Consider the following 60948-nt stretch of genomic DNA (forward strand, 5'->3'; position numbering starts at 1 on the left):
ATTGCCCCCATCGCCCCCATTGCCCCATTGCCCTTGCAGCCCTTGCAGTTGACGGGCGCGCCTTGGGAGCACATCCAGATGGACATCTGTGGGGAGCTCCATGGCGTCCCGCACCACCAACGCTTCCTCCTGGTGGCCTACGACCTCCATTCGAAATGGCCAGAGGTGGTCGCCACGGGGTCCGTAACGGCTCGGGTGGTCACATACTTTCTCTCCTCTCTGTTTGCTCGGTGGGGCAGTCCTAACAGCATCACTACAGATAACGGCCCACAGTTTGTCTCGGCTTTCTACCACCCGCAAGCAAATGGGGGGGTGGAAAGGTTCAACCAAACCCTAAAGAACGGGGTCAGAGCACACCTGGCAGATGGTCTTCCGTTCTTAGCCGCGCTGCTCTGCACCCTGCTTCACTACCGGGCGACGGAGGACTTCAGAGCATAGTCTGTTGCGTGGCAGAATAATCCACATGGCTATGCTGGTGACTGGCAGTCTACCCAGTTCATCTAGAGCAGTGCTTCTCAAAGTGTGGTCCGCGGACCACTGGTGGTCCGTGAGCGCCCCCTAGTGGTCCGTGAGTATAACATTTCATATTGGAAATACGTTTTTTTATTGGTTAAGTGGTCCTTGGTATGAAAAGGTTTGAGAAACACTGATCTAGAGTAGATAATTAAAAGTTAATTGGGTTCCTTGTGGGGGGGGGGGGGGGTATGTGTATGCGTCACATCAGGTGTGACTGTGCCTTTAAGATGGCACCGGGAGTTTGGGGGATGTGTGAACCGGATACAGTTAGTTGTTGTTGTGAAGCCATGGCAGCTGGTTCAATAAACGTTCAACTCAAAAGTCGTAGTCCATAGTCTTATTAAACACAACAACAAGTTGTAACCACAAAATGGTATTTAACTGAAAACACAAGGGAAATGTTTATTCAGAATTATTCTTCCACACTTGCCCTCACTAACATCTCAGTAAATGAGCTGGTAGATAATTTTAACTAAAACATTTTAAATGTTATAAATGCCATTGCTCCCACTAAGGTAAAGGAGGTGTCCTGGAAGAAAATATCTCCAAGGAGAAAGACCATGACCGTGAGAACAGAAAAAAGTGTCAAACAGCTGAACGAAAGTGGCGAAAAATAAATCTCTAGGTTTACTTGGCTTTTATAATTAGGAATTGAAAAATGCACGACAGTTTTTCTTATCTGACATCATTGACAAAAACGCCGGGTTACGTATTGTAACCCTTGTTATATTAACACAGGCGGAGGCCTCTACTGGACTCTATGGGTACTACCCTCTATACAACATTCACCTACTGAGATTTCTATAGACGTAGCCAGCCTTGGGGCGGGCCTACCTGAATGCGCGCGCATCTCACCGTATAAAAGGAGGCCTCGCCTCCTGACTATCATCCTATACCTCTCTTCAGTGAGCGGAATAGGACAGACAGTGCCCTGAGTAGAGGGCTCCGCCTGTGTTAATATAACAAGGGTTACAATACGTAACCCGGCGTTATATCTCTCACAGGCTCCGCCCTCTACTGGACTCTATGGGTACAGTGGGTGGAGCCCTGATGTCTACGCGCACTGTCGTCCAACAATAGCATTCCACCCTACTGCCCCTGACCGGCTTTTCTGGTCAACAGCTGCTGCCCCACATTCTCCTTTAACCCGGTTGTGACCATGGAGAAGTCTGGGCTGCGGCTGACAGAGCACACTCTGCTGCGCTTACCTCGCAGAAAGTGTGCTCAAAAAACAGTGCTGGGGCCCCCCCCCCCCTCCGCCCATAGGCAGATGGGGAGAATCCCCAGCCCTGTATGGGCTCACTGTGCACCTACCTCTCTGAGTCCCTAAGGATCACAGGGAGAGTGCAAGTGCCCATGCCTCACATTCAAACACTGACCCCGTGCAGAATGTGTGTGGACTAAAGTGTGGAGGGCTCCTGCCTTTCGGCAGGAGGGGGGTAGCCCCTCCGCCCCGTAATGGGCCAGCGCGCACCTCGCCCAACCCCGGACCCCCCAGAGGGCCCGGGAAAAGGCGAAGGCGCATTACGTCCGGGGAGGGGGTCAGATGCCTACTGACTCACAGCCCCCCCCTCCTCACCAGTCCTGTGTTGCCCTAGCAAGCACAGAAAGAGCCAGACATGTCCAAGAGATAAAACCTTATGAAGGGGCCTGGCGTCGACCAAGATGCCGCTGTGCATATATCCTCCACGCTCACACCGTTGAATAAGGCTGTTGACACAGCTACAGCCCGTGTGGAGTGCGCACAAATCCCCGTGGGGCAGGCTCTCCCCGCCTGTCCGTAGGCATGTGCAATGCAGTCGCAGAGCCAGCCTGCCAGGCGTTTCTTGGACAGAGCTTTCCCGATCACCCCGCCCCCGAAGCACACGAACAGCTGTTGGCAGGGGAGGTGCAGTTTAGCTTCAGGAAGCAGGAAGACTAAAACCCCCTAACTGAATAGCCCTCGACCTGAACGCACTCCTTAGGCTTTTGGGCACAAAGGAGGGGTTCGGTCTGAGTGTTGCGCCGCTCCGGTCACCCCGAATCAGTAAACAGCTCGGGTGCACCGACAGAGCGGTTAACTCGGACACTCTTTTGGCTGATGTTAAGGCAAGAAGCAAAGCTGTCTTCCACGACAGTGCTTTTAGGGAGGAGAGCTCCAGAGGCTCAAATGGTTCTGAGACCAGAGCCTCGAGCACCAGGGGCAGGTCCCACTGCGGGGTGGAGGCGTGCACTACTGGGCGCAGTCTCCTGACCAGTGTGAGAAAAAGTTTTTAGAGAGTTCTTGTCCATGGACAAGTGAGTTTGGCAATTTACTTGTCCGAATACATTTTTCACTTGTCCAGAATGGACAAAAATTGGGGCCACTGGAATCTTCTTCTTCGCCAACGTATTTTACATTTTCCCACGTTTTTTACGACACCGCTAACGTAAGTGAGCGGTAAGATTTTACTGCATCACACATAGGGTTGGGTATCGTTTGGATTTTAACGATTCCGGTTCTGCTTTTCGATTCCGGTTATTTTCGGTTCTTGATTCCGGTTCTTTGAGAGGGTAAAAATAAGTCCCATGACAAACTGGGAGAAAAACATATTTATGAAAACATTAAGTCAAACCTGTATTCCTATTTACAAATCACTTCATACTGTTTAATTTCTTACGGTTATTGAATAAAATTATATAAAAATAATCTCTGCATTGTTTAGTTAGTTCTATGTGGTGCAGTTTGAGAATGTACAATTGGCCCAGTCTCCTCTGATGTTACACTGCAACCTGCCTGTGAGACAGAGTCCAACCACACATGTCCAACACATAGGCCTAATAATAATAATAATAATAATACATTATATTTATAGCCTATAGGCCTAGCGCTTTTCTACAACTCAAAGACGCTTGCATGCTTACACATGTCCTGCAATACACATGCTGCAGCTGCCCAGCTGCTCACTGTTTGTAAATAAATAGTATTTTCATTTCAATAATGTACTTTCTATACCCTGCTTCATAAACAATACTGACATCCCTGTGCTCCTCCGAGTCTGGGGGTCGGGGGATGTGAGGACAGCGCGAGGACACAGACAGGGAGGCTGCTTTATTTCATAAAGGAAATGGCGTCAATATTAACAACATAGGAGCTAAAACGCTTAATAACCTTCATTACGTGTTAAAGAAAGAACATATGAAAGTTTGACAAAGATTAGGTTGTTAAACGGGCAGCGGGTCCGCTGTGTGTAGAAAGAGAGAGGGAGAGAGAGGGACGCTGAACTGCACCGTGCAGCGATCAGATGATCCGGAGCAGAGAGAGAGAGCTGCGGTCCGCGGGGCTCGGCCTCGGCCTCGCCTCCTGTCCTCACAACTCTTTTTAATCCCGGTACCGGACAATTGTTATTTGTTCCTACTCGGAACCGAATTTTGCTTCCCAACCCTGCCACTGTGATACACGTCCCGCACCACCCCGCCCCGTCTAACAGTACAGAAAGCGGCGAGATGCAGGAATCGACAAGCAGAACCGAAACTAACATTTCTAAACGAACAATGGCGGACACGGACAATTTGAGAATGAGTTCTGCCTTTTGTAAACTGAGTTTATCAATAATTTGTCAATAAATGAGGGCTAAAAACGTCACTTGTCCGCCGGACAAGTCAATTGAAAGATCTACTTGTCCGACATTGTAAATAACACGTCCCGGATGGTGGGACGTGTGCTTTTTCGCACACTGCTGACCCCCTGTAAAAACGCGACATCAGTGGTTGACTAAAGGCTGACCTGCCGCCAAATCCCTCATGGCAGGACGAGATGGCTGCTGCATACACTTTCACTGTGGAATGCGCAAGCCCTCTGTCCACCAATAACTGTAAGAAGGATAAAATAGAGCCTAACTCACAAGATAGGGGCTCTATTCTCCGCTCCTCACACCATCGCTGGAATCCTAGCCACTTTGGCCTGTAACAGGCTGTGGTGGATCCAGCTCTAGCTGCCTGGATAGACTGAATAACACTGTCAGACAATCCACCCTGTCTCAGCCTGTCCCTCTCAGGAGCCAAGCCTGGAGAGGTTGGCCGAGAGTGGCCCACCTTCATCTGTGTCATCTCTGAGTACCACGGCGCCCCAACCCGGTCCGGAGCCACTAGGATGACTGACAGACGTTCTCGCCTCACTCTGCCCAGGAGAGGGAGAATGAGACGCAGCGGTGGAAAGGCAGCTTCCTTGGCCATGGCTCGTGTGCAAACGCATCCACCCCCAAGGGCGGGTCATCGCTCAGGGCCATGGAGAACCACAGGGCACAGTGGCTGTTGCGCCGGCTGGCGAACAGGTCCACTTCCGCTCTCCCGAACTGGGCCCAGATCTGCTTCACCACCTCTGGGTGAAGCACCCACTCGCCTGGCAGGGGGCCACCCCTCGACATGAGGTCGGCCCCTCTGTTCTCCAGTCCCGGGATGTGGAGGGCTCTCAGAGATAACACCACCTCTGGTGGTCAACAAGGCGGCGGAGCGGACTCCGCCCTGCCTGTTGATATAAGCCACAGTGGTGCTGTTGTCGCTCCTGACCATTACATGTCTCCCTTGAATTAGGGGCATGAAATGCTGGAGGACTAACACTACCGCCCGTAGTTCTAGGAGGTTGCTGTGTCGAGACTCTGTTAGAGACCAGCGCCCACCTATAGCCCTCTTCAGGCAGGTCCCTCCCCATCCTGTTCTGGATCCGTCCGTGAACACTGTGATGTAGGAGGTCACCCGTCCCAGTGGAGACCCCTTCCGGAGGTGATCCGGGGACCCCCAAAACCGGAGGTTGCCCTCCACTGAGGGGGGGATGGTCACCAGCCGCCGTTTGTGCCTCTTGGGATCCAAACGCAGGCTGGAGAACCACCTCTGCAGGCGGCGCATATGTAGTAACCCCAGCGGGACCACAATGTGAGCAGCCGCCATGAGACCCAGAGTCTGCATGACAGTTAAAGCTGTCATTGTCGCCCCCTGTCGCAGCCTGTGCACCGCCCGGAGAAGGGACGCACGTTTGCTCTCTGACAGGGTGGCGCGTAGCGCGTCTGCATCGAGCACCACTCCCAAATACAAGGCCTGTTGGTGAGGTATGGGGGTGCTCTTTTTCCAATTGATCGCAAAGCCTAATTTGGTTAGGTGTGTAATCAATTGTGCTGTGCAAAACATTGCCTGTTCCCGGGACCCAGCCATGACTATGACCGCGCAGCGGTTGAAGCGCTGTGGCCACACATTTGCTGAATGTGCGTGGGGATAGGGAATAGCCGAACGGCAGCCTGTTGTACTCGTAGGCTATCCCCTGGAAGGCAAAAACGCAGATACTTTATGTGCTCTGGAGCAATTTCTACATGAAAGTACGCGTCTTTCAGGTCGATCGTGGTGAACCAATCGCCTGGCTGCACAAGCCCTAGTAAGTGTTTCATAGTTAACATGCGGAATTTCCTGCCGGAAATGTGGCGATTCAGGCCGCGGAGATCTAGAATACACGTGATTCAAGATGGCGCCTGTGTCGGCTCGCCGCTCGCTCAGCTCTCTACCTTTAGCTATCCTGGTTTTGTTTTATGTTTGTCAGAATGTCTCTGCTCTGCTCGTTTATGATCGCCAAGCTCTCCTCCACCTCAGACCCTCACTGGAGTTGATATTGCTGCCCAAACCTACATCTGGCAACCATAAATCGTCCCCCCCCCCCTCTACTGTCGAATATCCCCACCTACCTGCGCCGATTGCCCTGCATCCTGCCTCGCCGAAAGCGCTTTAGACGACGGGGAAAGCGTGGTGGTGCACTGGTCCATCTTAAGGCATACCTGACGGCTTCTTCTGGGACTTATCCACGCCTCGGATGTCATGGCCCTCCCGCTGCACGCCATGTGAGGGATCGGTGGATTCGCCCCGTTTTTCCGGAGCTGCGGACTCTGCTGTGCCCACTGGCAGCTCCTCCTGCCCGACTGACTGCTCTCGGCCCGCGCGGCGTTCAACACGCACATCTTCGTCAGCTGAGACGCACTACACCTTCGGCAAGCCCGGAGCGAAAACTTTGCATGGCTTTGCTAAATGCTAGGTCGATAGCAAACAAAACGTTCCTGCTAAACGACTTCTTCACCTCTCGTGAACTGGATTTTATGTTCCTGACGGAGACCTGGGTCCACGCTGACGAGTATACACCGTTCTCTGAACTTCTTCCTCCTGACTGTACATTCTTCAGCTCCCCCCGTGCCACCGGCCATGGTGGGGGCATAGCATCAGTGTTTAGAGCTAGCCTCCAATGTCGATTGCTTCACCCTGTAACTTTGAGTTGCAGCTTTTTGAACTGAACCCGGCTTCGCCGATACTCTGCGCAGTCGTGTATCGTCCGCCAAAGTGCAATAAGGATTCATAAATGACTTTTCTGACTTTCTGTCCGGGATCATGGTGAAATATGATCGTGTTTTGATCTCCGGAGACTTCAATGTCCATGTGTGTTGCGAGTCCAAACCTCTGGTTAGGGACTTTTTAAATCTCCTTGATTCTTTTGGTCTCGTTCAGTCCGTGGCTGGCCCAACACACAAAAAAGGACACACTTTGGACTTAGTATTATCGTTTGGACTGTCTGTATCTGTGGATGAAATATGTGCACCAACGCGTATCTCAGACCATTTACCGGTTCTGTTTACAACCTCCATCCCTTCCGCAGGAGTCGAATCACGTGCCCCGGCGCGTCGTCTGCGTTTGATTAACCCCTTGACTGCCTCACAGTTCTCTGATGTTTTTAATGCTTCTCCGATCTGTAAATTAGATGTGAACTGTGCTTTTAATGCTGATGAGCTTATCTCCATGTTTGACTCGACATGCACACTAATACTGGATTCTGTTGCTCCTTTTACGCTTAGACGCACCAAAGTTCTCTCAGAGCCGTGGCTCGATGACTGTACTCGTGCTCTCAGACGCGCTTGCAGGCGTGCAGAGAGAAAATGGAAAAAGGATAAACTCCATGTCTCCCTAGAAATCCTTCGTGCTTGCCCTTCTGACTACCAGACGGCAGTCAAAGCAGCCAAAACAGAGCACATTTCTCTGTTCATCTCCAAAAACAGCCATAAACCTCAGGTTCTTTTTAGGCCCCGGCTCCACGAGGACAAATACGGGTTGAATCCGCATATTTCTCATGCGTATAGCCCTCTAAGCTCGACGACGCCGTAAGAGAAACGTAGAAACAGACCCCGCAAACGACAACGGGTCCAAAGGTGGATAGATCTGGGAACGGAGCGCTCTGGGGGGTCCAACGGGGCCGTGGAGTCGCCTATACGGTCATTCGTTTTCATAGCCCCGCCTCTCCCCGCAGGGTTGCTATCGTGCTCCAGTCGCTACTGACCATGCTACAGTTCTTTGTGCAACATCTACAGGAGCTCCTCCTTGAATTCAGATTATTTATCTTTATCTCGATATGGACATAAACGCGAGTGAAGTCTAATCTGACAGGACGGAGACACGCAGCTCCTGCCGCTGTGATGCAGCAGGAGCAAAACACACACTTCAAGTCAGATCATCACCCTTAGCTATTTTAATTACCTCTCAAACTACCTAAACTAGTTATAAATATGTTCATTTTTACTGTCGGGTCACTCATTACAGGATCAGCTGCTGCATGAGACAGACACTGACGCTGTCAGAAGAGAGGAAAAAGAGACAGGCTCCGTGTATTTGATGATTATATATCATTATATCGTCGTTATTCATTTGTTTTAAAGCTCAATAAATAACAATGAAGACCTTTGACCGGCACTTTTATAATTTTGTCCGGAAGATTTAAACTTTAACACACGCTGACCCGCGAAAACTCTGCCCGGTTCTGTCGGCCCCCACCGCGGAGAATACACAGAAGTGCAGCCATGACAACCATTCTTCTTCGCTGCTTTTGTGGAGGAAGTGCTGCTTTTGTGGAGGAAGTTACAGCGCCACGTACAGGTTCGGCATATGTACTGCAGCTTTTCCAGCGTTTGGATGTAAACGGAGCCGTCTCGTGGAGCTTGACACAATCCGGTGTATATTGCGTGGGGACGGAAGGTTTTTTTGCGGTTGCATTTGCGTTACTCCGATGCGTTTTGCCGTATTTGTCCTCGTGGAGCCGGGGCCTTAATGTCCTCAACTTTATCATTAATCCCTGTGATGTTTCTTCTATTGTCCCATCGACTACTCTCTGTGATAAGTTTCTTAAATTTTTTATTGAAAAAGTATCTGCTCTTAGGCTAGCCCACACTAGTGCTACCCCAGATCCTGCTACTTTTCTGTGCCCTGCTGTCCTCGACCACTTTGAGCCTGTATCCCTCTCTTCTCTCTCGGATGTAGTCAAGCACCTGCGGCCGACAAACTGCACCTCAGACAGCATTCCCTCTCGCCTTCTCAGAGATGTTTTTGATTCAGTTGGAGCAAGTATTTTATTACTTTTAAACACCTCTCTTAGCTCAGGATGTGTCCCAGCTGCCTTCAAACATGCCGTGGTTAAGCCACTACTTAAAAAGAAAAATCTCGACCCCTCCATTCTCGCAAATTTTAGGCCCATCTCCCAGCTACCTTTTTTATCAAAAGCCCTGGAGCGAGTAGTCTACGCCCAGCTGCAGTCTTTTTTAACCATCCATGGAATCCATGAAAAGTTTCAGTCTTGCTTCAAACCCATGCACAGCACTGAAACAGCCCTTTTAAGAGTTTTTAATGATCTGCTCCTAGCCGCCGACTCAGGTAGCCCAGCTGTCCTGGTGCTGTTAGACCTGACAGCTGCCTTTGACACTGTGGACCATAGCATCCTGCTGTCACGGCTTGAACAGTCCGCTGGCATCACAGGCTCTGCCCTTGCATGGTTCAGGTCCTACCTGACAAACCGTAGCTTCTCGGTACAGCTAGGTGCCTTCTCCTCTGCCAAAGCCCCTCTTACCTGTGGGGTTCCCCAAGGCTCGATTCTGGGCCCCATTCTTTTTCTACTGTACATACTGCCCCTAGGTTCAATTCTCACAAAACATAATATTCCCTTCCACTGCTACGCCGACGATGTACAGATATATCTGCCTCTAAAAGCAAATGTCAAACACTCACTACAGCAGCTGATGGACTGCTTAGCAGAGATAAAATCCTGGCTGAGCAAAAACTTTCTCAACCTCAACGAGAGCAAGACTGAGGTCATCTTTTTTGGACCACAACCTCCAGCCTCTCCGGTTGATATTCTGGGGTCTCTCAAAAAAAAACATGAACCTTGGAGTGACCTTCACCAGCACTTTTAAATTCGACAAGCAGATCAGCACTGTAGTCAAATCCTGCTTTTTTAAAATAAGACTATTGGCCAAAACCAAGTCGTATTTATCTTTTAATGACTTAGAAAGGGTTATTAACGCCTTTGTAACCTCGAGACTGGACTATTGCAACGCTCTGTATGTGGGTATGGACCAGGCCTCAATTAAACGCCTGCAGCTAGTCCAAAATGCAGCTGCACGTTTGCTGACTGGCCACAAAAAGCGTGACCACATCACCCCTATTCTGGCCTCACTGCACTGGCTTCCAGTTCGGTTCAGAATTGATTTTAAAATCCTTTTATTTGTTTTTAAAGCACTAAATGGGCTGGCTCCGGCCTATATAGCTGAACTCCTCGAGCGCTACACCCCAGCCAGACCTTTAAGGTCTGCTGACCAGCTGCTGCTGGTAGTGCCCAAGACCAGGCTTAAAACCAGAGGGCACCGAGCCTTCACAGCAGCTGGCCCTAGGCTCTGGAACACTCTGCCCCTCCATCTGAGGTCGGCCCAGACCCTAGGGGTTTTTAAATCCACTCTAAAAACACACTTCTTCTCTCTGGCTTTCTAGTTAGAGCGGAGCACGACTCCTGACTTTTCCTTGTGTTTTTATTTTAATTTTGTTTTTTATATATATCTGTTGTAACTTATTGTCGTTTATTGTGATTGTAGTAATGTGTTTTTATTACATGTGCAGCACTTTGGCTCGACCAAAAATCGCTTTTAAATGTGCTATATAAATAAAACCTGATTTTATTTGATTTGATTAATAGGTCTGAATTCCCCTGTCTTCTTGAGAACCAGGAAGTACATGGAATAAAGACCCTTTTCTCTGTGCTGAGGGTGCACAACAGACACAGCCTGTTTCTGCACCAGAGCCTGAATCTCTGCTGAGAGGAAACCCATCTCCTCCTGGGATGACAGATGTACCTCTCTTATGCCCATAAATGGAGGTGGGATGCTGCAAAACTGGAGTGAATAGCCCCGTTTCAGCGTCCTGTCCATCCACTTTGTTTGGAAGTGCACTCGAAGCAGAGGTGGTGGGGGATCGGCACCCACTATTTAAGCCAGGGCACGAAGGACAGGCCCGGGTCTCTAGCAGTGGCGACTCCCTGGAGGTATGATAACTCTTTATTCTTCTTTCAAACGTCTTATCTCTGCTTCAGTTGTTGCCCGCTCGCTGAAGAGAAAGGGATGATAGTCAGGAGGCGAGGCCTCCTTTTATACGGTGAGATGGGCACGCATTCAGGTAGGCCCGCCCCAAGGCCGGCTACGTCAATAGAAATCTCAGTAGGTGAATGCTTGCATAGAGGGTAGCACCCATAGAGTCCACTAGAGGGCGGAGCCTGTGAGAGATATAACAACTACCGTGCTACCGTCGACAGACTAACAAACCCCCCCGTGTCAGTAACCTCTGAACTTCCATTCACCACGGCCTGCAATGAATTTGCCTCCTGCTTCACGAATAAAATTCATAAAATCAGACAAGCAGTCAGTGTCTCTGTATCAGGTACAGCAAATGTGTTGTCCCTGTGTCCACTTAAAATCAATGCAAACACCATGACACTATTCCATCTGATTAACGATAAAGACCTAGTGGATATTATACAACATCTGAAATCCTCCTCTCGCTGCCTTGATATTATACCAACAAGCTTTTTCAAAAATGTTTTTCATTGCATATCCTCAGATCTACAGCACTACATATAACATACAAGTCTCTTCACTCAGGTGTATTTCCACAGGCCCTGAAAACTGCAGTCATAAAACCACACTTAAAAATTAATAATCTAGTAATCTTCAGTAATTAACTGTTTGTGGCCCTATCAAACCTTCCATTTCTAGGTAAAATCATTGAAAAAGTTGTTTTTCAACTGCTCAGTCATTTCTTGCATTTAAATAACTGTTTGGATGTGTTCCAGTCAGGCTTTCGACCGCACCACAGCACAGGGATTGCTCTTGTTAAGGTATTCGATGACATCCACTTACACACAGACAGTGGCAGAAACTCAGTGTTAGTATTATTAGATCTTAGTGCTGCATTTTAAACTGTTGACCACAACATATTACTAGACCAACTGGAAAACTGGGTTGGACTTTCGGCAACAGTTCTAAATTTGTTTGAATCCTACGGTCTTATGACTGGAAAAGCTTAGTTTTTTATAGGTAACCACACATCTGAGTTGACAAATATGACATTTGGGGTTCCTCAAGGCTCCATCCTGGGGCTTCTTCTCTTTAACATCTACATGCTACCACTGGCTCAGATAATGAAAAAAACAAAAATAAGTTACCATAGCTATTCAGACGACATTTACATAACCATTTCACCAGTAGACTATGTTTGACTGACGGGTGACGTGAGGTGCAGCTGTACACGGAGGAGAGCAGAGGTCTGGAGATGCTTGCACAATAGCATGTCTGGGTGGATCATTGCAGAGTTATTGGTATTCTTTAGTACAGTTAAGCCCTGAGCCTGTTTTTCAGGTTTCAGGCTCGAAAATGACATGCCCAGAACAAATTACTATAACTTCACTTCTAAAAGGGTTAAATTAATAATCTTTTTTCTCAAAGCAAGGTTACATCTGTGAGTTGGATGTAGAAGTGTCAGAATCAATATAGATCTTTCTGTGTCAGAGTAAATTCAGATGGAACATAGTAAAAAAGTGTAAATTCTTACCTCCGCCTAAAAGAAAAACATTACTTATAGTGACAACCACCCTTGAATGATGGTTTAGTAGCCTAAAAGCTTTAGGAATCCAAAGTATAACATATAATAAGTACCCTGTATCAAGATTGATGCAAAACAAGTGACATTTGACCTCTTTAGAGAGATTTATAAAAATAAAAATAATATGAAATCTCCGTTTTTTACATAAAAATGCAATGATGGATTATCAGTAATCCTTTCAAAGTGACACAGACACATTGGATTAACCTATGGATTAACCTTCAGCAGCGTTTTTATCATTTTAATGCCATTGAACACGACTATTGATCAGAATAACAGCTAATTTGAGACGATTTCCCGTGAATGTTCCGTAATTCACGTGTTGTGACGTCTGTGTTTGCTTCCCCTGTCACGAGTTCTGATCGTTCAGTGATGATACTAATACCTATAGAATCTGTGGAATCTCAGCTTTAATTTGATATCTTGTTTTTGCAGTTACGATAAGTAATAAGGGTATTTTTACCTTGAGTTCTGTGGTAAGTGTGTTAGCATTTTTTCGCTCAGGGCTCATTTAGACGCTTCTTGTGAGACTTGTGTTTTGTTTCGGTAAAAATGGTTCATATTGTCAGTTAGCTGAAATTCTTCCCGTTAAATGGGTATGACACATTAATAGGTTTTTAAATATTAAGAAGCCCTGAGACACAGTTTCGTGAAAAAACACCCCACTGCCCCCTGTACAGGGGGCTCTAGGGCTTAACAGGCAAAGGATGTCTAACTACACCTATGTAGTCGGCCCCTTCTGATCCACACCTAAGGCTGAGTGATAACCTCTGATAATGCCTATATATATACAATAGGGTTAATAATAAGAATTAGAAAATTGCAGAGGAAAATCTTTGAAAATATGGGCTCATACTTTATTCTTGACACCTTCATGAAATCATTAAAGTTGCTGAAGAGACCCGACAAGGACTTAATAATATTTTTCACGTTGACATGTAGTTTGGCTCACTTTGTTGACATTGCCAATCTTTTAAATCAGATCAGCTCTCCACTTTAAATATAGTATATAGTATTTGTCATATGTAAATATTGTTAGTTTGTTACAATAGTCTTAAAATAGTTTCCTTTAAATCCATAACAGTCCTAATTTCATTTTATTTAGTTTTGCTACATATTTGTGTGTCTTAGCATGCACCACATACCAAAGCAAATTCCCCGTATGTGTGGTAATAAAACTGATTCTGATTCTAATTGGGGCATTCATCCCTCTTTTTTTGGGAGGGGGGGTGCCCTATATTCAAAATATAGCATTTTCTTTTTTCTGCTAACAGTGACCAAATTCTCCCTTTTCCTTATAAGCATTCCAGTTACTGCATGGGTGCATAGATCCACTGAGGTAACATAATGAAGTAAATCCTTTTTTTCTGAGTTGCTGCTTGAAATGCTGTTGTTTATTTAAGCTAAAGTAACATTGTCCGTATTAACTTTAATTTGCTCTGCCCGACATCAGATTTGCTCAAGATTAAAACCTACTGCAAAGTTTTCCACTTTTTTTTTTGTAAAAAAAACGTGGTCACAAATTGGAAATTGTGACGACGTTCACATTCAAAGCGAGGGGGACTTCCTCTTCTTTGGTGACGTGATGTCCGAAGAGATTGATTGACATATGAGAGCTCGGTAACTTTACTCAAATTGTTTACCTTATTTTGTTTCTTTTGAACTTCTTGCATGTTAGTTCCCCTCTGCAGAAGAACTTATGACCCTAACAGATGATATGATATGTACATATATAGAGATATGTTAATATTTATGCATCCTGTAGATAAAAGCTGACAGGACACACTGAACTCGTCATCAATGCAAATTCAGAAGGTTGTGTGAAAAAATAATACGGTTATTAAAGAAAGTATGTAATATAACTAGAATAGACCTACTGTAATTCTTTTTTATTTTTACTTCAGTCCCTCAGCCTGTTACCTGAAGCTGGTGGCACACATTGATTATATGACTGTAAAGAGAAAGTCATTTTTTTAGGGAAAGAACCTGAAGTTAAAGCCACCTACTGAAGTGAATCGTTAATTCCTGTACACATAAAGCCCCCTTAAAGTTCAACTCTGTCGATCCTCAACAGTCTCTACACAACTGCAGTGTGGGCAGCACCTTATTGTTTTACTTATGTCTTAGTCAAGGGTCATGTTTTATATGTTTCAAGTTTCACATACTTTCTGACTTCGGCTTATATCACATTCTATTTGGACAAAGTTTTGTAAATTAAGTTATTGGATTTTGGGTTTTATTTGATTTATTTTCAGATACATTTTGAACACACACTGTAACTATAACCATTTTTACATAGCATCAAACACAGGTTTAACACTAACGTTTTTCTTAAGAAAAAAACCTATTGAGGACCCACTCAACATCCCTGGGAACGACTCAATGACAACCGGCTGGTGCAAAGGACTCACTACATTTTCAAAAACGTATTAGCTTTACTGCCCTAGTCTTAAGACATTCATCACATAGAAAACATATATTTCTGTTAATGTGCTACACATTGAAACCATATATATGTATGATGGGAATAATGATTGGAGGAAAGGGGAGAAATTATATTCCCATTAAATTATGGATATGTTCTTGAGCAACACTGAGCCCACACACTGATCTGAGAATAACAATATTGTGCAACTACTCAAAAGAAACACACCTGTGTGAAACAAATCATACGTTTTATGATAAGATACAGATGTATTGAAATCCAAACTACTAAAATATAGTAAATGTGAGATAAACATTAGGAGGAACATTTAAGATATGATTGTAGTGATAAAGATAATTTATGGTTGGCCTGCTTCACACGCCTAAGAGAAAGACAGGCTGTCCCCTCTAAACTACTTTCTTTCACTCTCTAAGTACTGAGTTGGGCCTTATACTCTGCACATTTTACATTATCTAAAGATTAACATTTCTGTTAGACATATTGGGTTTTTCTGCACACATTTATATATACAAACTGAACTTTCCTTTGTGAACAGCTCACGACTTTAATCCAACAACTGATCCTCTACCACACAGAGCACTTTTAATTATTTGTCTTATTTGTGTCAATTTGAAACCATACATCAGAGGATTGATAATTGGAGGAACAATGATAAACTGCATTGCCATAAAATTCTGGGCACTTTGTGGCAGTCCTTTTGAGCCAAATCGCATGTACAACAAATCAAAAAGCAAAGATACAACACCCACTGCTAAACAGAATAAATGTGGTACACATGTCTGCATAAATTTACTCCAGTTCTCTTTGGAGGCTTTGCATGTTCTGATCAGATGTATATAAGACCAACCAACTAACATGAAATGACAGAAATAAAATGTATAATTCAAAGCTGGAATAACAATGTTTGCAATGGAGGCAGAGCAAGCTAGATTAGCAACTAAAAAATTAACACAGTAGATTTTTGGTATTTGTGAGCCACATATCCTTGATGTTGATGTAGTTATTGTGCTCATGAACAACATGTAAAAAGGAACAAGCCAGGCAAAAAACACAAACACACCAACTTTCTGTTTAGTCATGAAAGAGTGGTACACCAGAGGTCGACATATAGCCACATACCTGTCGTAGGCCATTAGCACTAGAAAAGAGAAATCTGCAGCAGCTGAAGAGTGCAACACAAAACCCTGCAGAAGACATCCAGCATATGAAATAACATGAGTTTTAGACAGAAGATCAATCAGGAACTTTGGGTAAAAGCCTGCTGTCCCATAAAGTCCATTTATACACAGATTACACAGGAAGATATACATGGGCTCATGAAGCTTTTTGTGCACAATGATGGTCACTATAATGGTCAAATTTACCAGCCAAATCACAAAGTAACACAGCAAAGTGAGAGCAAAAAGAAAAAGTCTGTAGTTTGTCGTCCCACTTAGCCCTGACAGAGTAAACATAGTAACTACTGAAACATTATTCATCATCAAATCTTAATTTCTATTGTTATTTTAGATTACATTTTAACATTACATAACATTTCAGTTAACTAACGCTTTATCCAAAGTGACTTACAATAAGTGCAATAAACCATAACGATTCAGAAGAAAAGTGCAGATATATTCATTTCAAACAAGCCAGACCATTGAAGTGCTGATGCATTAGTTACACTCCAGTGCCCCTTTTGTTCCACACTGCAAACATCAGAAATTGCATTTGCACTACTTTAATGATGGGAGATACAAAGGTGCTTTCTGTTCTGTGTCCAATCATTGCCTTACATACCGTGTTGTTCATTTTCTCCCATGGCATTAGCCTGCAATGACATTGATACCATGTGACTTCAAACTGAGATGTGTCGGTGTAGTCCTTGTATCAAAACAAAAAAACAAGTCGCCATTGCACTTTTTATAGCCAACCAAACCCCTGTTGGATTGAATTAAATAATTTCAAGGTTAATATTATACATTGTAATACACATTATTTATTTGAAAAAATAGTTTGCAGCAATGCAGAAATAAAATAGAATGATATTAATAACTGAATGTTATGACTTTCAGAGAGTTTCAAAATTAGAAAACACCCTATTTCTAGTAACAGGCCACACATAGTTCAGAAGTTAAGGGTGCCATTACAAACTCCAAAGATATTACTGGAAGAACATTGATTTCATAATGTACGTAAACAACAAACATGACTATTGTTGGTGTGTTAAATCTACATGGGAGGTACATTAATAATATACTTTAGACAGCAGTAAGTAGCCTTATTGTGCAGGCCGGGGTTTCATCTGAAAAGCTGCTGGCAGTAGTAATGTCACAGGCCGGGACAAACAGTCAATGTCATTTAGACAAAGAATAAATCATATAATTTCCCCCACCTTTGCCGAATTTACAAAGAGGTGGTATTTATCTCTGATGAGTGTAGCACAGTATTTGTTAAACCGCTGTCAAGGGTGAAGAATATGATGCACTAAATAAGACACCTCTTGGTCAGATCTAGATCACACTACACCTGTAGTAGGCCCCTTCTGATCCACACCTAAGGCTGAGTGATAACCACTGATAATTCCTATAGGCTAAAAATAATTTAAAAATTGCAGAGAAATCTTTTTCAAAATATGGGCTCATCTTTTCTTCCTGCCACCTTCATGAAATCATTAAAGTTTCTGCAGAGACCCTGACAAGAACTTTATTGGAAGGGTTTTTTGTTAACAGTCCTATTTCTTATTATTTAGATTTGTTACATATTATTCTTTCTGTGTCTTTGCATGCACCACATTTTTACAATGACATTTAGAGACTGGCTAAAATCATTGCCATTGGGACATTCTCTCTTTTTTTATATCACATTGTCACAATCATTTCAGGAGAAGAGGTAAATCCTCTTATATTTTATTCCAACTTTATGGGCAACAGTGTAATGAGGTAAATAATTGTGTTCTAAGTTCTAGAGATGTTATTGTTTATTTAAGCTACAGTAACATTATCCATATTAACTTTAGCTTTTCTAAAGATTAATACCTACTGCAAATGGTGTAATGCAAATTCTGCCACTATTTATTTTTCAAGTCCCCACAGCAGCTTCAGATGGACCTATTGCCCCTTTTGCAGTAACATGAGTTCATCTTTCAGTGACAGTGTTAAGGATGCCTTTTTTCCCCATATTGCATGTTAAAACGTTCTGGTAGAGCATAAGCCTTTGGATATTTTGGCAAGGCTCTTGAGATGTCACCTCACCTTCCTTAGAGCTGGAAGCTTGGCCAGTAATGATGTTTATACATAAAGCCAAGGCCACATTTGTGCGCAGTGGCATGTGGATGACATTCATTGTAAGACTTAGATTGGGCAGTCCATTAGGCATACAGCCTCTTCCTTAAATATGCCAATTGAAATTTCTTGTAAACAAAGCCAAAGTCATGTTTACATTCAGTGTTTCTCACTGAAACTCATTGTGTGTCCTTAAAGGTGGGGTAGGTAATTTTGGAGAAACCAGCTCGAGTGCGCTAGAATTTGAAAATACACAGCCGGAAAAAATCTGCCACTTCCTTACAGAGCCCCTCTTCCAACACACACACGAACGCGCACATGACCAATGAGGGCACGAGATAATTTTGTGCACAGGTGGAAGGCTGACAGGCAGGTAGGCCATCCAGTTATTTTAGCCAGGCCGGCTAAAATGATTGGTCGTGCTTTTTACAGTACTACGGCTTCCAGATGACATTTCTTTTATGGATTTTTTGTCAAAGCACTTAAGATATTCATTGCTATCGGGATGTTAAGAGCATTCCATGGAATATAACAAAAAGTGTATCTCGAGCCGGTTTCTCAAACTTACCTACCCCACCTTTAAGGTCTAACAAATGTGTTGAGTGCATTTCTTTCTTCCTAAAATATATATATGTTTACTTGCCAGCAGAAAAGGCAGCTCCTTTTCTGCCTTGTATGGCACATTGCTGCATATCTTGGTGTCACAGCCAGGTTTTTGTTGCGAGATGGTGTGACATAACAAACTGTGAGGTATTTTGCTTCACCTGTGTTGCATCCTTATACTGTAGGTGAAACAAAACAGGGAACCACTCATAACAGAGCAACTCCATATAATCTAACTTAACCAGTGTGCCTCTATTTAGCTAGATTCAGATGTCGACAGAAGTTGTGTCATTGCTTGTGTTTTAAGTGTGTAACTACAGTGATTGTGTGATTGTGCCTGCTAGGATCCATTAAGATGCAGCCACTTTTGCTTCAGTCTTTCATGTATGATAAAGAAGGTGTCAGAACACCACAACATTGCTGACAAAAGTAATTTGGGTAAATATTTGTTGATGGTTTTACATAGTTTTGCATTTAGTGATAAGGGAGGTGCAACCATATTTGCCAGAAACCCAATCATGGTATGAAGCATGTCAACAGCAATTTATCTATGGCTCAGAGAACACACGAATAGTAATATAATACATAATGCAAACAAATAAATCTGACATACAGAAGTTTCTGGTGTCAACCTACATTCTGTTTAAGAGTGGTTGAATCAACTCTATTGACGTTTGAAGGCTGTAGTTTATTATTATTTCAGTTTCCTGATTTCATTATGTTGAAGCCTTAATCAAATGTTGTTGTTAATGGGTTTAACCAGAAGGATCAATAAAGACTTAATAAGAACACAAACTCAAGAGCTAAAAGTCTTGAACTTTGTAATAAAATATAGCATTTATTTGTTTTAATATATTTATTTTAATGGTTAAATAAAAACTATAGCCTTCTGGCTAAAGAGCCTGTTTGTGTTAATTAGTTCCATGACTCACTCTCCAGAGAGGTGTTGTTTTATTAATTGCTCTCAGAGGAGAATGGAGTTGATGACCTGTTGACCACTTCTACCATAATTACTGCATGTACTCCTCCGAAAAACAGCTTCAATATCCCCCCCGGGGTGCTCATGATTGATGATGATGATGATGAAGCTCTGATGGTGTCAACAGGTAAAGTCACAGTAAAATGAGTCCAGTATACATTGAACGTTGATCCTAATTAGCTGGCTGCAGCCATTGCTGTTCCCAGAGGCCTGTGGTTTTCCGCTGAGGCTCACCGGGGAGGTCACATTAATGATCACAGCATCCCTTCATTAGCTATGGTAACAATATGCAACACAGTCTAAAGAGCGGTAATTACATCACTTGAATTTCATCACTGTGATTGTAAATTGCTGTCCATTCATCCCTCTGTAATCAAATACACACTAGGGGTGTTGATTGATGAAAACAGTGATACTTAATGAAATACATATTTATATCATGTTGATTATACACATATGATAATATTGTGTAAATAACCCAGCGGCCCGAGACTAAGGTCATCCCGTTGTCCCAGGGACAATAACAAATCTAATTGGTATGAGCGCTGACAGACAGAAGTAACTGACGATCGAAGAGTCCAGAGAACGCAACCCTTTTTTTCCTCAGAAAATGCTTCATTATGAACAACAATCCATTTTTAAATCGGCAGGAGTAGATCTAGTTAACGGAAGCTGTACGATGTTTAGCAGCCTCTGGTGAGACAGTCCAGCTTGGCTAAATTAAGGAACTAATAGCTAACATTGACAAAGTGCCGCTCTATTGACTTACACCATGATGCCTCTAAGCAATATTGAATATTGATCGATATTGATGACAATGCAAGTATTTCTCTAAAGTCAAATTGCACTGCTTGGCCAAATGTGGTCTACACAAAGATGTGATTGATACGTATTTATGTTTTGTTCATATTGTTGCTTAAAGGTAGGGTAGGTAAGAATGGAGAAACCAGGTCGAGTGCGCTAGAATTTGAAAGTACACAACCGGAAAAAATCTGCCTCTTCCTTCAGACTTCCTTACAGAGCCCCTCCTCCAACACACACGAACGTGCACATGACCAATGAGGGCACGAGATAAGTTTGTGCACAGATGGAAGGCTGACAGGCAGGTAGGCCATCCAGTTATTTTAGCCGGGCCGGCTAAAATGATTGATCGTGCTTTTTACAGCGCTACGGCTTCCACAGATGAATTTTTTTAATGTATTTATTGTCAAAGCATTTAATATATTCATTGCTATCGGGATGTTAAGAGCATTCCATGGAATATAACAAAAAGTGTTTCTGAAGTGAATTACCTACCCCACCTTCCATACACACATTAATACACACATTATATCACAGGGTTTCTTTGGCTTTTAAGTGGAAGACTGTTGAATTGATATTGGATTGTAACTCTCAAACAAAACATATTTTTGAGGGTTGGATTTTACAGTGAGCATCTTTAAGTTTGAAAAGATGGTTATGGTGAAAAAACTGTGAAGTTTATTCTCCATCTACTTCAAGAAATTGATTCAAGGTTCACATTGAGACCATAATTCCCTGGGGTATGCAAGAGTGGATTTAGCTCAGAAATGTGGATGTGATTTACACGTAAATCTCCAAAAGGACAATTTGCATGGGTTAAATTGTTTTTATTTATGTAGGGAGGCTCTGTGTCGACATACTGTTTGCATTTCAAAGTGAAATGCCCCAATCTGGTGAATTTTGAGATCAACTTTAAGTGGCTAGATTAAAGGTGGGGTAGGTAATTTTGGAGAAACCAGCTCGAGTGCGCTAGAATTTGAAAATACACAGCTGGAACAAATCTGCCACTTCCTTACAGAGCCCCTCCTCCAACACACACGAACGCGCACATGACCAATGAGGGCATGAGATAAGTTTGTGCACAGATGGAAGGCTGACAGGCAGGTAGGCAATCCAGTTATTTTAGCCGGGCCGGCTAAAATGATTGGTCGTGCTTTTTATAGTACTACGGCTTACACAGATGAATTTTTTTTATGGATTTTTTGTCAAAGCACTTAAGATATTCATTGCTATCGGGATGTTGTAGTGTATCTCGAGCCGGTTTCTCAAACTTACCTACCCCACCTTTAAGAGGATAGACACTCTATGTTCTCTATGAATGTTCATAACACAGCATAAATCAGAAACCTACAGAGCATGTTAATCGAGACGGGCTCTGTGTTTCAAGAAAGGTCGAGAGGTTTGCCGGCACCGCTGCAGAATCATCACACTGAGGGCAGCCCACCCTGGAATGTGGGGGGGCTTATGCCCCTTTCACACCGACGCGGTTCCAGGACTGGTTCGGAGCTAGAGCCTGATAAGCACCGGTTTTTCCTGTTCACACCGCCGACATCAATACATGGGCTGCACAGGTTGTCATGTCCGACTATCACAAGTAGAATCATAATGAAAAATACGCTGGTAAAATGTGCCTGTAGAAAACGGCTTATTCCACAATAGAGCTTTTCTGGTTCGGAACCGGTTCTTCGGTTCAGCTCCCGCTCTGTTCACACCGCTCAGAGCCCGACTGGTGCTGCGTCATTGCGTCATCGTTTGCGTCATGACGTAACCGTTTGCGTGCCTGCTTCATAAAGCCAAACCGCGCGGAAACCCCTCACATCGACAACAACAACAATGGCCGATTGTATTGAAGCGCTACTCGTTTTGGTTTTGCTCTGTCGAAACGAAATGGAAGAAATGGGACGACTTTACTACCAACTTCACAGTCGTTACATGCTACATTCAAAAGTTCTTTACAATCATCATCATCAACTTCAACGACGATTCCGTAGGAGAAAGAAGGTAAATATACGTCCTATTCGATGGCGTTAGAGCTAGCTAGCGTGCTCCCCACCAGCTTCCTCTGTACCTCTTCGGAAGACCAGATTCCCAGTAGGTAGCTGGTCTCTTCAGTGGACCACTGCTGCTTGTTAAGTTTTAGGTTTTCTATCGTTGTGTACAAACTGGATAAAACGCGGGCTTTTTGTTGTTGTTAGAGGTTGATCCCGCCCCTGCCCCTGCCCCCGCCTCCGACGTAAGCGTGACGTATGTTGTGCTTGCTTCCTAGACCGACAACTTTTTGGTGCTTGAAACGAACCGGATTCCGGAGCTTAGAGGCGGCTCCGCTGCGGTGTGAACAGGAAAAAACTGTGCTTTTTAAGCTCCAGCTCCGAACCGGCCCTGGAACCGCGTTGGTGGGAAATGCAGCAGTAGTCAAGATAGTCAGTTTAGCTTCGGTTGCTACGCTAACATCACCCATTTGATACCAGAGAAACTTTCATAACAGCGTTGTGATGCCAAACAGCGGGCAGCACTGCAGCGGTCGGTAAATGCCGCTGAAACACATTAATAAACAATGAACCACGGCACTCTTGAGATGTAGTTATTTAATTTAATCTGGCTTCGTATGATTGGGGAGAAATCAGCGACGTAAGCGGTGAAGTCCGCGGCAGCACCAATCGGGCTCTGGGCGGTGTGAACAAAACGGGGGCTGAAAATAAAAACCGGTTTCGAACCAGAAGAGCTCTAGCACGGAGCTAGAACGGGAACCGCGTTGGCAACTCTCCAGTCTAAAACCACTGGCTGGCTGACCTTTTTCAACACACTTTACTATGACTTGTTTCATAGAATTTTAGATAAACTATACTACTATGACTTTTCCACAACTACTCTTTTTCATATTTTAACAGACTATACTGTGACTCTTTTTCATATTTTCAATACTTAAATATGACTCTTGACAAATATTTCGCCATACTATGTCTTTTTCCAAAAAAGATTACGTACCATACCACGTTCTTTTTCATGAAATATACTAAACTTTTTAAGTACAACATACTATACTATGACTTTTTTCAAAGTACTATACTATGACTTTACCATGATATTTTCCACATACTATACTATCTTTTTTTCATGAATTTTTGGAAAATATTATAATATGATTGTTCATTATTCATTATTCATTTTTGTATTATTATTTGTATTATTATTATTATCATTATTGTTATTATTATATTCTTTATTAATCACATTATCAATAGCTATACCAATTATATATATAATTGTTATAATTATATATATATATATATTTAATTGTGTAGTGAGGATCTGCTATCCCTAGTTCACACAGAGACAGACACACACAAATCAAAACGATATTGTCCCTCAGTTTAAGGATGCATTTATTGTGTACTTTATAGCCATTTTAAACCACAGGTTCATCAAATATTACACAGAGGTCAAGGCCAAGGAGAACAGTATTCACCTCAGTTACTGCGCACAGAACCGATCTAATGTTATAGATATGAAATTGTAGTTTTGTTTCCTAACTTCCCTTGTAAAACAGACATATGTATATTGGGCAGGCACAGTAAAGGTAACCATGTACAATATAATGCTCTGTAGTGTGTGTGACTATGACCACATGACCAGAGAAGTATGGGCTCAACTGTTTTCAGAATGCATTGCGTTATACTGTAAGGTGTTTCAGTTATTGTGTCTACCCCATGTGTTTTGCCAAAGAAGAAACATTATTAAAGTTTATAAAGTTAAGCTTAAAGCTAATTCTGAACAAAATATAAAAAACACCTCAAATCCACTGTGTGGTAGACTTGTCTTCCTCACTTAATGTTATCAAAATATAACTAACAAAATAAAAGATTAATTCTTATTCATAGTTATTTCAGTGTATTTAAGAGGAAGTTTGGCTGACGTCATTACAAGGAAAAAAGAGAGAGATCACAAACTGATTTAGGGGACAAGTGAGATTCAGTTTCAAAAAAGGGTATTTGTTTTTATAAACATTTTACATACAAATAAGTAAAAAATATCAAACTGTTTTCAGTCAGTCAGTTTTAAAAATCTCTAATGACCCTTAGAGGAGAATATAATACCAGTGGAGTCAGAGTTAGACAGTTTTGATCGAGTTTTAAAACGTTTTTGGGACCAGAGATAAGATTTTGTTATTATCTACAGAATAACAATCTCTGTTTGTAAAAGCCCTAAGAGTTATAGCTCAGCAGCTCACATACTAGCTTCATGTGATGCGTCATACCTTTGACTTCTGAAACCTGCTCGATCAATAACATAATGTACTGGATCATAAAAATACACATTTTCAAAAAATCAAAGCTTCCTTCCTAACTTCATTCTCTGACCTGCAATCATAACCAACTTTATAATTTTGTATCTAATTTTAGTCAGGATCAGTCCATAGATAACAGGGTTGAGAATAGGGGGCACCAGGAGAAATTGTATAGCCATGAAGTTCCTTACACTCTGTGACACAGATGCTGACCCATACCGTGAGTACATAATGTCAAAAAGCAAAGCTGCAGTGACATTAAACAGACAAAACAAATGTGGAACACATGTCTGTGTAAACTTTCTCATAACATCCTTGGATTTTAAAGCTGATTTGACCAACTGCACATAAGAACAAAAGATGAAGACAACATGCGCAATATAGAAAGTCACTACGATCAATCCAATAATGCTGTTTACTGCATTTGAACTACAAGCAAGTTTGACAATTGACCAGTTCTCACAATAGAGTTTATCTATCTGAGAACCACATAATGTTAGTTTAGATGTCAAAGTAATAACCATCACTTCACAGGAGAGAGGGACAAGCCAGGAGAGAGCAATAAGCACAGCGGTCCTTTGCACAGACATTATTGAGTGATACTCCAGAGGTCGACATATAGCCACATATCTGTCATAGGCCATAAGAGCTAACACAGAGAAATCTATTGATGCATAAGAGTATATCCCAAACACTTGTAGAAAGCATCCCACATATGATATGATTTGATTATCAGACAGCAGATCAAAAACAAATTTAGGATAAAAGGCTGCAGTCCCATAAAGTCCATTAACGCACAGATTACACAAAATAACATACATGGGTTCATGCAAATTTGTGTCCAAGATAATGGTGATAATGATACAAAAGTTAACCACCACAATGAGAAAATAACATAGTAAAGTGAGAGAGACAATTGTGAATTTGTAGTTGACAGTCGCACTGAAGCCAGACAAGGTAAAAAAATCTATACTAGATGAGTTAGTTATTTTGCTGTAATTCATTTGAAACCAAAATTCTCAAAGTCATGAACTGTATTCCAAAGATCCGACCGTTTCTTTTTAAAGGTATAAACACTGATTGTTAACCTGCAATATGTTCTGTGGGTGTTTACCATTACCTGTCCAGGTATCTTACTGTTGCACTGTGTCAGTGTCAGTATTATTAGTCTGATGTTAAAGGGAACTCCCTCTTTGCTGCAGGCATTTCATTGGCAGGCTGTGGCTCAGTGGATAGAGTGCTGGACTTTGAATCACGGGGTAGCAAGTTCAAGTCCCACTGCAGTCAGCATGTCGTTGTGTCCCTGGGCAAGACACTTCACCTCAAATTGCTCCTGTGTGGATTGTCCACAGTACTGAATGTATGTAAGTCGCTTTGGATAAAAGCGTCTAACAAATTACATGTAATGTAATTGGATGGCAGCTCAGAGAAAGAAAAAAAATATATTTATTAAAATATAACAATGGACCAAAACAAACTATTGATTCAAGGTTGTTTACTCTTAAAACTAACAAGTGTTTCATCTGAACTGTTAAAGCACGATAACATAAATGCATGGTGTTGAGCATTAGCTCAATTAATTCAATTATGTTGAGAACTCACAACTTCATAGTTTCTTATGCTACTTTGATAGCTGGACTCCACCACTTTTCCCTTCAAAAACGTTCTTCATCCATAGTGTCTTCGCACTTCACCTTATACAGTAATATGCTATTTCTTTTACACTTAATGTTAAAATATCATACTAATACATACATTTAAATTGTGTTAGCTGTATGTTGGCCCTTCATAGTGTATATATTTGACGGATAATCTACAGAAATATATCTTTCACTGTCAAAATGTACATATTTTATTTTATTTAGTTCTGTTTTTATTTTCTATTTTGAGATGTTTATATTTTACGTTTGTTTATTTTCTACTCTTTTTTATTTTCACATTATGTGCAATGCCTTGTTTACATGATGCAAAAAACAATCCCAAATTGGGATCAATAAAGTAAATCTTATATCTAATCTAATTTTGATTGGTACATTTTTCAGTAATGGAGTGAATAGTTAACTTCTGAGCCCTATAGAAGAATATCTTTCTCAAGTTTCAGTCAACACAATGCTGTTGTCACACAATGACATGTGTAAGCCAATTTGTGGGCGTTATAAAAAGGAGAAGCCCAATTTAATGTCCCCCTCACACCCCATTTAGAGGGAGTATTGTTGTGATCTGGTGATTTTGGGTCTTGTGTGACCATTTCAGAAAGAAAGGGAGCAGGCTGAAACTTATGAAATATTTATTTGCTAACAAAAAGGATGTTTGGATTAGAGTTACGTTGAAAATGACCATAAGTGGCCTTCTTGAACAGTAAAGTAGCTGCTGGTAACAGCAGCAAGCATTTACAAGTGCAGAGACAGTTGTGTTTGTCAACCTCCAAGAATCGCGACCTTCATGTGGTGCAGTCTGACCCCTTGGAGCTGTGATATTGGGAGCTTTACCCCTATCCCTTCTGAAAATCTTACATTACATATTGTTTTGGTTTAATCCATGTTAGTTAATCCAACTAATGCTCCTATGCCATCTAGTTGACCAATATGGAAGTTAAACACCTCCAGCAGACATTACCACCCGGTCTGCATGGGACAATGAATTGGATTCAAAAGATGTCGCAAACTACCCCCTGGTGTCAGAAATCCACTCAAGAGGTCCCTGGCAATAACCTCCCAAGGACACAGTGGTCAATTCTCTTTAAATTAAGGTCTGATCACAGCCTGTTCTTGACCAGCCTCCATGGGTGGAACAGCTGCCCAAGCCCACTATGTGCTTTGAGAGAAGAGCCAACGATGGAAGGAGGTTTGCCCTCTCCTAAAGAAGGATTGATCCCCCTCCAGCTGACCAGGGGAAAGACCTTGGCTCAAGGTCTTTGCTAAAGGAGTAAAGCGCTGGATGTTTCAATGGTGCACATTAACAAAGCCTTGCCTGTCCTTGCTTTGCTGTGACATTGTGTGAAATTGCATTGGAAGGCGATTCACCTGTAAAATGATAACTTCCTCCTCCATGGACTTATCCGTTCACTTAGTTCCCTCAAAGGTCAGCACACTCACAAAGTCTTGGTCACCAAAGCTGAATTTACAGTAAATAACAATATATGTTGTCTCTATTCATTCCTATGATTATTGCCATTGATAACATTGTTGTCAGATATTTTGCTATTTCACCATTCTTCTAAATTGACAGAGCACATATTTTTTTAATTATTCAGGAAAAAAATGGGCATTTTTTATTCTAGGCCTTCTAACATTAGTGGCCTTCTCTCAGTGTATAGGGAGTTAGCACACAGTTGCATGTTTGTTATGCATGGAGACTACTGGTCCCAGTGCATGACATCAACAATAGAACCCCAGAGATGTAGTGGACTAATGACCCTGAGGCCTAATCATCATGTTTACTCTTTGTCCTTCTGAGGTTGCATCACAACAGATGGGAGTTACATCAGAAGATCTTTATTGTGTTATCGATAACATGGTAATCTCATGTAACTGAATGCATCAAGTTGTCTCAATGTGTTGGCTGTTGTCCTCAGGGCCTCCCGCCTCTCTTGAGCCAACGTTAACTTTCATTAAAAGTGTGTGTATGTGATATTAACGCTTGAAGGAAAGTGCTAAAGAAAAAACATTTACTTTTTTATTAGATTGATATCCAAATTGTTGTGCGAAATTTCAATAAAACATTGATGCCAAACAGAAAAAAAAACGAAAGTCCAATCAAAAGAGGAGAAGAAGAAGTGTCCTACTCATACAGTGTAGCATTACAATCCTGCATTGACTTGGAGTGACTTGATCACAAAAACAAGACTATTCACTTGAAAAACGTTCTGGTTTTTCAATCAAATTGAAAAAACACTTAAATCAAAAATAAGGGGGTGTCCTACTCGTTCAGTGTTGTGATTCAATGCTACATTGATTTGGGGTCACTTGGTCACATGACATTGGAGCTATTGAAAGCATTTGAACTTTTCATTAGAAAAGAATGCTCTGGTTTCAATCAAATATTCATATTTAATAGATATACCTGAATAATTGAATGTTATACATTTAAAATCTGCTTTATCTTACACACTGTACGTTTAATTGATAAACATCAATGGAAACAAGCCGTGTAGATATATAGCTAAGAGCATGGGCGTAGGAAGCATCCTGAATGTGGGGGGGACATTTTTAACGGACGTGTGGGGTCGAAAAAAAATATAGATTTCCTGTATTCTGGTGCATTTTAACAGGTGGTTTGATACTTTTATGTGGCTATACTAGCATGAGGAAAATGATGGGTACATTTTGTAATTTCAGTAGTAAAGAAAGGAAACATATTTGATTATTAATTCAGAGCTGTCTTTGAATTAATAAAAAGCAGTTTAAATGCCCATTTTTTGTACATTTATATACAACAATAAATATTTGTGAGTGCATTGAGAGATATTGTTGTGGAGAGTCATTTATATATAAATCGCAAAATACATTTGTGAATCCTTCTGTGAGCATTTATTAATATTGAGACTGATCTGACTCCATACGGATGTTAAGTTCACCTAGGAATGGTATCATTGACTTAAATGTTCAAATACATGTTGCTCTTCTGTCTATATTGGTCATATGATGCCCCTTGACTGAAATGTTTCCTGTTCAATATCCCCACTGATTTCCTTAAAATCCTGGGATGAGAGTCCACATCACAATTTACTCTCAACTGTCATTTCCCTTTCATCACTCACCTCAGCAATGGACCTCTCTCCACTGTCCCTGTATTCTGCCTCTGACTCACTCTCAAGTGCCTAGATGTCAAGAGAGGTGGTGAAGTGATAATAAATACTGATAAATACTAGTAACCTGGCATTTCGATGCCTTTTCTCATCTAAACTATTCAGTATTTGTATCTCTCTATCATGACATAAAGACGAAACTCCTCTCCAGAAGTGAGACACCGCCATCACTGTTAACTGATTAACTGCTACCAGCTGATGACTTACTTTCCTCTTCTTTGAAAAAAATGTTCTTATGTCCATGTTGTCTGGGGGAGAAAACATATCAAACCAAGAGATCGTCAGCTTTGATTTTCGCTGTATTAACCATTTCCTGAACATTTGGTGTGTGTGCCTTACCTCCGCTACCGGCATCGCTTTATACAACAGATCTGAGCTGTCCAACTATGACATCACTCCTTGAACATGCGCGCGCTATGTGAGAATCTGCCTTGGTACAAAGTAGCAGTGAAAACATGGAACGGAGTTTCATTGATTTGGGCATTCTCTCAATAAGCAAGTGGAATGGATTTAATTTGATAGTGAAGCACTGACACAGCGCTCGACAAAGTGCAGCGAGTGGATAGACCGATTCACGGACTTTCCGCATAGTAAAAGTGGGGGGGTCCAAACTAATCATTTGAAAAAGTGGGGGGGACTTGTCCCACCCTCATATAATGGCTGCGACGCCCATGGCTAAGAGGATCTCTGAGCATCCTTTAGTCTAGTATTAAAGATTTACTCCACTTCTGATGGAGATGCTGAACCCAGGACCGTATACATGTGAAGCATACGCTCTACCACTGAGCTACATCCCCCTCTGTCTCTATAAAGATTGTCTGGTCGATTCATTTATTTATTTTAAGTCTTTTATCAGCATCTTAGTTGTTGAATCATTAGATGGTGTTCAGAGAGATTCTGGGGATTGATCCCAGGACATTATACATGCTTGCAAAAGGAAAATAGATCAGCTCATGAACCGGTTTGCATGAGGAGCACTAGTTGATGGTTTGAGATAGTCTTAAGAAGAAGCTATCAGTTTCAATGGAGATGCTGGGGATTGATTCCAGGACTTTGTACATGCAAAGCACACGCTCTACCACTGAGCTACATCCCCTTAATACAATCACACCAATCTGTAGAAAACGTCTTGTTTGTACATTTCTATACTAATACTATACCTGATTTATAAAAATTAAAAATAGCTATTATGGCCACAATACACATGAACAGAATCCGGAACTGTCCATTAGTGTTGTGTCAAAGAAGTAAGCAATCATGATGGAGATACTGGGGATTGATCCCAGGACCTTGTACATGCGAAGCACACGCTCTACCACTGAGCTACATACCCTTTAGTTGTATTTTAAGTTGTTGAATTATCAGTCACCATTATCCAAAGCATTTGGTTGCGAAATATCAGTGGACATTCGACAACAGTACACAGTAAGGTTGTTTATTTTTCACCAGTTCAAGGGGTGTTGAAAGGTGACAGTTATGATGACTGTTAGAGATTCTGGGGATTGATCCCAAGACCTTGTATGAGGTAAGTACTAAATTGTTGTGAGAATGAGGAGCACTTGTTGAGGGTTAGAGGTAAATGCTTTTGGAGATGCTGGGGATTGATCCCAGGACCTTGTACATGCGAAGCACACGCTCTTCCACTGAGCTACATCCCCTTTCTTTGTCACTATTAACTAGCCATACGTTTCACCTACTACTGCCCTATCACCAGAGTGTTTCTACTAGTATAATGCTTTGTAATTTTAATAGCCCTAAAAATGTCTATAACCACAGAGCTGACACATTAATAGATGTATTCACGTGTAAAGATCTATAATAGTATGGGACAAAGAATTTGTAGCTGGCAGCGGCACGCATAATGCTACGCTGAAACACTCATCTCCACTGTGCAACATGTTGGGGTCTATATTTCAGATCTCCTGGAAATTGGTGGGGCCATGTCACAACAGCTCACACTAAAACCTATGCAATTGACATGCTTAAATAAAGATCAGAATTGTATGTTATACAGTTATACATCTAAATCCAGCTATTACAAGTTTCATCCACACCACTTTTGTCTTGCATGGGGACGTGTGTGATATTTGTGAATCCAAACACATTAGGGGGACACTATGCTCCTTACTAACATAGTGACAAAATGCTAATACTTTCCACAAGATTGTTACATACGATTGCACAATTCAGGCTCTCTGTTTAAACAATAGAGAATACAAATAGTTTATATGTATAATGTTTTCCCGAAATTTAAGAAAATCTCCTATCATTGATAATTGTCATGGAACACAAATAAGAATGTATTTGCAGTTAGAAGGCAGCTTTTATTTTGAAATGTACTTTGAAAAAGATGGCACTTCCTTTGTGGCTATGACCACTTCCTTAAGTTCCAGGAAGTCCTTTTACACTCGGGGTGTTTCTCAATCGTGAGTACGCTTGCTTGGTAGCACATGTCTGCCGAGCATCTTGCTTCAGAAGCGAGTCAAGAATACTTCCTGGCATTCGGAAAATGAAGTGTGGAACACGCTAGCAAGTGTGCAGGTGTGCGTCATATGAGAGGCCCCGCCTTACATCTTCTGCCACAGATTTGGGGAAATTGGTCCGTGCGCAAAGCATTGTGGGGATTTTAAGACCGCGGAGTCTACTCATGTGCAGCCTCGATATTTCTCCAAACGGAGTACGCCGGGCTCGGTAGATTTCCAAGTATGCTGGAGATTGGAACAGTACTTCGGCGGCACTCGATGACGTAGTATGCTTGAAATAGTGGCTCTGAAGCAGCTTTACTCGCGATTGAGAAACACCCATGGACACTAATGCAATAAGCATGTAATGGGAGCACTCACTGCAGAATCCCCATCCATCCTTCGTTCTAAGCCCAAAATGTGGCATTATCAGTAAGTCAAGTTACTAATTATTATCTTAGCTACAAGTGTTTGATATTATTTGTGGTAATATCATTTTGTAGTAAGGATAATTATTATTTTTGTAAGAACTTGTTGCTGTGTTATAGTGTGTTACGTAATGCTGTGTAATGTTGAATTGCATATTTACCTGCAATAGCCTGTTCTTGTAAAAAGTACATTTATTCTGTAAATGTTAAGAACATATCATTGTTTTATGTGTACTTATGGAGAAATGTATTTTGTTTCAGTTTCACACTTCTTATCATTAAAATCCCTGCCAAATACAACACCTGCCTGTTCCTTGGAGGAATGATGCTGAGGAGAGTTTAGCTGGCTGTTAAGTTTCAATATCCATACATTGAAACGAGAACAGTACAGTGAAATGATAACTACATTACAGAAGAACTGGATATAGATGTGGATTTATGTGGGTATGATGCTCTGCTTGCTGCATATCCAAAGTCATACAGCCCAGACACATACTGCTTACAACAAGTTATTGTAATTCAACATCATGGAGGATGAGTTGAAATCAACATCGGACATGGAAAGTCTTAAAACACGTTCTCATGTATCCCACAGTAGTAAATCCGCCCGCCTTGCTAAATCCTCACGCTCTTCAACAGCAACAAGTGTTAGCATGGCAGCTACTAAGGCACGTGCGGAAGCTAATGCAGCTCAGGCTAGGGCAGCCTTTTCACAACGAGAAATGGATATAAAAATTGAGAAAGCTCGTATCGAAGCGAGAATGGATGCTCTTCAGCATGAGAAAGAAGCAGAGTCAGCACTCGCTAAAGCACTGGTCATGGAAGCTGCTGCTGCTGAGTTAGGCTCCCGAAGTAGTGTGGAAGAGATAGAGTCCTTGACTCCTCAGATAAGTTCACATCAGAAAGTCAGTGAATATATAGCTCAACACACAACTATAAATGTTAACCCAACAGTCAAGCATGAGTCTGACTCACGTCGTCTAGAGCAACAGTCTGATCCACGTCAACAGGGACTACAGTCTGACTCACGTCTTCTAGAGCAGCAGTCTGACTCACGTCGTCGAGAGCAACAGTCTGACTCACGTCTTATAGAGCAGCAGTCTGACTCACGTCGTCTAGAGCAGGGGTTCCCAACCCCCGGTCCGCGGACCGTTACCGGGCCGCGGAGGTGTTACTGCCGGGACCGCGAAATAGCTGTGAATTTATCGTAATATTTGCAGAATTATAAATATATACAAATATTTTATCATAATATTTTTTTCAAAAAGTGTTTAATTTTCGCACCTGTGCCACCAGTCATATTATTTCATCCAGTAGCTAGTTAATCTTTCACCAGAAAACCGTTGAAAATGGCTTTTATGATGTTCCGAGGGATTCGGCGGCTCAGCCTCTTGTGCGCACGAGAATGTTACCGGTGCGCCAAGTAGGAAGAGGAGCGCACAGGAGACAACCGTTTGATTGCAGACTGTTATGTTTATGTGGGGAAAACGGGGGGGTGCATACATTATTTGAGATATATTTCTAACTCGGACTTCATTTTAAGGACATGTCGGCCAGGGGTGTAGAGCTATTTGTTCAAGCACCGGATTGGCAAAACAGGAAAGTAAACCAGTCTGCCTTGATCTATGAATTCATGTCCGGGACTCTCACAGTATCTGCTGCCCGCAGCTGCTTTATAGAAGGAAAATCTCCTTCACTTCATGAAATGGCTTCAGCATCAGGAGGCAGCGGGACGTATACTCCGCCTCTGAGAAGTGCAGCACCAGCGCGTAAAGAGCTGTGCCTTTTTACGCACCGCATTCGCTGTGTTTACCTTAATCAGAACAGCTAGAGTGACTGCAGGCTGCTACGTGTTAACCACACACACCTCTACACACACCTCTACACACATCTCTACACACACATCGAACTGCCCGATTACTCCCCCTTTTATTAGTTTTATGAAGGAGATGTCCAGTCAGTCACCAAGGCGCATGATGTGTGTGTGTGTGCTCTGCTCTGCTCAGCTCTGTGTTCGGTGTGTTTGTGTCTGTCCGACACCGGCATTTGTTTTCAAATGTTTATGAACAGTAATTTACACACATATGACTAACTCCATATATGCGGCTGTTCCCAAAATAAATTAGTTGAATCTTAATCTCGATGTAGTGCTAAATGCTGTCGGAGTGCACCGGAACGAACGACACTATCATAATATCTTCTGAAAACAAATGCCAGTGTTCATAATGCGGCTTCTCCTCTCCAGCATTCACTGGATTATCCGTAAATCATACAAACAAAACCAAAACGTTGATTTATCTGTTTTCCCGTCGGTTTTTTGGTTTTCCGAAAAACCAAAAAACAACACTGGTTCTTTTTTAAACTTTGTTAATATGTTTTGGATGCATATTGTTCTAGTATTTGTTCAGGCTGTTACATACAATTAGCCTCTGTTGCTACCTGCTGGTGGTGAGTAAATATTTAAATCAGTTAAAATTGACAACCGGTCCGCGATTTTTTTTTAATGTATCTGCCGGTCCTTGGCACAATAAAGGTTGGGAACCCCTGGTCTCGAGCAACAGTCCGACTCACGTCTTCTAGAGCAGCAGTCTGACTCACGTCGTCCAGAGCAACAGTCTGACTCACGTCAACAGGGACTACAGTCTGACTCACGTCTTCTAGAACAGCAGTCTGACTCACGTTGTCTAGAGCAACAGTCTGACTCACGTCAACAGGGACTACAGTCTGACTCACGTCGTCTAGAGCAGTGGTTCCCAAACTTTTTGTGCCCAAGGCACACCAAAGGACAAGTAAAAATCTCAAGGCACACCTATTGTGCAAAATAGCCCTTATAACACGTGTTATCACTCATATCATGTAAAATATCTGTAAATGTGCATAATTATTTACTAATGCCAAATAAAATGTGACAAAGACAACTAAATTACTCGTGAAATATTTATTAACGAAATATTTCAGAAATTAATTTGAAACTTTATCAAATTAGGCTTCATCAAAGCAGCAACACACTCATTTAAACCAGACAGGTCACAAAATTAAAAATTGTGGAGGATCAGGCTTTGGTGGTCGGCTCCCATCTCGGCGCACAGCTGGGAGAAGAGGCGAGATTTCAGGGGCCTTGATTTGATGTAATGGCGCGTTTCCACTACAGCCCGCAGCCCGGTTTAAGAGGGCTGTGACGTCAGCGGCCCGTCTTTGGTTGCGTTTCCACTTGGCCTAGTACCGGCCGGCGGGTCCTAATTCACAGTTTTTCTGGCCTCATAAAATCGTGGGTCCAGGGCCAGAGACAACGAGGCTGAGTCGGGCTGAGTATACTAAACTAGAGAGAGCGTCGCTGGCAAGGGGGCAACAACTACAACAAGATGGACATATTTGACCGTGATTTAATTGTAATACACGTTTCAAAATGATGCCGAAGTAACAACATACTGATACCGGTTAGTAAAAACCATGAATTAATGCTTTGTCAAGTCTGCAGACAGACGGCAGGGGAAAAACCTTTTAAAATGCTTGTTTTCTAAATGGAGATTGGCTAAGCTAACGCAGTATATGCTCCGACCGTCCACACTCACAACAACGGCCTATACAGACATAAATAAAGCAGCGACTGTATTCACCATGACACAGGCAGTCTGTGGTTTGTACTTGTTTAACTTTTGTCTAGTTTCTGAACATATATGAGGAGCTGTGAGCTCTGAGTGCTAACAGCTAACGGCTGTGTTGTTTTTCTGGGGTCCTCTGAAGATCACGTCACGGCTCCGCCTACACTGCGTTACTATAGATACTGCCCCAGTTCCTAAACTGTAATGGAAATGCGCCATAAAGTGAGCCAGTCCTAACGAGGCCCAGCCATACCGAGCGGGGCCGAGCGAGGCCGTGTAGTGGAAACGCGCCATAATTCACCATCTGCACAGCCTGATTCAGCACCTCAGTCAACTCCGGGGGCATGGTTTTGGCAACTAATGCCTCTCTATGCAAAATGCAGTGGTTTGTCACGATATGTGGGTTTTGTGCTCTCACCTTAGCAATAAATCCTTTCACTCTCCCCGTCATGCTTGCCGCGCATCTGTGCAAAGACTGACGCACGTATTCCAGGTCAGACTGTTCTCTTTTAAATAGTTATTAGTTACCCTGAATATTTCTTCTCCCGTAGTATGGCTTTCCATTTCTTTGCAAAAGAAAAACGTCTCTTTGATAGAGTCAGCATCAACATATCTGACGTTTGCCAGAAGTTGGGCAGCCCCACTTATGTCAGTAGATTCGTCTATTTGTAGGGAAAATCTGCCGCTCGCCTGCAGTGCCATAAGACAGGTAATTTTCATGATACTGTCTGCTGACAGTTTTTTTCCTCTTTTCTTTCGGTGGTGGGTTGTCGGCAGTCTGCACTGGTGGTTGGTGGTTTGCTCCGCACAAGAAAGCGCTCCATTTTCCCTCTTGCGTGTTTCTCTGTTTTAATGTTGTCCTTCAGCCTTCGATGTGTCACGGTCTTATAATTCCCACCTGCAACTGCGTTAACAGCGAAATATGGGGTTCTGTGAGGATTTTTTTTTAAATAATTGTTTTTAGGTATAGAGTTTTCCTCTGTATTATGAAATGAGTGCATACAAAGTACTGATATAGTAAATTAAAAAATTATTATTTTTGTGTAGTTGTATATTGCAATAATAATGTATGGTTGTCACAAAATCCCACGGCACACCCGGACTTGCCTCACGGCACACCAGTGTGCCGCAGCACACCGTTTGGGAACCACTGGTCTAGAGCAACAGTCTGACTCACGTCAACAGGGACTACAGTCTGACTCGCGTCTTCTAGAACAGCAGTCTGACACACGTCGTCTAGAGCAACAGTCTGACTCACGTCAACAGGGACTACAGTCTGACTCGCGTCTTCTAGAACAGCAGTCTGACTCACGTCGTCTAGAGCAACAGTCTGACCCACGTCAACAGGGACTACAGTCTGACTCACGTCTTCTAGAGCAGCAGTCTGACTCATGTCATCTACAGCAGCAGTCCGACTCACGTCAACAGGGACTACAGTCTGACTCACGTCAACAGGGACTACAGTCTGACTCACGTCTTCTAGAGCAGCAGTCTGATTCACGTCAACAGGGACTACAGTCCGACTCACGTCATATGGGGCTACAGTCTGACACACGTTCTCTAGAGCATAAGTTCAGCCCGTATCAGGTTCATCATGAGCATCCTGACGCAAACCCTTTCAGCAGAGAGCATCTTGGCTTACAGCAAAGCAACCAACAGCATTCTAAATCACACCACCAGGACCAACATCAGGGCAGTTTTTATGGAGACCAGCATCAGACTGTCACACCATTTCATGATAATGAACAAGCTCTCAATCAAAACCGCTCATATTCCCATTATTACCCAGATCAAAGAAAATAAATGTCAGAACTTGCCAAATTTCTAGCCAAAAGCCAGCTGGTGCTAGGCGGATTGACAAAATGTGATGATCAGCCGGAAAATTACCTCGGGTGGAAGTCAACGTTCAACAGCTCTGTGGAGGGTCTGGATCTTTCTGCTCATGAACAACTTGACTTACTCATAAAATGGTTGGGGCCAGAGTCAAGCAAACAAGCACGTCGACTCAAATCAGTCAATGTCAGACACCCATTGGTCGGCCTCAAAATGATTTGGTCAAGGCTGGAGGAAAGTTACGGCTCACCTGAAGCCATCGAGAGTGCTCTGTTTTCTAAAATAGAAAACTTTCCAAGGATTTCTAATAAAGAGAACCACAAGCTCCGTGAGCTTGGTGACCTGCTCTTTGAACTACAAGCAGCCAAAGAGGATGGATACCTACCTGGCTTGACATTCTTGGACACAGCAAGAGGTGTGGGTCCTATTGTAGACAAGCTGCCCTTTCATCTGCAGGAAAAGTGGATGTCTGTAGGTTCCAGATACAAAGAAGAACATGGAGTAGCCTTTCCACATTTCTCAATTTGTTCTCAGTTCATACAACGTGAGGCCAAGAGTAGGAACGACCCCAGCTTCAATACCACAGTCTCTACTACACCTTTGATAAAGGAAAGACCAGTAGGAAATCCCATCAGCAAATACCCTGTCACAGTGCATAAAACCAGTGTGTCCATCGAAACTGCCAACAATGCAGAGACATCATCAGAAGATCCTGGAAAAATATGCCCCATACACAAGAAACCTCACGCACTTGGGAAATGCAAGAGTTTCAGAGCCATGCTTCTTGAGGATAGGAAGAAATTACTCAAAGAAAATGGCATATGTTTTCGCTGTTGTGCCTCAACTTCTCATCAGGCCAAGAACTGCGAAATAGTGGTAAAATGTGCAGATTGTGAAAGTGAGAGACATTTAACAGCACTTCATCCAGGTCGTGCTCCACACCTACCAAAGCCATCAGGTCCCTATAAAGAACATGGCGGGGAGCAGGTAACTTCCTTCGCAGACTTATCTAACCAAGCCGCAAAACCAATGTGCACACAAGTCTGTGGAGACAGTTTCAGTGGAAAGTCATGTTCTAAGATATGTCTGGTAAATGTATACCCATGTGATCGTCGTGAAGAAAGTAAGAGAATGTATGCCATTTTGGATGACCAAAGTAATGTCTCATTAGCCAGGACGGAATTCTTTGATGTGTTTAACGTTCAGGGAATGCCAGCACCATATGTCTTAAGAACCTGCGCAGGGGTTGTTAATGTATCCGGTAAAAGAGCTCAAGGGTTCATTGTGGAGTCACTCGACGGAAAGACAAGCATCCCTCTACCAACTCTTATAGAGTGCAATCAGGTGCCGAACAATAGAGAAGAAATTCCTACTCCGGAAGCCGCATATCACCACAGCCACATGCGGGCCATAGCTAATGAACTGCCAGCACTTGATGACAATGCAGATATCCTGTTACTCCTGGGACGGGACATTCTACGAGTCCACAAAGTCCGGAAACAGTTTAATGGTCCTTATGATGCTCCGTATGCACAAAAACTGGATCTTGGATGGGTCATTGTAGGTGATGTGTGCCTTGGTGGTGCACACAAGAAAAAAGAGGTCAACACTCTGAAAACCTGTATCCTTGAGAATGGTCGACAAAGCCATTTGACACCCTGTGAGAGTCAGAGTCAAGGAGAACTTCAACCTGGGCTGCCCACTGGTCACTCCAGACTGGTCTCATATGCTAAAACCAAAGAATCGTGAAGCAGAGGAATGTTTCGGCCAGACAGTCTTCCAGAGAACTGAGAACGACAATCACCTTGCACCTTCAATTGAAGACCTGGCTTTCCTGCAGATAATGGAAACGGGATTTGTCAAGGATACTTCTCACAGTTGGGTGGCTCCTTTGCCCTTTCGTGAGCCAAGAAGACGTCTTCCGAATAACAGACAGGCAGCTCACCAACGTCTCATGTCTCTGCGACGTACCTTGGAAAAGAAACCCACTATGAAGAGCCACTATACCGAATTCATGCAAAAAATCCTGGATAACAAGCACGCTGAATTGGCACCACCACTGGAAGCAGACAAGGAATGTTGGTATCTCCCCACCTTTGGCGTGTACCATCCTCAGAAACCTGAACAGATTCGGGTAGTTTTTGACTCCAGTGCGCAGTTTGAGGGAGTGTCTCTTAACGATGTGCTGCTCTCTGCAGATGTTGTATTGCTTCATTGTACAGGAGGACAACAGAGATTTATTGCGGTTCTTGTGGTATCGTGACAACAACCTCGATAATGAAGTGGTGGAGTATCGCATGAGGGTCCATGTATTTGGAAACAGCCCTTCCCCAGCAGTTGCTACTTATGGGCTGAGAAAGGCAGCACAAGAGGGAGAGAAAGACTTCGGAAGCGACGTTCGTCATTTCGTAGAAAGAGACTTCTATGTGGATGATGCCCTGAGGTCTTTCCCCACAAAAGAAGAAGCCATTGACATACTGCGAAAGACTCAAGCCGTGTTGGCACAATCCAATATAAAGCTTCACAAGATTGCATCTAATTGTGGGGATGTCATGAATGCCTTCCCCACGGAGGATCGAGCCAAAGACATCAAGCACCTAGATCTTTCGGTTGATGACCTACCAGTTCAGCGCAGCCTTGGAGTGAGCTGGAATATGGAGTCGGACACATTAACATTTCAAGTTCCAAAATGCCAGAAGCCCTTTACACGCCGTGGTGTACTTTCCACAATAAACAGTTTGTTTGACCCCCTTGGACTTCTTGCTCCGGTAACAATACAGGGAAGACTTATCCTAAGAGAGCTAACATCTGAAAACACAGAGTGGGATACACCCGTCCCTGAAAGTAAGTACACAGCATGGAGGAGATGGCAGGACTCGCTACAGGAGCTGAAAATGTTGGATGTGCCTCGAACTTATGCTTCATTCCCTCTTTCAAAGGCCAAAACAACCGAACTTTGCGTATTTTCAGATGCCTCATGTAAAGCAATTGCTGCAGTCGCTTACTTGAAGGTGACAGATGAAGGTCACATTGAGGTTGGTTTTGTCCTCGGCAAGGCCAAACTTGCACCTTCATCAGAACCAACTATTCCCAGACTAGAACTCTGTGCAGCAGTACTGGCAGTAGAGGTTGCAGAGTTTGTCAAAGAAGAAATAGGGCAGAAGCTGGACAAAGTGACATTCTATACTGATAGCAAAGTTGTCTTAGGATATATCTGCAATGACTCACGAAGGTTCTATGTGTATGTGCACAACAGGGTGCAACGTATAAGACAGTCAACTTGCCCAAGTCAGTGGAAGTATGTTGCCACTGACAACAATCCTGCAGATCATGGGACACGGTCTGTTTCTGCAGGTCAACTGCAAAGTGTCAACTGGCTGTCTGGACCATCGTTTCTCCTGGAGCCTGAGAACTCTACATCTGACAACAATCCTCAGTTCGAAGTGGTCGATCCAGATTCAGATGTAGAGATCCGTCCAATAGTTACGGCTTGTTCCACCAAAGTCTCAGTAAAGGAGCTTGACACAAAACGTTTTGAACGGTTCTCATCTTGGAGTTCTCTAACGAAGAGCACAGCTCATCTCTGTCACATTGCACAAGGTTTCAGCAAACAATCAGACAACCCCAGCTGCAGGGGATGGCATATCTGTCCAACAGGTCCCACTATTGCTGAGATCAAAAAAGCAGAGCATATAATCATTAAAAGTGTCCAGAATGAAGTGTATTCTGAGGAGATTAAATGTATTCGGAAAGGGCAGGCTCTTCCTTCAAACAGTCCCCTACAGAAGCTTCATCCAATGATTGATGAGGAAGGGCAGCTACGAGTAGGAGGTCGAATAATCCATTCTAATTTAGGAATAGATGAGATCCATCCTCTCCTTATCCCAGGAAATCATCATATTGGTAGGTTGCTCAACAGCCATCATCATGAAAAAGTGAGACATCAAGGGAGGCATTTCACAGAAGGAGCTATCCGTTCAAGTGGTTTATGGGTAGTGGGAGCAAAGAAAAACATCAACAGCTTGATCCATAAATGTGTAATCTGCAGGAAGCTACGTGGGAGACTGGAACAACAACAGATGTCGGACTTGCCTGCAGAGCGCCTACAACAAGAACCACCATTCTCTTTCGTGGGGCTGGATGTCTTTGGACCTTGGGAAGTTGTCTCCCGGAGAACAAGAGGCGGCAGTGCCAATAGCAAGAGATGGGCAGTATTGTTCACTTGTATGTCCACAAGAGCTATCCACACCGAGATAATTGAGTCAATGACTGCTTCAAGCATGATAAACGCACTACGTAGATTTTTCTCCATTAGAGGACCGTCAAAGCAGCTACGGTCAGATTGTGGCACAAACTTCATTGGTGCATCAAAAGAGTTGTTGCTTCTACCTAACAGTCCTGGGGAAACCACAATCGAAAACTATCTCCTGACTCAAAAATGCACCTGGGTTTTCAACCCACCACATGCATCCAACATGGGAGGCGCTTGGGAGCGCATGATAGGGGTTGCTAGGCGCATCCTGGATTCAATGCTACTTCAACAAGGGAAGTCCAAGCTCTCTCATGAGGTCTTATGTACATTAATGGCCGAAGTAACAGCCATTATCAACTCCAGGCCACTGATACCGATGTCCTCAGACCCTGAAGCTCCACTGATCTTAACCCTGTCAATGCTTTTAACACAAAAGATTGGCATACCTGCGGTTCCTTCAGGGGAGTTCTCTGAAACTAACTTGTTCAGACATCAGTGGAAGCGAGTTCAAGTCTTGGCAGACATTTTCTGGACGAGATGGCGGAAAGAGTATTTAAGTACACTTCAGACGAGGCAGAAATGGCACTGCAAGAAACCAAATCTAAAAGAAGGGGACATAGTGATGTTGAAAGACAAGCAGGCATGTCGGAGTGAATGGCCCATGGGACGGATAACAAAAACCCTTCCGAGCTCAGATGGAGTAGTAAGGAAAGTGGAAGTAAAAGTGTCTTCTCACCAATCTAGAAAGACATATACAAGGCCTATCTCGGACCTTGTGCTTCTCCTGGCTTCTGAGGAGTAACAGGAAAGAGAAGAGAGGAAGTAGCTAAATGTGGCATCATTAATGACGCCAGACGGGGAATGTCATGGAACACAAATAAGAATGTATTAGCAGTTAGAAGGCAGCTTTTATTTTGAAATGTACTTTGAAAGAGATGGCACTTCCTTTGTGGCTATGATCACTTCCTTAAGTTCCAGGAAGTCCTTTTACACATGGACACTAATGCAATAAGCATGTAATGGGAGCACTCACTGCAGAATCCCAATCCATCCTTCGTTCTAAGCCCAAAACGTGGCATTATCAGTAAGTCAAGTTACTAATTATTATTTTAGCTACAAGTGTTTGATATTATTTGTGGTAATATAATTTTGTAGTAAGGATAATTATTATTTTTGTAAGAACTTGTTGCTGTGTTATAGTGTGTTACGTAATGCTGTGTAATGTTGAATTGCATATTTACCTGCAATAGCCTGTTCTTGTAAAAAGTACATTTATTCTGTAAATGTTAAGAACATATCATTGTTTTATGTGTACTTATGGAGAAATGTATTTTGTTTCAGTTTCACACTTCTTATCATTAAAATCCCTGCCAAATACAACACCTGCCTGTTCCTTGGAGGAATGATGCTGAGGAGAGTAGCTGGCTGTTAAGTTTCAATATCCATACATTGAAACGAGAACAGTACAATAATGATTAGGATAACGTTAAAATAAATGTTATACTGTTCACCAGGTAAAAACATGCAATCGTAGAATAAGAAGGCCCACTGAGGCAAACTTGGAATTTGGAATATAGTGCTATTGCTATATAAATAAAAGGGTCTTGACTTGAAAAAGTGTGGAGGAAAAGGGTTTTGCGAAGTGAATATCAAACTGAACTAGAGAATGCAATTCCTGAAGAAATTGCTAGTGGGAATGCTTTATGCTGAAAAGCTGACGCTAAACTGCTATGCTGAAATGTAATGTGTAAGAAGAAAGTGAAGAATTTAGATTGAAATGATACATGAACACTGGGGGTTTGAATGTGTGATGAGAGAAGAAAAGAAAGTAAAAAGGCTTGGAAAAGCAGCAGAATATTTGAAATGCAAACTTTTGAACTAACTTGATGGCGAATGATCTGTCGCCATGGCAACGGCATTTGAAGAAATCTCAAAACTGTCCCGTAGATGTCTTCACGGCTGGACTGTTAGCACACATGTGAAGTTTTAGCACTTTTTGACAATTTTCATAGGAGTTATAGCAATATCGTGTTTTATTGCAAGGGATGCGTTGCCATGGCAACAGCTTTTGAGGAAAACTCACTAATGGTATATAGACATGTTGAGGGCTGGACCATTAACTGTCATCTGAAGTCTAAAGGGACATCGTGTTTTATGGCGAGGGATGCGTTTCCATGGAAACGGCATATGGTGAGATTTCAGATTTGGCGTAGAGCTGTTGAGGCATGGACCGGTGTGGCAGAGAGAGAGAGAGAGAGAGAAATGAACAGTTAGAACTGACTGCTGTCAGTTGGAGTGATGACATCATCTTGTTCCATTACACAGGTGTTTATAGTTGAGCTAACGAGCTATGAAGAGATCAAAGGTTTGCATTGTTCTGAATGACAGATAAACCTCTTACATGTGAACGTTTTGTGGAAGAACGATAACAGATATCTGTGAAATTTCAAAACGTGAAGCATGTCAAGGAAGTTGAGTATCTGAAGTGTAATTTTTGTGTACTTTCGGGTTAATAATGTGGCCTTTTTGGCAGTTTAACTAAAGGTGTGCGGCTGCTGCTGTGAGGAAATATCTGCCTGAAATTACAATGGGCTTTAATAGAGACATGTTGAACGTTTTTGTCACTTCATGCCCTCAAGAGGCATTTTGTTTAATTTTTTTTTTCTTAATTATTTGTCATTTTTCAAGCTACGAGATGTTTTCCTACGTTTGTCATGAAAAATGATGTCTCAAGAATGTAGGGTTTGGGAATTATGGCAGTTTAAAAAAAAAATATGAAGGCACATTTCAAGATTTCTTACCCTCTAGCTGTGACATCACGCACTCTAGTTAATGTTAAAATCTGAAGAAAACCTCTTTAACAAGGTCTGAACAATGTTTAATATCTCTAAAAGTAAGAATCAGATTTAAAAGTTGTGTTACACAAATAATGTCAGAAAGATGTGTAACATTTTAAAGTTGGAATGAGGTTTCTGAGTGAAAGTATGAATGAACAGTTAGCAGTTAAAGTCGCATGAAGATTTGTTGAAGTCTGAAGAATATCTCCATTGACTTCAATGTTAAACATTTGATGAATTATGGGATGTATCTCTGGAATTATGAAAGTTATGAATGATAAAAGTAATAGCAGTCGATTCCCGACCAAGCTGAACGTTTTGATGTTTGAACGGAGTTTCTGCGATGTTGAATGGAATTATGAAAGTTATGAATGATAAAAGTAATAGCAGTCGATTCCCGACCGAGCTGAACGTTTTGATGTTTGAACGGAGTTTCTGCGATGTTGAATGTGGGAGGAGAAGACGGACAAAATAATTGGACGGAATAATAATAAACTTTTCGTCCGTAGCATAACATATAGTTGGAATGCTGTATCAGCATTCCCACTAAATAATATATAGTCCATATGATATAGGTTAACAGAAGATAAACAGACTATTTTATAAATGTTTTCTAGTTGTGGCCACCGAATGTGAGTAACCTCATAACAAAAAACTACAAATAAAGTCCAAACTTTGCCTCTGCCACCAGTACATGTTTGCATGAATGGGAGAACGCTGACCTAAGTTGTAAAGTGATTTTAGTGGTTGTAAATACAAGAAAGCATTCTATATATATATATATATATATATATATATATATAGCAATTTACCATCTTTTCTTTTTTATCATGGTCCGAATGAAAAGCGATATGTTCCTTCTGTATCCGTTCATTCAATGAAAATATGCATAGGGAGAGAATGATTAAGTCTATTGACAATTTGAAGTATCTTGTAAAAGGACACATCACGTTTATAATTAAGAAATCAGATTTGTCCCACCAAGCTTTTTTGTATAAGTTGTCAGGGAGGGTATTATGATTGCTATGAGTAAAAATCTATGTACTGTTGTAAATCATCACTAATTTGGCAAGTTGACACTCAGTGTTAGAATTTGTGTTAGATTGTTTGTCTCAAAACTGAAGGTGTTGTTTCCAGCAAATGATTAAAGATGTGGAGAAACATTTGTATATAAACTAAATGTAGCAGGATAATACATTTATATTTAATAATGACCTACTGTAACAGCAAGCAAACAGACTGCTGCATGAACTTTTAGCTTTGGCCACCAGAGGTCAGTATCAGACCTGAGAACTGTCCAGGGGAACATCAGCAGAAGTAGTGTTAAAATATGGCATTTATGGAAGCCCATTTCCGCCACTGAGAGGAAAAACAAATCCTGTCCTTATTATGATTTAGCATCTCAGTATTGCAACTTAATTCTTAATATTGTTGTGGTGTTATCAGTTCTAAATACAGGAAATGTTGGCGTATACTGTAAATGTCTCATCTATAAAGTCCCAATTCATTTTCTGTGTAGCCTGTCCCAACATTATACTTCATGACATCACAGATTTAAGTGTAAGCAGTCTGGAGTTTGACTTTAAAGAGAACTGTTTAATTGTAATTATATTATTGGAAGGTCTTAGAACAATTACTTTTAAAAATAGCGGTAGTTTTCCTTTAAAGGGGCACTTACTGTACACAGGAAAATCGTGTACTTTTACTCGACTATATATTTTTTGTACATTTAGTTTTGGATTAATAATGTGAAATATAGTCAACACTTAAATCAGACTTTACATACACCTGGAGTAAATTCACAAGCTACCCTACAGTATACAAAGTCATTAAAACTAGCTGTAACTTTACCAGCTTTGAGAACACTTTAATGATCAATAATTAGAATCAAAACATATCATATATATTATTCTGAAATGTGGATAATAAGTTATTTTACTTTTGATACTTTAAGTATATTTTGATGCTTATACTTTTGTTCTTTAACTTGAATAACCTTTTGAATGCATGACTTTTACGAGTAACACAGTATTCCTACACTCTGGTATTTCTACTTTGACTTAAGTAGCCTACAATATCTGAGATTGATCTGATGAAGTCTGTCTGATAAATGTGTCAGCAGGGACTAAGAACTATGGGTTGGAAAATGAAAAAAAGTGTCACTGTTAGAAAGAAGTGAGTGTACCAGACCTCAGTAGCCTCATCTCTGCTCGGAGCTGCATTGTGGGTAATGTAGTCTGCATGTTTTGACAAAGATGAGAATACGTGAAAAAATGCGATACATATTGTTAAACGTTCTGGTGTTCAGTTTTGATGTGCTCAGTTGTGATGTGTTTAAACTGTCCATGATGAGTACTGGTATATGCTAGTAATACAATGTTCAATCTCCGGAGTGCTCTTTTAAAGGGGACCTATCATGCAAAATGCACTTTTGTACGTCTTTTATACATGAATATGTGTCCCCGGTGTTCCAGGGAACTCACCAAGTGTCAGAAAACACAACCCTCTCTATTTTCCTCCATACCCACATTTCTAAAAAAGGGGCTGCAACGGATCTGATAAAAACTGATCCAGATTTGAACACTGTCCTGACGTCAGGACGGTGGCGCTACGGCTATTGGGCCAACTCTCCACCTATCAGGGGAATGTGGGGTTGGGCCACGGCCGGCCATTGCCGCTCGAAAGCGCTGGAGACGCTGTAGTACATATGCCAGGCCTGTAAGTGGCGCTGTAGTCTGCCACAAAAGCAGCGAAGAAGACTTCCCGCCCATAGTTACCATGGTTACCCTTCTGTTTATTCTCCGCTGTGGCTTTTTTTCTCCCTCCCCGAGGCAAGCGTTTGCTCCCGCTTGCCTCGTTCCCCTCGTTCCTTGGAAGAGGCAGAGAGGTGGGTGTTTGTCATCTGCTGGTGGACTAACCGGAGAGAATTACAGTGCTTGCTCAATGCAATCCCTCCCCGTCAAACACCCACCTCTCCGCCTCTTCCAAGGAACGAGGGGACCGTGCGGCAGAGTTTCAGTTTCAGTTACTTTCGCCGGTCAAGATGTCCGTTAAAGTTTAAATCTTCCGGACAAAATTAGAAAAGTGCCGGTCAAAGGTCTTCTTTGTTATTTATTGAGCTTTAAAACAAATGAATAACGACTCTATATAATAAAACACGGAGGACGGAGATCTCTTTTTCTCCCCCTCTTCTGACAGCCCAGCAGCTGATCAGAGCACGGCTCACCTCTCCTGCAGGGGGGCGTGGTCAGCAGAATCAGACCCGTAGACAGCAAACAGCACATAGAGCGAAATGAGGCATGGCTAAAATGCATGATCTGTTTGGTATTTTGAAAACAGAAACGTATAAATATACCTTATATAGGTATGGCCCTACAATATATCATTTAAATATAGCATGATAGGTCCACTTTAAATTGTATTTCATTGTCACTGTCCGTCAGCTGTCTCCAGAGCCTAGAAAATGTTCTACCAAAGTAAATTGAAGCTCAGTGCAGTCCCCAATTACATCACCATGTGGTGCTGTTGCATTTTGATTGTACAAAACTGGATCCTTTATATTTGATGTGGAGAAGAGCATTAGCAAAAGTCATGTAAACATAACATGATCAACAATTTGAGGACTGGTGGTTTGGCATGTGTTTCAAAAATGTAAAAACCTCTTTACATCCTGTTGGTAATGTCAGGTACCTTTTTTAATGTTAAACATCTCAAATCTGCTTTATCTTACACATTGCACGTATAAAAAATAAACAATACAGGAAACATGCAGAACAGTTATACAGCTAACAGGATTACTGAGCAGCACCCTTTAGTCTAGTAGTATAGGTTTTTACGCTGCTATGGACAATCTGCAATAAATGCACATTCTATGGACAATCTTGCACCAAAGATATTGATATTGAAGTGATTGTTGTGTTTTTTTATCTTAATGTGTGCTGTTGATTGTGTATATAGGATATACATATTTGTATACATATCTGTATATTGTATAATTTTATATTCGGGATTGTTGGAAACGTCATTTCAATCTCTCTGTAAACACAAACTGAGTATTGACATTAAAGTTGACTTTGATATGTGCCTTTCTGTTCTGTTGGATAAGCTGGGGATTGAACCCAGGACCTTATACATGCAAAGCACACGCTCTACAACTGAGCTACATCCCCTTCATACTGTTTTAACAATTTATACAAATCTTCTTTATTTACCGATTATATTTGCTTCATTTGTGTTGAAAAATTACTTTGATAGCTCTTTTTGACATGACACAAATGAGCAGAATCCGTAAATGTCCAATGGTTTACTATCAAATAAATATGAATCTATGTTGGAGATGCTGGGGATTGAACCCAGGACCTTATACATGCGAAGCACACGCTCTACCACTGAGCTACATCCCCCTTCCTTATCAAATTTTCTAGCCATACATTTTCCATTGCACACATGCTTATAACTACTCAACAGAGTATGTCTATTGCAATGCTTTGACACTTGTAATGCCCCTACAAAAATGCCCACGACCACAGACCTGTCAAATTAATATTTTGTAATTGTATTTCATTATCACTCTCCATCAGCTGTCTCCAGAGCCCAGCTCATTTTCTACATTTCTACCTAAGTAAATTGAAGCTCAGTGCAGTACGCAATTACATCACCATGTGGTGCTGTAGCATTGTGTTTGTAGAAACCTGGATCATTCACATCTGAAAGCAATGAATGTTAATTCATGTACAAATCACAGGATCTATAGAGACAATGGTAATGCAAATGTTTGTATTGTGTATGTTTTGTTTTAATAAAGGGCTGTTCACTCATTAAATCCTTTACGTCTCATCAACATTATGAAAAATTAAAAAACTCCATCAAGAAATAACCATTGATGTGCTTTATTTGTCAGTCTGGGGAGGATGCTGCAGTATCACACAATTACACACTATGATCAAAGATTTAACAAGGGATTTAAAATAAAAATGTATGGCAGAATAAAAGTAGAAAACAACTCCTATTTTGCTGCGGACTAATTGATTTGTTTATAACCTGTTGGTTATGGGGTTAGAATGTGACAGTGATCACATATGAAATGAATTAACTTTGAATGATTCCTTAATCTGCTGTGGCTGAGGTGGGTGAGCAGTCGTCCAACAATTTGAAGGCCAGTGGGTTGGTATGTCTTGAACATAATTTCAACAGTTGAACCTCTTTACATCCTGTTGATGATGTCAGTTCTTGATAAACAATAAAGGAAACATGCAGTGCAGTTAGCCAACAGTGAGCAGCCTTGAGTCTAATTCTGTAGGCTTTCTTCAGTTTTATTGGAGATGCTGGGAATTGAACCCAGGACCTTAAACAAGCTAAGCACACACTCTACCACTGAGCTACATCCCCATACCTTACTAACAATGTATAGCCATATATTTGTACATCATACACCTCAGTAGCCTATGTCTATTGCAATGCTTTGTCACATATAATGCCCCTGCAAAAAGCCTAAGACCACAGACCTGTTAAATTGTATTTCATGATCACTCTTCATCAGCTGTCTCAAGAGCCCAGCTCATTCTCAACATTTCTACCAAAGTAAATTGAGGCTCAGTGCAGTACTCAATTACATCACCAGGCTGTGCTGTTGCATTTTGAATATACAAGAATTGACCATTCATATTTGATATGTGATCTGCGGGGCATTAGCATGAGCAATGAATGTTATTCCATTAGTCACTTCATTTATAATGAATTTGTGGTTAGATAAATGATTTTACACTACTGGGGTACATGCTAAAGGTTGACATTTAGCAGCATATGAACATTTCCCTTTTTCATGTTAAAGCAACAGCCCTCAATCTTTCCGTGGCAAATAAAGATCCTTCTGAAAAAGAGCAGGCAATGTTGAGCATAACAATATTATCAATAACATTTAGGATTGTAGAACTTGCCTTGTTCACTTAATGGCAGGATCACAATGTTGCCTGTGTGTCATTGCTAATTAATATAAAGTCATGTGTCCTGCCTATGAATGAAGTATTGTCACTGGCCTGCCACAAAGTTAAGGTGGTAGGTGAAAGTAAAAACGATAGAACTTGGTCTGGATCATTTATTGTTTAACAATAAATATCATGTATAAGTTGACAAAACAATCTGAAGTCAAGGTCTACATACTCTGAGATTTCAACTGTTTTGTCAACGGCTTTTTCCAAGGTCAATCATTTACAGTGAAGCCCCACATGCATAACGGTTCACCTCAGAACACAAACCACAGGGATCGATGAATTACAAACTGTATCGATTTTATTCAAACTGTACACGTACAACAGGCTTATCTCATTAAAAAAAAGTAAAAAAGACAAAAATGAGTATCCCGATAAATACAATATGCGTTTACAAAACAGAGACTGTGTTTACTTGGAAGGTTGCATATGATCCATTAAAAAACCCACACACACACACTCATATTCCTTCTGAAAACTTAGTACATGACATACACTGCGTTGACAGATTGCGCTGTCTGAAGGCAACTACAGATTATTTCTGCCTTGTTATGTTCAAGCATAGACAAGATAATAACTTGTGTAAAGTTGTGACCTGTTTACAACAAAATACATACTAATTTGAGCCATGGTTTGAAGTATGTAGTACATTCACATACAGTTGAATATGAATGTTTGTATTTAGTGCATGTTATAGTATTTGTGTTGATTCCGCATACAGCTTTAGGGATCAAAAATAACTAGAATGCCAGGTATACACTTAATCGTTTTCCAAGTTTACCCTCATTGCTGCATGGTGTTGCCATTCAACATTTACATGTGAAGTATGTAAAGAAGCTCTGCTGTATGACAGGAAACAAGCCTTCTAACAAACATGCTGCATTGCAGCTAACTCAGTCCGACATGACTTTCTGCTCAGGTTTTCCCACAAAATCTCATGCTGAGTTTATGATTATATCAAAGAAATTAAAAGTGGATTGCTTCAGAAAATAAAGAATTGTGCAGAAAAAATGTTTAGGCTGTTATTTTTGTGAAAGGGCCATTTAGTATAAGAATATTATCATAACAGGTCACTAGGCAATGTTGGTGTCCAATGTTATTGTAATAAATTGCTGTATTGTCCCCAGAGATTCTTTCCCAGATAAAACGCTCCACCTTAGCTGAAAACTACGCAATATATCCTCGCTTCTCTTTCTCTAAATAACACATATTCCCACAAGATAATGGCCTTTGACCTCCTTCCTGGTGTTTATGTCCATGATTAAAAACATCCAAAAAAAATTCAAATGTGTTTTGATGCCTAAACACTATAATAATGATTTATTAAAAACTAAAAACGTTTCAGTTTGCTTGTGAAAACAAGACTTCAAGTGAAATTATAAGAGATTACTAGGTAGAATACAGGCGTGAGTGTGTACAGTCATCTTTATCCAGGATAAAATAACATCATAAATCCTGAGCAACCATTTCCACTTGGATTAAATCTGGATCCTTGAAATGGTGCTTTGGATGTCTTAAAAGCTTAAAATGTCTTTTAGATGGGGGGGATCCAACAGTTGAGAGACCACACACAGAGACAAACAATGAGCTGTTGTGTTTCTTCATTGCAGAGTGGAGGCTGGTGTGTGTGTGTGTGTGTGTGTGTGTGTGTGTGTGTGTGTGTGTGTGTGGTCTAACTGTTTGATTCAGGTCATCCTGTGTTGAATCAATCATTTAAAAAACGTTTAACCTTAAGGATAGCTGTGCAAACCAATACATAACTTCATCCACCGTTGGAGTGAACATTCAATATAGTAGCAAATACTCAACAGTATGGAAACATTTTTAAAATATCGACAAAAATGAAATAAAAGTCTTTGATTTCTGGGCAGCCACATAATGCCGTGGTGGAGTCACAAGTTGATGGACATATTCTCATATTTGAACAGGCTAGATTGTACTCTGCAATATCTAACACAAGTATCAAAGCGTTTCAGTCTTTAGCTAAAAGCAGAGTAATTTAAAACGTACATGTATAATTAATCCAGGCATACCTAATCAATGAATTCACAGTCAGAGGGCGTGGTTGCTGTAGGGATCAAACCTTTGACCTTTCCACTGCAGCATGGACAGGAGGCCACACTGCTCGAGCCATCAGTCTTTGCTGTTATGGTGTTTTCCACTGAGACTTTCACCATGGCAGACAGGACATACATTCAAATTGTAATATTAAGGATATAATCAATAATATGTATGGAGTTTCATATGAAAAGTAACCTCATCAGTCTGGCATTACAGTCCCAGGACCAGTATGGCCATTCACACCAGTTCATAATCCAGAGATACTGTGGGCTGTCAGGTAATGAGAAAAAAAAGAAAAAAGTTCATCCAACTTCTATCGAATATAGATTAAAGTTTGATTGTGTGTCCAAAAGCCTGAATTGCTGTCACAACCCGAAAACACATTTTTAAAATAGTCCAAAAAAAGTATTAAAAATGAAAGCTATTTGACCTCATTTACATGGTTGTTATTTCCAAAACCCCGGGGCTTTGTGCCTTCTCTTACTCGGAACTTCACACCGTTGTCTCGCCATGGTTACCGTTGCTAAGGCGCTTGTAGAACCTCCTCCATGATTGGAGAGTCTTCCCAGACCAGACCCAGAAACCCGAAGTGATCCCGACTATCATGGTCATCAGGTACTTGATCATGAACACGGTAAAATCTGGGGTCATGGGGGCGAAGTTGTGAACCGGGCACTGCACGGCGAACCGCTTACAGGTCTGCATGTGCCAGGTCCGCTGCCAGTGCTCCCTGAAGGCCTGCTCGTAGAAGTAACAGGCGATCACTATGGTGGCCGGTACCGTGTAGAGCACGCTGAACACACCGATACGAACCATCAGCTTCTCCAGCTTCTCCGTCTTGGTGCCGTCGTGCTTCATGATGGTGCGGATCCGAAAGAGGGACACGAAGCCGGCCAGGAGGAAGGACGTGCCGATGAAAAGGTAGACAAACAGCGGAGCCAGGACGAAGCCGCGGAGGGCGTCCACGTTGAAGATCCCGACGAAACACACCCCTGTCAGAACGTCGCCATCCACCTGGCCCATGGCGAGGATGGTGATGGTTTTAATGGCAGGGACAGCCCAGGCAGCCAGGTGGAAATATTGCGAGTTGGCTTCAATTGCCTCATGGCCCCATTTCATCCCAGCAGAGAGGAACCAAGTCAGGGACAAAATCACCCACCAGATGGAGCTGGCCATACCAAAAAAGTACAAGACCATGAAGAGGATGGTGCAGCCCTCCTTTTTGGTCCCCTGAGCCACTGTCCTGTAGCCGTCATCTTTGAATTTATCCACACAAACAACTTTATCCTCCAGGAAGAACCCAGCAGCGTAGGCTACCGCCACCATGAAATAACAGCCAGATAAGAATATGATGGGCCTCTCCGGGTATCTGAACCGCCTCATGTCCACTAAATATGTGAGCACAGTGAATAAGGTGCTCACACAGCACAGGATAGACCAGATTCCCACCCACAGCCGGCCGAACTTCACTTCATCCTCACGGAAATACATGATGCCGGTCGGTTTAGTGGGCTCACACGGCGCCCCGCAGTCGTTGACCCCCATAAATTTGTAGCCCAAGTAGGTTGGCACCTCCAGCTGCAGAGGGCAGGAGAACTGGTACTGGTTGTGCTGGGGCGGTCGTAAATTGGGGCGCCCCATGTTGGGGGGAAGGGACACCGGCTCGCGATCAAAGGGGGGAGACGCCGGGCTGCTGGGCTCGGATGTGTTCTGGCCCACGCAGATCTCACCGGCTCCGTGGACCGGGAAAGCCTCGCAGCGGAGCCGCTCCGGCCACTGGAAACCGAATTTATTCATGAGGGCTTCACATCCCTGCCGCGCACGCTCACACAGGGACCGACACGGGGGGATGGCCTGCTCCAGCACCGTGCAGACTGGTGCATACATGGAGCAGAGGAAGAACTTCAGGTCTGCGGAACACTGGACCTTCACCAGGGGGTAGAACTGGTGTACTTCTAGGCCGGCGTCCTCCTGGTTCGTGTGGCCCAGCAGGTTCGGCATGATGGTCTGGTTGTAGGCGATGTCGGTACAAAGCGGGATGGAGATGGGCTGGCAGAACCCGTGTTCTGGGATAGATATCCCGCTCTCACTGTTGTAATGTTGGGCAGAAGTGGATGTGAAGCACAGCCCGCAAAGCAGCCACATGATCCGCAGCAACACGGAGCCAGTGGTGGACCTGGCCGCCGCCATAGTTGAGGAGGAGGAGGGGGGGGAGGGAAGGAAAAAACTTTGATCCAAGTAGGGCGACTTGAAAACGGTTGAAAAGCGTGGAAAAACTACATAAATTGTCGCAGCACTTATCTTTTAGTCCGAGTACTTCGAGTTGAAATGTCCGTAATCGTCTTTTCCTTGTGATTTATAAAGATTAATCCAAGTGAAACGTTCGTCGTGTCATGACTTCTTGATGGTCTTTGTAAGTGACTCCAAGCAGCCCACTCTCACTCCCGTCCCGGGGAAAATAACACTTAAAGTCCCATTTTCTTGAAGTAATGCAACCCCAAGTTATTCCAGTAAGTCTACACAAAAGTGTCGCTAGTCTACCGCAAAACAATACACGGATAAAACTTAAAAAAGCTCATATTTCCATCGTTTTCTGACTTGACTTCACACGGTGCGGCGGTTCACATGCTGAGCAGTTGGGAGTCCAGAGGCTCGCTCTCCTAACTTCGTGCAGATTCCACCGGTTTCTAGGCGCCCCCTCCATTCACAAGACCCCCCCGACAGAACGCGGGCGCCTTGAAACCTATGCGGCGTCTCAGCCAATCCTAGCATTTGTTTTCCTACAGGACTCGTTCTTGATTGGCCTTCACTCACTATAGAAGGAAAATGTGTTACAGTACTTACATTACACCAGAATTTAACATAAAATACATGTATTTTCCGGTAAGGGTTTCAAAAAGTCTTCTTAAATCGTATAGATAATTTATAACATTGAATAAACCGCTTTTGTTCTGTTTATGGGAAAGCAGCAGTATAACATCACAATTTATTTGTCAAATGTCAAATACGTTTTTAATACTCCATACTTTTACTGAGTGCTATATGCTGGTGCATTCATCAAAAACTATTTGGAATGCTAATTTTGGTTCAAATACAACTGATAGTATAGTGCTATGTTAATTTAAATGAAAAATATACTACCAATGTAGAATAACCTTAAAGAGAAATGTACTGTTACTTTTGTTGAGTTGACACAAATCCAATACTTTTTTGTAGGAAACACTGGACATTCAAGTGCTTAAACGCTGTCCCATAATTGTTTAGCAATTCAAAATAAATTATGTAATGGGGTTAAAAGCAATGGCAGATACGTCTGATTATTAGGCATACAAACAAGTCAGATCTTTGCAGAACAACTATTCAGGTTGTAATGCCTGTACAAAAGCTGCATGGAGCAGCAGGATAAAGTACATTATTCCATAACTTGATTTTTCTTTCCTATTCATCATGCTTTATCTCCATAAGCAATCCCACCCTGTAGCACATGAGCAATTCTCTATGCATTACAGAAAGTTTACATCTGTTTAAGTTTAAACCTTTTTTCCCATCTACACTGTTAGAGTGCAGCTGTGAAGTTGAGCTCTCTCAATTTCTTCACACAGTCACTCACTGTGCGCAGGACATGTAAACACATTGCAGCGCAGTGAGCAAACCATGAAAAAAAACTAAATGGATTCCAGCATCTTAACCACCCTACCACAGCAAGCACCGCAAGTACCTGTTGCTGTTTACTGCTTAAAGGGTTACATTGCAAACAATCAGATGCGGCTCCTGAGCTGATCTGTATCTTTGGAGGAATTAACAGCAACAACAGTCCCAGCAGTAAATTGGATTGACAGCATGATTGATCTGCCCACAGGCAACCAAGTGTTGGAGGTGGTAGGAGTTTCCTGGTGGCCTTTCTGCATTTGGTGTGTTTCTACCCTGAGTGGGATAAAAGAGGGTGGGGGTAGGTTGGAGTGGGGGAAGGGACAGGAAGAAGAGAGAAGGTCGAAGAGGGCAGGGGGAGAAAGAGAAGGAGAGAGCAGGAAGACAAGCTGAACCAAAAGGAAACTTCAGTAGAGTTCCCCACTGTAAACTGGCCTATACAAAATAAGACAAGTTAGATTGAAATAGGCTAGTAGGCTAATTTATTGAGCCACTGCAGAGTGATATTTACTTAAAAACGGATTCAGGCGAAAACAAAATTCCTAATCTTAAAGAATATAAGTGCTGCATGTTGATCATAATGCAACTACAAGATTGGAAACATGCATGGAGTTTGAAAGACGATTCTCCGAACAGAGACCACTTTGTCTCATTCAGCAACTACACTTTCATGAAGATTTTATTCCCAACATTTAAAAACTAAAATACTAAACTTGCAGGCGGGGCAGCCAAACCATGAGCTAAAACTTAAAATAAAGCTCCGTAAAGCAGAGTAGAACTGCAGATTCAGATGATAATTCTCTGTCGGCTCATAGCTGCGGGTGATCTCTGTACACATCATTGTCACATTTTATTTGATTCATTTGTTTTATACAAAAAAAATGGGGTGCTTTAATTTCCTTCAAAACCATAATCAAACTTTTATGTTCTTCACTGCATTTGCCTGAATGTCATTTACTCACCATTATCTACCTTGTGTGCATACATTAGTTCAATAATCTTCTCAACCCTTTTTAACTTCTCATAATTTCTTTTTATATTCTTTACATAATAATTTTAAAGGAAATGCTTTATTGCTATGTATTCACTGATACCGGACAAAACAACCTCAAGTAACAGGATTTTTTTTCCTGAATGGTTTTGTAGATCAGTCATAATCTTATTGGCAGCTCTGTCAGTTCTAACTAACCAAACTGTGTTTCTGCTATGAACACTGACCTCAATCTCATCAGAACCAGCAATAACCTCATTACTGAAAAGCTGATTGTATTGATTAGCAACGAGGCTGGTCCACCGGAAATCATATTCAATGATGTTGTCTCACTTTGGGTCAAATCTGTGACCACTCTGTTAAAGTATGCCAAGAAAAACATTATGATACATTATCTGAATGACAGAGATTATAGCTGTTAAACCTCATAGCTCATTTATCAATCTGAGAGATGAGTTGTATTTACGGGCCGCTGCTTCTGATAAGAGGATTGGTTTCACTGGTTGTGCCAAGCCTCAGTATCAGAGCTTATGTGCAGCTATGTGGCAATTAAAGACCTCAGCTATTAAAGCTATTGATTAATAATGTTGTTAGCACACTGATTTCCCAGGAGGGTATTGGACAAATCACCATCTGAGTGTCACAGCCCTCAGAACAATGATGATACACACTCAGATGAATGGAATGGGCTTAACATATAGATCTGTGTATGGGTGGACGGATAGTTTTTTGGGGGGTTCCAGGCAGTGGTGTAACTATCAACGGTGCAGCCGGCCCAGAGCCGGCCCAGAGCCGGCCCAGGGCCGGCCAGGGGCCCATGCAAAAAAAAAATGGCATTGACCGGTTCACGCAGTCTTCAAAGTAACCAAGCAACCTAAATTAATTTGTAATTTGTCTGTCCAATGACCTTGCTCCCTTTCATGTGATACCTTGCGTGACGAGCGAACCGTTTAATCAACCTGTACTGTACTGTAGCTAGCAGCAGCAAGTTCGGTAGCATTATAAAACATTTAATAGCTTGCATTTATAATGTACAGCAAACCAAAGCACAAGAGCGGCGCTCAAAAGAGAAAGGACAAGAGAGAACAAGGAGATGTAACAGCTAAACTGACGAAATTAGACAGTTTTTTTTGTCATACATCGTAACGTTAGCAATGTTGACGTGCAGCGGCAGCCGGAGCCGGAGGCTAACGATAGCTCACCTGCCTCACCACCATCATTGCCATCTAGCTCCACAAGTGAAGCTGTATCCGTGGCCGTGGCTGTGCGACCTTCTTCTCCAGCCAGCCAGGAGGAGAGGCTAGATTTGGCTGTGCCCGGCGGTGGTCCAACAGTTCCCCCAAGGGCCCCAACCGATAGGGGACTCTATGGCGCTATCGAGACCCCCGACGCCAAGATCAAAAGCTATATTATAGCAACCGATCCATGTAGGCCTACCGGCCCATTCCCCAGAGACAAACATCAAGGAAACAGGTGTAATCCTCTTCTTAGTTCGCTGTGCCGTTGTCAGGCTGTGGTGGTTTGAGGCCAGGGCAGGCTGTTGTTGATAGCCTACATGTGGCGCTTCTGAGTGGTTGTGTATGTCCGTGCGTGTGTGAGCGCATCAGCGTTTGCTTATGTTTGGGGCGATGGGGGGGGGGGTCCCCAAAACAATATTTGCACTGGGGCCAATCACAACCTTGTTACGCCACTGGTTCCAGGGCTCTGATATATGAAAAGCCTCATATAAAGAAAAGCAAAATATTTAACTCTTGTAACACTGCTTTTATTGTATGTATTGCATATACGGACATGATTCAAAGCATATAATTGCCCAGTAATTTTTATACATGCTGAACCTGATTCCAATACCTAACCAGGGCTTTTGTCTCGTGTAGCCATGATGAATCAGGCAAATTCCTAATGACATAGAGCAGGGGGTCCAAACTTTTTCCACTGAGGGCCACATACAGAAAAACATACGAAGGACTGGGCCACTCACTAGAGGTGAGCTATCTTGCCTAATAATTTAAGTTATAAATTAGCAAAATCAATCAGATGTAGGTACACTCTGCTTGATAATTGAATATGCTTTAAGAAAAAAAACAGCCTACATCACAGCTTTCCATAGGGTTGGCCTCCGGCCCGTAGTTTGGACACCCCTGACATAGAGGAATAAAAACAGTTTCTAATAAATAATACTTCAGTGTCGGTAAGTATTTAAGAAAATGTAACTAATATTATGATAGTCATGGCATCAAAGTAGGTCTAACTAATGTGGAACACTATTAACGACAATATTTAAACCTTAAACCTGCAAACTATACTTAATTAATAAGGATTTTTTTCAAAAAATCTCTCTATAATTATATCACAATATGGCAAATGTATGCAACATTGAATGAGCATTTGGGATTTTCATTGATATTATTTATGTTTTAGATTCATGAAAAAATCCTAAAAGTTTAGCTGTGTTTAATAACTTATTTCAATTAGGAGCTTAAGGTATTTAGTTGAGGAATGCTGGCCATGAGTCGGTGGACAATATTTGTTGGATAATTGATGACATTATGAGACGGCAATAATGTACAGTATACACATGTAAACACATTGAATTTCTTTAATAAAACGCTATTAATACAGGCAAGTCATGGGGGTTTAAATGGGCTTGAGATTACTTTGATCTGTCACACACACACACACACACACACACACACTCACACACACACACACACACACACACACACACACACACACACACACACACACACACACACACACACACACACACACACACACACACACACTTGTTTCTCCACATGGTGTAAAGCACAGCAGTTAGCAGCCACACCAGGTCAAATGGACGCACTTCATCGTGTTAACTGTAGCCGTTTGTTTGTGTGTGTGTTTTTGTAGATGTCTGCAGTGGTCAAGCAGATGTGGGCAGTCCAGCAGCTTTTCAGACAGTCAGTCCCTGTTTGGGCTGCGGTCTGCTGCAGCTGGACATCTGCTGGAAGTGTTACACAAACAACAACTAGATTTACTGTAGACCAAGGTGAAATAAACAAAACAAAAAAGATTTTGATGGTTTTGACTACGCTTGCTCAGTTCATGCTTAGCCAGAAGCGTGACCGCCATGCAAAGTATGTGAGCTACCGTGTGAAACCCAATCCTGAACAACTATTTAGATGTGGAGTCAGGGTGGAAAAACACAAG

At 42.1% G+C, this 60948-nt stretch overlaps 3 protein-coding genes and 4 non-coding genes across 7 annotated transcripts; all 7 read right to left on the reverse strand.

The window, feature by feature from the left end:
- Positions 1 to 15450: 15450 nt before the first annotated feature.
- LOC117485896 (olfactory receptor 4P4-like) lies at positions 15451 to 16395 on the reverse strand. Its single transcript, XM_034134597.1, has one exon. It carries the CDS (start codon positions 16393 to 16395, stop codon positions 15451 to 15453), a length of 945 nt encoding a protein of 314 aa, XP_033990488.1.
- Positions 16396 to 24886: 8491 nt separating this feature from the next.
- Positions 24887 to 25849, reverse strand: LOC117485897 (olfactory receptor 10J5-like). The gene has a single exon (XM_034134598.1). The coding sequence runs from the start codon at positions 25847 to 25849 to the stop codon at positions 24887 to 24889; it is 963 nt and encodes a 320-aa protein (XP_033990489.1).
- Positions 25850 to 30913: 5064 nt separating this feature from the next.
- On the reverse strand, positions 30914 to 30985 carry trnaa-cgc. Its single transcript has one exon. It is a non-coding gene; the product is annotated as a tRNA-Ala (tRNA).
- A 253-nt stretch (positions 30986 to 31238) lies between these two features.
- trnaa-cgc lies at positions 31239 to 31310 on the reverse strand. The gene has a single exon. It is a non-coding gene; the product is annotated as a tRNA-Ala (tRNA).
- An 18087-nt stretch (positions 31311 to 49397) lies between these two features.
- On the reverse strand, positions 49398 to 49469 carry trnaa-cgc. Its single transcript has one exon. It is a non-coding gene; the product is annotated as a tRNA-Ala (tRNA).
- A 913-nt stretch (positions 49470 to 50382) lies between these two features.
- trnaa-agc lies at positions 50383 to 50454 on the reverse strand. Its single transcript has one exon. It is a non-coding gene; the product is annotated as a tRNA-Ala (tRNA).
- Positions 50455 to 51334: 880 nt separating this feature from the next.
- LOC117485993 (frizzled-7-like) lies at positions 51335 to 55782 on the reverse strand. The gene has a single exon (XM_034134712.1). It carries the CDS (start codon positions 55302 to 55304, stop codon positions 53607 to 53609), a length of 1698 nt encoding a protein of 565 aa, XP_033990603.1. The 5' UTR covers positions 55305 to 55782; the 3' UTR covers positions 51335 to 53606.
- Positions 55783 to 60948: the final 5166 nt, after the last annotated feature.

This window comes from Trematomus bernacchii, unplaced genomic scaffold (assembly GCF_902827165.1).
Source record: "Trematomus bernacchii unplaced genomic scaffold, fTreBer1.1, whole genome shotgun sequence".
Lineage (NCBI taxonomy): Eukaryota > Metazoa > Chordata > Actinopteri > Perciformes > Nototheniidae > Trematomus > Trematomus bernacchii.

Bases quoted from the DNA above. Each gene is read 5' to 3' on its own strand.
- LOC117485897 (XM_034134598.1), bottom strand. From the start codon at position 25,849: ATGAATTACAGCAAAATAACTAACTCATCTAGTATAGATTTTTTTACC.
- LOC117485896 (XM_034134597.1), bottom strand. From the start codon at position 16,395: ATGATGAATAATGTTTCAGTAGTTACTATGTTTACTCTGTCAGGGCTA.
- LOC117485993 (XM_034134712.1), bottom strand. From the start codon at position 55,304: ATGGCGGCGGCCAGGTCCACCACTGGCTCCGTGTTGCTGCGGATCATG.